The sequence below is a fragment of the Elaeis guineensis genome, chromosome 5 (assembly GCF_000442705.2).
Source record: "Elaeis guineensis isolate ETL-2024a chromosome 5, EG11, whole genome shotgun sequence".
Classification (NCBI taxonomy): domain Eukaryota; kingdom Viridiplantae; phylum Streptophyta; class Magnoliopsida; order Arecales; family Arecaceae; genus Elaeis; species Elaeis guineensis.
In genome coordinates this window covers 120,901,199-120,973,287 of record NC_025997.2, presented here as the reverse complement: position 1 = coordinate 120,973,287, position 72,089 = coordinate 120,901,199, and the positions used below count along the sequence as shown (strand labels likewise).

The following is a 72,089-nucleotide window of genomic DNA, read 5'->3' as shown; positions in this document are numbered from 1 at the left end:
TATGACTCTGCTTACCATACAACTCTTGTAGATGAGTAGTCATAGCTCTGATAGTAGACATATGCTCATACTGACTTTGCAACTTATTTCACATGGAAGCTAGCACATAGCACTTAACTGGATGTCTTCATCCATCTATTTATCAAATGCTATTCTCTGCTCAGCGCTAAGACAGTTTGGTAACACTGGAGGATCTTGATCAAGTACATATCCTAATTTTTTAAAAATCAAGACAATCTTGAGATTTCTTAGGCAGTCTTTAAAGTTGGTTCTGATCAAATGATTGGATTCAAGGATGCAGGCTAGAGGATTTGAAACTGATATGGTTTAACTGCGAGAGTAGAGATTCAAGTTAAACTTTTGTACTTTAAATTTTATATTTGCTATAGAGACTTTAAGAAGCAAATAAAATTCTTACTATTTTTTTGGATCCCTACACTCCCTGAGTGGAGAAGTGAAAATCCTAACACGACAACTGAATTTCTAATGGATATTGCGGTCCCACCAATACCATATACCTCACCTAACAGATATTGGTAATACGTATACCGATGCATGGACAACTCTTTGTCTAGATACTTCTCTAAGCATGTTGTAGAGACTTAGTCTCTAAGTTATATGGGCTCACCTGATAGATATTGACCACACTCTTTAGTTAAGCCTGACCCAACATGTACAAGCAAATACAAAACCGTCATTAGATCCCTTACCTGATAGATATTGGGCCTAACCCCATCCTTATCTTAGAGCAACTGTTTGCTAATAGAGTGGTTGCATATTTGTAGTGCAACTGAATCACTGTAACTAGCCACGACTAATCAACACAATAGTATACCTGCATATCTATAACGACAAAAGACCTCTAGACTTAATATTTATGGAAAGATTTAAGTTTATGTCTCATCTAATCAGTCATCATATGACTGATCTAATTGGCATGGATAAAACCAAACTGTCAAGCAATCATATTCAAGACTCAATTTTTCAAATTGATCAGGTAAGTAGAGATCAGTGGAGGTCCTCCGTTGCTTTCCTTAGACACTAATAAATTGATCAGATCAGTGAATGGAACTAATTAAATAATCATCTTTCAATTATTTATCTTAGACACCAATTGATCATTTGGTCCAAATAGGTTAGCTCAGGCGAATTAGGCTCAAACCATCGAGTCGAATTAGGTCTTTAGGTTAATCGATTCTTTATATGAGATTTAATCGATTCGATCAATAATGATTGTATGATCTAAAACTTAATTAGCCTAATCCTAATCAATATTTGACTCGATTTGATCAATTGCTAAATCGATTTAGGCCCATTATGATCAAATCAAAATCCTAGAAGTAAACCAATCACATGATCTAATTTGATCTATCCATGATTTATCTCTCGTGCATAAACACAAATTTCAGATCTTAAAACTAAAATTTATATCTAAATTCTTTATATAAAAATTAAATTTTTGATCTCAAAACTAATTTTAGATCTCAACATACAATCATATATTACATATATATGAATTAAAATTCTAATTTTGGTCTAAATTTCATATTTTGATATACCATCATACATCTCATACATGAATTAAATTCAGATCTAACTAAACTTCAGATCTTGATACGCCATCATATATCTCATATATGAATTAAAATTCAGATTTAATAAATTTCAGATTTATGCATGCCTTCATGTATCTCATACATAAGTTCAAGTTCATATGAAAACCAAATTTCAGCCCCAAGCATGCCATCATATATCACATATACTATTTATAAATCAGATCTAAATCAAATTTTAGATCTTAATCAAGCATCCATACATCTCATGTATCCATAGAAATCAGATTTTAAATTTTTTTTTTCAAAAATTATATGTTCTTTTCATATATATGAATATGTGGCTCTGATACTACTGTTGGAATTCGGTATGGTATTGATGTATGCAGATTTCAAAATTCTTTTGAAGTAAGAACACAGCGAAATAATAGATTAAAACTTTTTTAATCTAAACATACATACATGTGATCTAAGCACCTAAAGATCTAGTACATGTGCTGAAAATAAACATACAAATTTTAATCTGAAAATAAAATAATGTGATTGGATTACATATCTATTTTGTTTTTTTTTCAATCTTAGATCTAGAAGAAAAATAGGTTCAACTTTAGCTATGCAAGCATCCGGCCTCTATGGATATCTATATGAGAACAAAATAGATTGATCCTTTTGATTTCTTTACATACAATTGATCAATTCTTGATCAGTCTTTAGTCTTCTAGATCAACTTCTTTATCAGCCTTCTTTCATTTTTTGGATCTTTCTGGATGTAGATCAGCCACCAACTAAAGAGAAGGAGGAAAAGGGGATGCTCAACCTAATTTTGGGCATGGAGAGGTGGACGTCCAACCCTTTGGGCATTGGAGAAAGAGAGGGGAGGCATGGAGAGGAGGTTGTGGGTTGATTGCTTGAGGCTTGATTACTCCTGAAGGTCAAGGGGTGACCCCTTTATATAGGCTTTTGATTTAAGTCCTAGCTAAACTTCCACATCTTTATTTAAAGAGAATTCCTAATCTCATTAGGACTCCTTTTAATGCCTTAAGATCTATTAATTAATCTTTATTTCATAAGAAAAAGAGAGGAATGCCAACTATTGGGGCCCACATCATGTCCTCACGCCACAAGGAGATGATATTGTGCCCCATCCATGCTATCCCATAGCCCCAAGTCCCAATCAGATCTAAGGGGGCATGGTCTCTCTAATTACATCCTATATAATGCACTCAATTTGATCAAATCAAATGGCATAATAAAGGCTTGATCCAAAGTACGTTGGCACGCAATAATTGAGCTCCATAAACCCAATTCCAAATTCAATTTGAATTAAATTTAATGCATGTAATTTAACTTGATTTAATCCTTATCAAATAAGAAATCCAAGTTTAAAAAAGAATTGGACTTAACCATGTGCTAGCAAGACTTTCTTAAATCTAATAAGATTTCTTTAAATTCTAATCTAATAAGGATCTCTTAAGTCTAATTGGTCAATCCAAATTAGTTTTCTTATTTGTGTGATCCCATAGGTTCAATTCTGTCCAGTAGTGAGATATACCATAATCTTTATCATGATATCATTGAAATTCTTTTCAATAGATCGGAATGATTTCACTCTAACTCAATAAGGATCGTCGATCCAGAATAATCTTAGTAAGCTCTCACAATCCATCAATGATATTTTACAGTATGTAATAGTAACATAGTAGAACTAAATAAAAAATCTTAAGGTGTGATTTTCGGATGATTTAGTCCCTCTATCGTGAGTCCCAACTAGATGATAGATTATGGATAAATTATTAAATCTCATCATTAGTCATATGATAGATTCGATTAGTTCAAATCCAATTATGATTCTCATGAAAATTCTTTTTCATCAATCATACTACCGTAGCCACAAACTTATGGATTTAGCCTCTCAAATTTTATAGAATTACTCTTTTCTATCAAGATTGATAGATTCTATTTAGATGTGCATCCTACTCCTATAGTGGATCAACTATCGTCAACATCCATTATAAGGACTCAAAAAGTCCATGTTTATGTATCAGTCAAACTCTAGCAACCTCACTGTGAGCAACCGTGCTATTGTATATCCAAGGATCATTCATACAACTATAGCATCGAGATGATCATTGACGATCTAGTAGAAATCCATGTGATCTCTCGTATGATCATGTTCGGTATTGGTTGTTCTCTAACAATTATCTGTACTTATTGCTCAGTATCTTTACACTGTAGAACAAAGACTCATCTATCCTAAATGAAGTGATCTGTGCATCGATCTATTTGGATCGAACACTATCTTCATAATGATACTATGATCGGGAGTAATTTAAAAATTAATTATATATGCCTCTAAGTCTCAACACCTTGAGAATATGTATCATAAGTATTAATTTCATAGACGATTGAAAGACACATCAGACTTAAATGAAAATAAAACTTGCTTTTTATTGATCAAATTAATATTTTAAGTATAAAATGATATCCTAAAATTATTACAATATGTCAGTAATATTGACTTTTAGAACATACATCTAATAGCTCCAATGCGAGTTCAAAGCTCTCGTAAGAGCTTAACAGCCAGACACCCCAATTGCATTCAAACCCAAAAAGAAAGATGCCTAGCATCCCAACCCAAAAAAAAAATCTCTATTTTCTGTTTCTCATGAAGCCCAGTGACAAAACACAAGAAAAAAAATGATTCTAATTGTGGAACCTCACATGGTGTTTCATGATCACATACAAACATCTAAAATCTATTTTGAAGATTCAATTCAAACCAAAATGAATCAAAATAAAAAAAAAGGGCAACACTGTTCTATTTTTCATGCAGTGAAGAGGAAGAAAAAAATAATAATCAAAACTTAAAATCGGGCCACCATTGGAGAGCATAAAACTTCTCTGCAACACTGGGTTAGATAAAGAATGTATCTATGCTGATCTAACTACAAAATAGTAAGTAGATCAACCAAAAAAAAGGATTAAAAAATAGACAGTGTTGCTCTATATTTTTTTTTGTACAGTGAAAGATTTCATTCATGGCATCTTATTTTTGGTCCAACCTACTCTAATACCATTGCTGGGAATCAAGATTTCCAATCTACAATGATCAAATATGTAGTGGAAAACATGCAGGATTGAATCATTAAAACAAAATAACCAAAACAAAGATGAAATCATGTATTAAAAAAAAATACTATATCTTGTGCAGGAGCTTTGAGTCGGATTTTAAGTATTTTCTTAATTTGTTGCCTGAAGATTTGGTTCAACAATCCAATTTTGAGAAGTTTTCTTCAATTAAGATCTTGTGATTAGCATCCACAAATTTTTTTTTACTTTTTTCTCTCTAATATTCTCTTTTATTCCTCTTCCTCTTCCCTTTGCACAGCTGTGTGGGTAGCCTTGCTTGCATGCATGCATTCCACTTCTTTTTTTTTTCCCTCTATTATATATAAGAGAGAACCCTAGCCTTGTATTTATATTAGGATTTAAAAAGAAATAATAATTTATGTAAGGCACAAGCCTTTTAATGCATAAGTTTTGTACCACCATCTAAGCTCAAAATACAAATGGATATTTTCAAAAAAAAAAATCAAAAGGATAGGTACTTAGTACCAGCTGGTCTGAGACTAGAAGAGGGATCGAGGACATGTCAACCTTAGCTCCAAAATGGCTATAATGCTCTTGCCATCTCATGACTATCCCTTTGACTATTTTAATTTTGGCTAATTCCACTATATAGCAAAACTGCACTCTAGGACTAACACTAAGTATAATAAAATTATGTCATGTAATATACGACCTTGTCCTTGACTTGCCTGTGAAAAGGCAAAAAAGATCTCTTTACGAAATACCCATAATCAGGATTAGATCTTTATCTTATACTATCTATCCTCCTAATTATATTTTCTTCTTGGACTTCTTATCCTTTTAACTAATCATCCATGGTGATATACTTATATCTTTTTGGATCTATAAGTATCCATCACCTGACATGGCCCATAGCCATATCACTGAACTCAGATTCTGATGATTAAGCTGGATGATCCAAAGGGGTGATTACTCCATTTTCTATAGAATGGCATAAACTCTATATCACATATGCATGTTCTGACTAAGTCTCAATGCCCAAAACGTAAAGTTGTTGATCTGCTCATGAGATCTCACCCATAGTGAATTAAAGCAAAAAAAATCAGCTTCACTAATCCATCCACATATGCTTAAGATTAAGAATACTTGTCCACTAGGCAGCTATAAAGATTCTGATTCTATTTAGATGATAGTACTATTATAGAAATCCTCTTTATGTTGGCCTCGTTCAATGCATGCCAGATGCGCTAGCAATATGAGTCCAGAATCTCATTCCAATGATCTAGATAGGCCATCCTAATCCCTAGGAGACTCTCATGCTATAACCTTTTGCATAATGAAGTGTCCAGCTTCATTAATCGGTTATGAATATTTACTTTTAAATCAAGTATCCATGAGTCAGACCTATCATATGCAACCACTCCGTATCTGAGCCATTTACTTGATCCAATGGATCTTATACATGCAATGATATTATTTAAAAAAATACTCACACAAAAATAAATGTATATCCATTAAACTAAGATGTTTAAGTACATATAGTTTTTAAGACATACAGAATTCTAACACCAGCTCAGCTCATATTAGACCTGTAGGATGGCTGATTTTTCATCAATGCTTGGCTGCTCTAAATACTTGATGAAGACCCCTTTGTTGAGGTCGGCATATCTCGAGGTGGTGAGATGAGATAGAGCATTGGGTCTGAAATTTTCTAATCTCGATGTTTATTGTACCTCCAAATTCTTGAAAGTTGATAAGAGATTCTTTAGTTTCCATAGATATCAGGTTATTCTCGGATCTCGAATCTCATATTCACCTCAAATCTAGCTGATAACAAGCTAGGAGTTGGTGAAGATTTTGAGTTCTTCTATCCCAAGCTCCTTAGTAATACTGATGCTAGCTATTAATACTTCATACTCAACTTTATTATTAGAGGCTTCAAAATTGAATCGAAGAGTATACTCTATCACGACTCCTCCTGAGCTCATAAGAACAAGTCGGACTCCACATCCATGTGAGTTTGAGACTCTATACACATGGCAGGACCCACTGAGAAAACTCTTCCTCCTTCTTGGGTTGTGTCGAAGTCGATTGTTGGTTGGGAATGGTGCACTCAATGAGGAAGTTGGTCAGTATCTAGGCTTTCACTGTCGGTCAGGTCGATAATTGATATTGATTTCTTCGAGTTCGATCATCTACTTTGCCATACATCCTGAGGTGTCTAATCTTTGCAGGATAGATTTCAGAGGCTAATTGATCAGGACAAATATCAAGTAGGCTTGAAAGTATGGTCAGAGTTGTCATGCGAGGGTGACAAGTATCCATACCATCTTCTTAGCTCTTAAGTACCTTATCTCCACATCCCAGAAGAACTTACTTGCATAGTAGATTGGCTTTTGAATTTCTGCATCTTCTTGAACAAGGACCGAATTGACTGTTATGGGTGAGACTGACAAGTATATATATAATTCCTCACCTATCATTTGTGTGGAAAGCAAAGGGGATGTTCCAAGGTACTTCTCGATATATTCAAATACAACTCGACATTCCTTTAACCAATCAAAATTTTTCATCTGCCTCAAGACTTTGAAAAATAGGAGGCACTTCTTAGCCGATCTTGAGATAAATCGATTAAGAATTGCTATCCGACCCATGAGACGTTGCACATCTTCTTTGGTGCTTAGGTGCTTCATCTTCAACAGTGATCGAATCTTCTCCATATTCACCTCAATCTTATGCTAAGTCATCATGAATCGCAAATATTTTTCTGAGATTATGCCAAAGGTACACTTTTTGAGATTGAGCTTCATTTTATGCTGCCTCAGATCATCGAATTCTTCCTTGAGGTGGACTATATTTTGATCTACCTCAATGCTCTTGACCAACATATCATTGACATAGATCTCTATTATATCTAATCTGGTATTTGAATATCTTATTGATGAAGTGCTAATAGGTAGCTCTACATTTTTCAACCCAAAAGGTATCATTTAGTAATAATATAGATTTTTATTGATGATGAATGCAGTCTTCTCCTCATCTGTAGGCATCATCCAGATCAGATCACATTCTAAAAATACAATCATGAAGCTCAACAGCTCATGATCCGAGGTAGCATCTACGAGCCGATCAATTCTTGAGAGTGAAAAGCTATCATTTGGGTATATCTTTATTCAAATTGATGTAGTCGGTATAGATCCTTCACTTATCATTGACCTTTTTTACCACATCAATATTAACCGATCACTCTGGATAGTGAACTTCTCGGATGAATCCCCTTCTTAGGAGTTTATCCACTTCCTCCTCAATTTTTTGCTGTTGCTTTAGGGTGAAGCTCATCATCTTTTGTTGAACTGGATGGTACTTCAGATCTATATTTAACCTATGAATAATGACAACATATGATATACCTAGCATGTTGGATACCGACTAGGTGAAGACATCCTTGATGGCTCATCGAAAGATCGGGAGTTAGCTGTGCCTCGATCTGTATGGTCCTACCCAGATCATCTCCAAATGAAACCGACACTAATTGCTCAATCGATTCTCCTCAGACCTCTGTCGACTCTTTTCTATGGTTTAGTCCTTCGATTGGCAGTGTTCTATTGATTTCTTCCCTCTTATTATTGTCAAGATGCATTATCGAACGAGCATTTGATCTCCTTAGACTTCTCCGACCACATTTCGAGTCAAAAATCTCACTAATAGATGATTCATAGAGATGATCGCTTGGAATGCATTCAATCTAGATTATCTAAAGATTGCATTATAGGTGTAGGGCATCCAAACTATAAGACTTGCTTGCTGAAGTTTTCATCCAATGGTTACTACCAAGGTGATCTCTCCTTCGACTACCATGGAGTCTCTGAAAAATTCGACCCGAGGTGTGCTGACTTTTTTTAAATGATCGATGGACAATCTCATTCTTCGAAAGGAATTGTAAAATAAAAATTTTGTCATGCTTTCATTATCAATCAAAATTTTTTATACATCATAATTTACTATCGTTATTGATATAATGACAACATCATCATGAAGAGCTTGAACTTCTCGAAGATCATCATCAAAAAGAAAAACAATGTCCTCGATATACTGCTTATTTAAATCTTCAACTTGGTCTTCTACCCCCTGCTACCGACGAACCCCAAAATCATGCTTATGACATCAATCATTGGTCAGTTGCCATTGTTCTCCTCATCGAACTGATACCAAGGTGGCTCTTTGGTCATCCAATTCTTCCGCTCTCAGACATATTTGCTAAGATAACTCTTCTGAATTAGAACTTTGATCTTGTCTTTTAGTTAGAGGTAATCCTCATTGTCATAGCCGTGGTCACGATGGAAGTGATAGTATATCTTCTTGCTCCTCTACATCGATGGGGCCTTCATTTGTTGAGGGCAGCACAGATATTTTTGGCCCTTAATTTTCATCAAGATTTGAGCCTGAGGAGTGGATAGGAGGGTATAGTTACTAACTCACCCAGGTGGACTCCTCGACCTAAAATTCTTTGATAGTCAGGAGGACTCACCTTCATTCTGAAATGCACAGGGATCCTGATGAGCTTATTTTTTGTTGGGGGCCCTTCCTCAGCTTGCCGACATGTGGCCCGAGCCTCTTCCACCTATGCATACTTTTGAGTTCGCATGAGGTGGTCAACATAGTTTTTGAAAAAAAATTATCAAGAGAGAAGATGAGACACTTGTTCTGAAGTCCCCACTTAAGAGCCGACATGGCAATCGACTCATCAAAGTTGCGCACTTCGAGTGTAGCCGCATTAAAATATATCATGTAGTTGCACTACAACTCTCCCTCTCCCTACTAAATTGAGAAGAGGCTGTTGGAGTTCTTCAGCTATGCTCGGTTGTTATTAAAATATACGGCAAATTACTTCCAAAGGTGCTCGAATGAGTAGATAGACTTTGATTGAAGACTGGAGTATCGTACCTGAGCTAATTTAAGCATGGCTGAAAATACAAGGCAAAGGAGGTCGTCTGAAGTATTCTAGAGTATCATGAGAACTTTGTAACTTTTCAAATAGTCAAATGGATCTAAAGAGCCATCGTATGACTCTACTTAGGGCATCTTGAAATAACTCGAGATCACCTTTTTCAGTATCTTTCAGGAGGAAGGGAGACATGAATTGAAATTGAGCTTGTTGTCTTGAGTTTGACTCTAGCTCTAAACTTCTCTAGGCTCTACTTTATCTCCTAAATTTTCTATTTGAGATTGTCTTCTCAATGAGACCTCCCAAGACATGATGAGTAGCTCGATGTTGAGTCTTTGTCGAAAGATGCTGAGATATACCAAAGTCAATCATCTCCTCTAGGGCTTTGATGTTGGCAGGGAGATCACTGGGTGATAGGAGTAGAGTGGTGTGTGCACCAAGGGGTCAGCTCTAGGCTTTTGAGCCAAGATCGGTGGCTATGCTAGAAGGAGCTGCTTGATGCATGGGCTCTTGTTCTTATTGCTACTCCATTGCCTATTAAAGTTGTTGTACGGTGATGGTCAATGCCTGAACTTGCTGGATCATAACATTGAATTGTAGTGGATTTGCCATCATGGTATTGCTGTAGATTGACGAGCATCTCTCTAGCTTCATCAGGATGATTGGTGGCTTGAAGTGGTAGAGTTATTCTATACTCTTATTGTCATTATTTTCTCTCTCCTCTTAAAATAAAGTAAAAGTCCTCATTCTAGTGCCAATCTATTGCTGCAAGACTCTAAGCTGAGGTGGACGAGATCAGTCTCTTATCGACATGAAGTTTGACGATTATCCAAGGATGGGCTCTCTTTGAAAATTTTGAAAAGAAAGCCCACCTCACTGGAGATTCTCTATTAGAGGATCCTCCGATACTTAAGTCAGTAAAAACTTGAGAACACTAGATAAAAGAGAATGAGAGAGAGAGAGTCCTTATTCTTTTGGAGAAGAACTTACCTAAGAGTCTCCTATATCCCTCTTTATATATGGGAAAGTAGTCATATGTTACCTCCAAATTCGACAACGGAAGTAGAGAATCAATACCTACAATATCAATGATCATGAATTATAGGTTACGAGTATTAACAACGTAATTTTAGCTTACGTGCCCATGATTAAAAAAAAACTATATGAGATTTTGAAAGATTTATTCGGATCAATGTTTCCTTCTTAAACAATCTGATGGCTCAGGATTCCTCTCATATCATCGGTATATGTCCGAAGTCGGGATCGAATTATAGAGAATCATTTTGACGGGATAATTTGGTTATCCAATCTTCCTTTTTCGATGTCTAAAGAGGTCCTCTAGCATTGATGTGGTCTTCCTTCAAGTCGTCAATATTGGATTCGAGTGTTAAATATATGCCCTATAAGCCAATCGGACAGACACATTTATTCTTTTCAAGACAATTTTATATTTGATCTTATTAGTTATTAATAAAATTGCATAATTTATTATCATTCATATTATGTATGTATCCATAAATCATTTATATTCTCAAAAATTAAGAATTTGAGGTATATGTTACTAGTGATTAATTCTTAAATTACTTCTAATCGATGGATCGTCATTAGGATAGTGATTAATTTGGTAAGATTAGTACATGGATTATTTTTTTTTGGATGGACAAGTCTCAAGTCTATAGTATGGAGATATTGGAGCAAAAATATAGATGGTTGTTAGAGAACAAAGATACCGAACATGACCAACATGAGAAGTCACTTGAATGTCTACTCGCTTATCAGTAATTTTTTCAATACTATAGTGGTATGACTGATTCTTTAACCTGCGATACCTCAGCTATTCACAATCGAGTTGCTGCAGTTTGACTGTACATATACTTGATTTCTAGCCATTCAGATCTTTGCGGTGTAAATTAATTACAGTAGGTTCATTATAGGAGTAGGATGTCTATCTAGATGGGATCTATCAACTTAGTAGATAAGTAGTCCTATGTGATTTATAAGACTGAGCTCTGAAGACTATAGTTATAGCACTCTGAATAATGAAAAAAGATTTTCATGAGATTTCACATAATGAACTCAAGTTGACTATGATAGATGATGGATTTTGATAAATTTTTCATAACCTCTATTTTATCGAAACTCGTGATAGAAGAACTGTATCACATGATAACTACAATTAAAAATTATATTTCTTTCATTCTATTGAGTCGTCATTATATGCTGTTAGACATAATTGATGGATTGTGAGATCAACGAAAATTATTTTGATAGTCAATAATTCTTATTTGATGAGTTAAAATTATTTTAATCTATTGAAAAGAATTTTAATGATATTTATGATGAAAATTATAATATATCTTACTATCAGATAGAATAGAACCTATAGAATTGTACACATAAGAGGTTCTGACTAATTAGATAGTTGAAATATGATTTCGAATCATAGTAGAATTTGATTATCAATATGATTGATAATTAGACTGATTGGTAAAAATTACAAGAGAGGATGTATCAATGGCCAGTAAGTTAAAAGATGACTTATTTGTAATTATTACTATATTATTTGATTTGATCAAATGATTGGGGTTGAGTCCTAGTCAAATTAAATTCAAATTTAATTTGATTGGATATGATTTGAGTTTGACTCAGATTAGATTTCATAGGTTCAAAAGGATTTGGACTTAATAAGTACTTGACTTATTCTGAAACTCAATTTAATTAGAGTCCAAATTACTTGAGACTCTATCTATGAAAAGATGATTGAGGAGTAGGAGTCTCTTCTTTAGATGGCGCCCCAAGAAGGATTACTGATTCTTTTTCTTTTTGGCATGGAGATGGGGAGCGCAAGAAAGAAAAGGGGTGGAATTCTATCTAAAAGAGTCCGAGCACCCCAAGCCTCTTTCCTAACTAATCCTAGGGCATTGGGACTAAAGTAGCGTGCCTCTTCTTGGTTAGAAATTAGTGCCTCTTCTTATAAGATAAGCAGAGAGAATGTGTGAAAGGATGTAGGCGTGTGTGAGAAATAAAAGGTGAGAAGGGCATGCTTCATTTGAGGGTTTTATCTCTCTCTCTCTCTCTCTTTCTTGGAACGTCCAAGGGATCTTACGCCCCTCTATTCTTTCTTCCACATTATGTCTAAATATTGGACGTCCCAAAAGCATCCACGCCTCTTTCCTCTCCCACCATTTCTCGTCCTCTTGATTTCTGATGTTCTCTTGAGAAGAGGAAAGAATCAGAAAAATTCAGCAATCCAAAGAGCGATCTCTATAAGAAAGCTAGCACCGTAATGAGATCGAGATCTCCCGATCAAATCAATCTTGTATGGATATCTGTAGAGATCGAACATGTGTGCAGCTTCAGAGAAATTTTGAAGATATTCATGGATCATCGAATTGCGGTAAAGATCTATCCGCATAAGATGAAGATCATCCACACAAGGTAAAGTTCAGATCTTCTTATTTATTTTATTTTTATCTTAATCTTAAATCTATGAGGAATCTTGATATTTTTGAGATACGATCTCATGTATGCATGCATGTTCTATTAAAATAGTTTTAATTTCTTTTGTTTCGATCGTGTTTAAAATTTTAATGTTACATGCTACCAGATTTTCTAACATCGAGGTCAGTACTCGGTCATAATTCGAGATGAAGTCGAGGTTGGAGGTTAATTTCCTCCATAATGGATACTACTATATATGCAAGTGAGATGCAAAAAATTTATATCCATATTTATTTATTTTAAATAAATAGAATGTGATTTGCATATTTAATATACAAATATAATTAAATATGGATATAAATTGGATAAGGCAATGATGATAAATTTTGTGGGGCCATGAGATATGCTTTGTCTACCTCAATAAGCATCGATGAATGGAAGCACACTTATATTTTTTTACACTTATGTGAAATGTAGGGATGCAGTATGCAAAGTCATCATTGATGGAGGGAGTTGCATGAATATAGTTTCAAAGTTAGCTTTTGAAAAGCTAAAGTTGTAGTCTGAGCCACACCCCTAGCCATTCAGAGTGGCATGAGTTGATAAGACTTTCTTGTCAGCTACCGAGAAATGTTTAGTTTCTTTATAGATTAGTGATTACTCAAATAAAATCTGATGGAACGTTCTTCTTATGGATGTATCTTATGTCCTGTTAAGTTGATCTTAGTTATATGATCTAAATATTACTTATTATGGGCTAGGCAATACTTATGTATTGAGGTTTAAAAGAAAAACCATATGGCTTTAGTCCACCAAATCCTCTGAATTGGATAAGAAGATGGCATGTAGGACTCTGATACTAGGGGTGGCAAATGGGTTGGGTTATAAATGGGTCGGGTCAGAAAATGATCAACCCAAACCCGACCTGTTTATTAAATGGGTCAAAAATTCAAATCTGAATCCGACCTATTTATTAAACAGATAATTCGATCCGATCCGTTTAACCCATTTATTAAACAGGTCAAATTAGGTTAAACAGATTAAACAGGTTAAATAGGTTAAATGGGTCAAGTTAAATGGGTCAGAAATAGGTGAAACAGATTTTAAACAGGTTAAATAGATCTTAAATAGGTTAAACGGATTAAATAGATCGATTAAATGGGTTAGAAATAAGTTAAACAGGTTAAATGAATTATCTAACTCAACCCAACCTAAATATTAAACGGGTTAAACGGGTCAGATATCTAAAATCCATATCCGACCCACTTATTAAATGGGTTAAACGGGTCGACCTGTTTATGGTCCGAACCCATTCAGCCTAAATCTAAACTTGTTTATGGTAGATCGAATACGAATCAGGTTGGCGGATCGGATCATATTTTGCCAGTCCTATCTGATACCCAATAGCTCTTTGCATGCTTTAAGATCTTCTTCTAATGCATATGCTTCGAGTTCTTCTCCTTTTCAGTGAGTTGGGAAAAAAATACCTCTATCTTCTAACTCGTAGAAAATTTGAAAAAGAAGGCAAAAAGTTATGCATTGTTTTAGTTTGGGTAGCCATGTTAGAGGATCGATTTTATTAGCCCTTTTTAAAGAAAGATGTTGCTTGGATTGTGTCCCAATGTCGCACTTGTCAATTAGATAGTTGTTGTGGATAAATTTTCTAAGATGGCCTATTTCATATCTTGTGCGAAGGCAATTGACACTTCACATGTAGCCAAGCTATTCTTCTGCAAGGTTATTCGATTGCATGGCTTATCTTCTTCCATAGTATTTGATAGGATGTCAAGTTTGTAAGCTATTTTTGGAAGATACTTTGGAAGTTATTTGGAGCAACTTTAAAATGTTCATTTACTTTCCATCTCCAGACTGATGGATAAACCGAGGTTGTTAATCATAGTCAAGGAGATTTGCTTAGATGCCTTGTGGAAGAAAAATTAGAAAATTAGGATTTGTTGTTACCTACTAATGAGTTTGCCTATAACAACTTTGTTAATAGGACCACTGGTAAGTTTTCTTTTCAGATTATCCATGATTTAGTCTCTCGCCAGTTCATTGACCTTGTGCCCTTACCCCATGATTTTCATCCTTCTGAATTTGTAGAATCCTTTGCTTACTATATTCGAGATCTTCATGCTGAAATCGGACATAAGATTGTGATGAGTAAATAAGACTTATAAATTTGTTGTTGATGTTCACCGCAGAAATCAGGATTTTAATGAGCATGATTCTAAATATTTTTTCAAAAAATTTCATGCTAGAACTCCTGGACCTTTTCATATTATTCATAAATTGTGACTTAATACTTATTTGCTTGATGTACCTTCTGATATGACTATTGGTCTTATTTTTAATGTGGAAAATTTATCTCCTTACCAAGGTACTTTCAAGCCTCCCAAAGTGTCTGTAGATATTCCTATAGGTGGAGGTCAGATTTCTTTCTGTGACTATCACTAAGCTTCTGCCCGTTTATCAATTAGTTCGAGAGCAGATTGAGAGTGTCATTAAGGATGAGATTATGGGTTCAATATATGGTAGATTCCAGTGCAACTTGGTGCACTAGAAGGGACGTTCTATCTCTAATACTACTTAGATTACTGAATAGAAGTTTCGTTGTCATGATTCTGATCTTTTAGAATCATATTAGTATCATAATTCGTCAGAATTGAGTTCTCTTCAGTCAGAGAGAGATGATGGAAATCCTAAGCCACCCTTACATATTTACACTGGACATGGGCGTAAATTCAAATTTGATTAGGATTTTCTTAAATTTATGACTTGATTTAAAATCCTGATTTAGTTAGGATTTTCTCAAATTACTGCTTTGATTTGAAATCTTGATTTGATTAGATTTTTTTCAAAGATTTGATTTGAAATCTTGATTTGATTGAGATTTCCTTAGATTGCTGATTTGATTTGCTTTAATTTTTTTTATTTCTTTTATCTTGGTTCTGTATCATAGAGTCTGTTCTTTTATGAGTAAATATCATGAAAAAATTGATCAACTATTCTATTGACCAACTTATCCATATTCTCATATTTTTTAAAATAGATAAGTTACTTTATTATGTGTAGTATTTACCCATGAAATAAAAAAAAATTTTATCCATCTACGGGTGGCTAAATCATTTTTCCATTAATCTAAAAAATAATATTTTTAATTTATTCTTTATATACTCTTAACCTTATAATAACAATAATATAATATAATATAATATATCATAATAATAATATAACATAACATAATATAATATAATTATAATAATATTTATATAATATATTATTATAATATAATATACTATATTATATTTTAATATAGCATATTATAATGTGATATAGAATATTTTAGTATAATATTATAATAAATTATTATAACATAATATAATACACTATATTATTATAATACAATACTATAATAATAATACAATGATATAATATATTATTATATATAATAATATGTATTATATTACATTAATATATGATATTAATCTAATATAATATAATAACATAATAATATAATATAATATAATAATAATATATTGCATTATGTAATATTATTATATATGATAATATTTATATAATACTATAACAGTAATATAATATATTATATATATAGTAATATGTATTAATATAATATAATATATTATACTATATTATTATATATCATAATATTATATAATATATATCATATCATATTATATATAATAATATCTATATAATACTATAATAAAATAATAAAAATAATATGTTATATATATAATTCAATATAATAATATAATAATATAATATAATATATTATTATATATTATATTATAATATATTATAATAATATAATATAATATGATATAAAATATCATATTATATTATTATATAATAATATTTATATAACAAAGGATATTATGAAGAATATGGATAGATATTAATAACTTATCCAAAAAATTAGTAATGCAAAAGAATTTGGATAATAAATTCTAAAATTATTTTTCATTACATACAAGAATATAGATAAATTATTTTTCTATCTAAGTATTATCTAAAAAATATTTATCTAAATAAATATAAATTTTTGGATAAATCTTTGACCCCAAAAGAATGGGGCCTCGAGGCACTTCAATTATCACGTGGAAGCGGATGAATATCTAGCTTTAGGGCCTATTTGATCAAGCTATAAAAATTAGTTTATTTTGAAATGACTTCTTTTCAAATAGAGTTTTAGAAGAAGCACAGTGAGAGAGAAGTAGTTTGTGTTTGGTAAAATTATTTGATAAGCGCTTTTATAGTATTTGAGAAAGAGTTTGTGTTTGGCAAATCTTTCAAAAAAAAATACTTTTGATTGTCAAATTACAAAAAAGGACATGTATAGATTTATTTTATAATTAATATTATTTAAATAAATAAATAATTTTAAATATTTATTATGATTAATTTTAATTAAAATTTTTATTTTTATTTAATTAAAATATAAAAATAAAATAATCAAAAATATATTAAAAATTTTAATCAATATAAGAAAGGATGATGAAATAGTGAGGTAGCGAGACAACCTGAGAATATGGGAGGGTTTCATAATAATAAATAGGGATAATTATCATAAATAATAATTTTAAATAAAAATATTTTTATCTTGAAAAAATTAATTTTTTATTTTTATTTTAATTTCAAGAAGAAGTTTCAATTTTTTGCTTCCTCCCCGTAGTAAAAAAAAAAATTTCTACTACCACTCAAAAATAAATTATTTTTTAAAATAAATTTAATTAAATATTTTATTTTTTTAAAATAAATATTAAAAAAAAAAAAAAGCAGCCTCCTTCTCCCCCGAAAGCTCAGCCTTAGTTGTTTCTCAGCCCAAAAATTTCCTTTCTCATGGAATTACAGCCCACACGTGCGCGTCCCACGCGGGCAAACAAAAGCAATCCGAGAACTTGGCGCGCCCCGATAAACCCTAGGGTCTGGGGCGGGGGCCCTTTCGGTATTTTACTCTCTAATTTGTTCTTTTTATTGTTTTTAGGACAGAGTTCCGAGAAAATAAATCCACGGCAACACCGCTCGCTGCCTGCTTTCCTTCCAATCTTTCCCTCTCTTTTCCAATAAGCCTCTCCAAACCCTCTCCAATGGCGGACGGCTTCTGAGAAGAAGAAGGAAAAACTAGGGTTTCTGTCCACCCGAGAATGGCCCTCTCCACGGTGCTCCGCCTCACCTCCTCTTCTCTAGTGCGCTACCGCCCGCCCTTTCCCTCTCTCTCCGCCTCTATCTCCTTCTCCCGTCGCGGCTTCTCTGAGCTCCGGTTCCTCTCCACGGCCCCTGGGCGCTCCGTCCGGGTCGTGAAATCGAAGCGGAGGGATGGAGGCGACAAGGTTGGGAGGGCGAAGGAGGAGAAGCGGGAGGAAGGGAGCAATGGGGGCTTGATGGTGAAGGAGAAGATCAGCGCACGAGATGGGAGGATCGTCCCCGCCGAGCTCCACAAGGAAGCGACTGAGGCCTACATGGCCTATGCTATGTCAGTTTTGCTCGGCCGCGCCTTGCCGGATGTTAGGGATGGGTTGAAGCCCGTGCACCGAAGGATACTGTAAGTGTAGCTATTGGGTTTTATTGTTGGTTTTCTAGTTTCTTAGCTATTATCTTTTGTAAAGCTTATTTTTTTTTTTTCTGCTGGTTTAATTTGATTCACTTCTTTGGCCATTCAAGAAAACTTTCAAAAAGACTACTTTTGATTTGCGATAATATAATGGAGTTAGAGGGATGAGATTTATATTGTTTGATGGTTCGTCTCAAATACAGGAGATGATGCAAATATTTTACGCCAAGAATTTCAATAGTTACAATTTATTCTGCAATAGAATAAAGTAAAAATAATTTAGAATTGTTCACAAAATGTAATATAGATGGAATAAAACACAGCTTGATGTGCAGTATATGAAAAATATACTTTAATTATTCTGTTACCTTGTACCTGTTATGAGATGCTGCGGCTGTATATAGCTGTTTACAGTTAAGTATCACATATAATATAATGTCATCGGGCATGTCTTTGCTCAAGTTATAGACTAAGCATCTTTTAACACATGTTCAGAATATCATAAACATTGGAGGGTTGTTTTCATTTCTACTTGCACTAATTCATGTAGTAGCAAATGCAATGCTGGTATTAATCGGCAAGCAAACTATGCTATGTCCTACCTTGCTTAATTTTGATAAATTTTCACATATAATTTCAGTTGTTCTTTTACTTGAGTTTTTGTTTCCTTGACTTTCATGAAGCAATGTTTACAAATGATCTTCATATCTCTTAGATAGGATTGATATAAGTGCATGTGATTATAACCTTAAATTCAAACAGGTTTGCAATGCATGAGCTGGGCCTTTCTTCTCGTAAGCCTTTTAAGAAATGTGCAAGGGTTGTTGGTGAGGTAAGATCCATAGCTTCATACTTTCCCAGACTTTGTAGAACTTGCAATCCTTTTTATTATTTTAGTTGTCCATGATTTTCCTTTATACTGTGTAATGGTTTTCATTGCGCTTGCTTTTTGTTTATGCTTAAGTAATTACTATTTGGAAATTTGTGTCCCCTGCAGGTCTTAGGTAAGTATCACCCCCATGGAGATACTGCTGTTTATGAATCTTTAGTGCGAATGGCGCAGGTAATAATATTTTCTCAACCTATTTCTTTTATTCTTAGCAATGTTTTGTATGCTTGTGCTTGGTGTCATATAGGAAAATGTTTAAAACAAACCCTCAGTGAATAGGTAGAGTGCTTTCATGCAGTCATATATATGTGTAAAGAACATATCTTATATGCTTTACTATAACAAGTTAGCCATACTTAATTTGGTCAAATAAATTGCTGTAATCCTTAACAGAAAGTTTGCCCTGAGATGCAAGCAGATCTACAAGAGTTGCACTTATTTAACATTAGTTATCAATTTTAAACAGACAAAGGATTTCAATCTTCTTCAGACCTTTTTCCTTGCAGTATTTGAACAACCAAGGTATTTATCAAGGTAGGCCCAATTCTACAACAACGGAATGATGTGCCTTTTGTGGTCCTACAAGTTTTAGTGGATTTTTTTTCTTCTTTTCTTCCAATTCTTAGGGACAACCTTGTTCAAAATGATCCTTTTTTTTTTTTTTTGACATTATACATAGTTGTGAATATGCAAATAGCCTGTGTTACCTGGATACTTGCATTTGGCTCCAAAAATCCATGTTGGATACCTAGTTGAGTCGGATATATTAGATATGTGGATATTTATGAAGTTCTATGGCTGCCACTATTAGAGATTTGTGGAGAGTCGAACTCTTTCAACAATGAGTTTGACTCTTTTCATGTTAGAAGTATTTATTCTTTTTAGTGAGTGGCCAAGAATATAGATATTGAAATAACTTTGGAAAATATTATTTTTCTTATATCCTTAAGTTTGAATAAGAAACATGTATTTTAAAAGATCTTGACAAACAATACCTTTTTAATGTTTATTTGTAATGTTTAAACAAACAATATCTAAAGATATAAATAGATAATCTAGTTAAAATTGTAACTTGTCTCAAGTATCCCGTATCTCCTTTTCCCCTTTCTGACTGAGATGCTTGGATATGCATTTCAATCTGATTCTCATATCCATTTCCATGCGGCACAACAGATAACGTGCCTTATGTTATTGAAGTTTTTTAAATCACATTACTCATGCCTTTATATAGGGAAAGAGATCGGAGAAAGTAAATCTGAATGATTTTTTCATGGTAATATTTAACTGTCATCTGTATATCGTATACTTTTCTTTATTTGCTCCGTCAAATGTTGATGAAGGGTGTGCTCTTCATGATCTCTGAAGAGTCCTATAGATGGTACGGCATTGTTCACCAATTTTGACCCATGTTTAATTATAACATTACTTTTTTCGCTACTCAGTGGATCCAATCTTCCCTGGCCACTACAATGGGCTGGAGGTAAAGTTGGATGGTTATTTCCTGCAAATGATTGTATTCTTGTATCAAATTCCTAAAAGCTTCTTCATGGGGAAGGGATCATATATGTCCTACAAGAGCTTCCTTCAAAAGCTTCACAGGCATAAATTGATTTGGAACAACAATTGCTTGTCAGCATGCTTGACTTGCCAAGTTGCAATCGTGTTCCATGGTCCTTTGCTTGACTTGTCATATGTAACTAATCTAAGTTTGTTTAATTCCTTCACACAAAAAAGTGTGTTGCTTTTTTTTTTCTTTTTTTTTTTTTTATGATGAAAGTGGCTCATTGTGTTCGATGAAATCTTATGCTGCTACTTTACGCACATTGAATAACTTTTATAAGCTCCTTGTGTAATTGTTGTTATTGTTCATTTTTTCCCCAAGAGAATGCTGTCTAGAACAGGGTAGCTTGTCACTTGTCTATTCTTAAATAAAATCTTTTGCTGTGTTATATTGCATTCCCCCTATTTATTGCTTCTGAATTGTTGCAGGACTTTTCCATGCGATGTCCTCTTATTCGAGGACATGGAAACTTTGGATCAATTGATGCTGATCCTCCTGCCGCTATGCGGTACACTGAGTGCAGATTGGAAGTATGTTTGAAAGATTAATTATCATATTTACATCTGATTGGTTGGTTTCAGCTGCTAGAAAAAAAATATGATCTCTTCTTTGTATTTTCATTGTGGCTCCAGTGATTCCTTTTTCTTCTTCTTTTTTTTCCTAATGAACTTCTGTATAAGCACAAGTGCATTGGTCTTTTAATTTATTTTTTAACTCTAATTTGTCCTGTATGCTTATGAAGGCTTTAGCTATCCCTTGTATATGTTATACACCATTCAAGTTGAATGTTTTGGTTGCCTTTTTCATGCCTACTGACATGATATTCTTGGAATTTATTTTGGGAATTATTCTAGTGTTTTTATTAATTTCTTTTGCTGTTTCAATACCAACATACTTTTTAAATTTTGGTGACTTTTAAGAAGTCATGATTTTTGTCAATATTTCTTCAAGTTCAAATAGCAAAATTCCTGATTTTTGTTGACTTCTGATGTTCCGGATATTCTTTAATTGTTTAATTTTATATTCCTATGGTATTCTCCTGAAGGTTCGCTGAATTATAAACTTTTGCCCTCAACTAGTTATATCCAGGCATATTGTCATCATGCTTTTGTGGCTACATTAACCTGGTCAGCTATCACTGGTCTAAAATTCCTAGCTGCAGCTGCATGATGCATTTAGGATTAACTATTGTATAGTGGCAATTTTATAAACTTAAATCATATATATATATATATATATATATATATATATATATATATATATATATATATATATATATATATATCTGGGGATTTTAATGAAGCTGGCTCCTGATGAAAATAGAGTGCAACCCTATAGGATTTCTGTCAAGGAAATGCAAAATCCTTTTTTTCTGGGCGTACATTTATATGTAGAGAGTGTATTTCTTGTTTTATTCTTATATAATCCTCAATATCATTGAGGAGTTTGTATTTTTTATTTTGCCATTTTGCAGGCACTTACTGAAGCCATGCTCTTAACTGATTTAGAACTGAATACGGTAGGTGTTACAGTTTTTTACATTTCTCTGCATTTCATAACAACACTTACATGCATTTTTCTTTCTTATCTTTTGATTTTATATTTGGCTAATTTAATGACAGGTCGACCTTGTTCCGAATTTTGACAATTCACAAAAAGAACCATCTCTTTTGCCAGCTCGTATCCCAACATTATTGTTGAATGGTTCTTCTGGAATTGCGGTATGACCCATTTAAAAATAAATATTACAATTATAAGCATTAATGACTATTTTCTTAATAGTAAAGAACTTTCATGTGGTTAACAAAAACAATTGTGCGGTACAAAGTCGATGTGATACGTGCAACTCTTGTACAATCAGGTTGGAATGGCAACAAATATTCCTCCTCACAATCTTGGGGAGCTTGTCGATGCACTTTCTGCTTTGATCCATAACCCTGAGGCCACAGTATGTATGCTAATCTCTTTCTTTCCTGAATCTGTATAGGAGCATAGGTGTTGAATCATTTTTTCCTCCCTTAACGAATGTCAAGCTTTAGATGCTTAATTTGGATTAGGTTTTGGGCTATCCATGATACCATGATTATTACTTGCTTGAAAATATTCAACCTGGCCACATTTAAGCCTTGCAGAATTAGGTTTTATGGTGTCCAGAATGTCTTTTCAGAAAAATTATTGATTATTTTTAAATAATAAATGTGTTGCCAAATGAGTTGTTTATTGATGTGTAGAAGGAAACCTATGAAAATTTCTTGTGATGCTCTTTCCTCCTACCAAGGTTACAAATGAAATATTTTGCTGGTATTTATCATTTTCAAAACTATCATGTGCCTGTATTTTGCCTTTTGCTGCTGAATAATACAGTGTCTCATGCTTCATAGTTTTCCTCAAACATCAAGAATTTATTGAATACTGTAGATGAGTCATGGTGGACTCAAGCAATGCTGGTTGCTCTATGTTGGGGCTGGGAACCCCAAGGACTGCTCCCTCCTCTTTCACATTGTTCAACACATCTTATTCGATCCAAGAGTTTGCTGCTTGTCGTGCATTGATATATTCCCTTAGTCTTAACTCCTATTCTTGCAAGAGGTTTGCTGGATCATTGACACCAGATGGCACAAAGAGCACTGAAAATGCCTGCTAAGTCCTTGAAGTGATGACTTACGTGTATGAATGTGTGCTTGTTGTATTGTATTGTCTTAAAGATCTACAAAATATTTTGTTGATGATTGGGAAAATAATGTTATATGAGATAAAAATAATTTTCAAGAGGAGCAATATCCCTGACTTTTGAATATCTTAGATGATTAGGTGCTAATGATACAATACAGAAAGTTGATTTTCAAGAGGAAAAATGCATTTATAGATTTTAATAATTTTGAGGTAATAATACTAAAATTAAACAATGTCTTCTTCATTAGGGTAACTGCTCGGTATTGAGCTATGTAGTCATACCTTATTGGCATGGTATGGTAAGGTATGGGACAATACTGGAATCAGCAGAACACTTGTTCCTTCTTTTGGTACAGTACGTACTGAGACCCTGTGCAATCCTGCAATTTTGCTAGATCATGATGGTTGCTACTTAGAACCTATTAACATCCACCTATGGTTACTCAAACAATTTATGACAGGTCAGGCATATCTAGACGAGGTAAAGATTTTGACTTTTTAAAGTGAACCACATGTGAAAAAACTAAATCAAATATCTAATTTTTTAAAAATAATTGACAATAGCTTATAAATTTGATAATACGCAGTCATAAGTCATAGCATAATATTTTTGTATGATTCGATCATATAACTTGATGTATATGTTCATAATATTTATAGATTCATGATGGTTGGGCCAAGTTTTTTTCAAGTTTTTTTTTTCTTTAATATGAAATTTGTAGGGAGGGGCAGGAATGCAAAGGCAGAGTTCTTTGACTTTTGAAAATTATTATGAATAAGTTTCTATTGTTTGTTTATACTTTATTTATTTTTGAAATGTGTTTTCCTTCATCATAGTCGATAAATCTTAGCACATGATGCTATCTGCTGTGACATATCTATGTTGTAGCATGTCACACCTAAAGACACTCGAGGGGTTCGACCGTGCACACAAGCATGGAATTTCATACTGGCTTGAACCGGTCGGTACATCTCATACCGAGCCGGACCGGCAGGGAATTGAGATGGTTCGGTCGAGAAAACGGTACATCAGAGGAGAGTGAGGGAAAGAGAGGAAGAGAGAGTGGAGGGGAGGGAGGCACGACACGATGTTGCTGGAGGTCGGTGGTGGCTCACTGAGGCCGGCAGGCTGCCAGAGGGTTGGAGAGGCCTCCGTGGCTCGGCGTCGTCGATAGGGCACTTAATCGAATGAGAAAGAGAGAGAAGGGAAGTGACGTATCGGAGGGAGGCGTAACCCATGGAGGGGTTGTCGGAGTTTGTCAGGTGGCTATCGTGGCCATCAAATGGCGGAAATTGCGCGGGTGGAGCCGAGGAACAGGAGCGACCGTCCCTGTTTATGCATGGGCCTTTTTTTTAAAAAATGAAGATGAACAGTGAAGCTGGCGATATGTTTGTCGGCTTCACTTAAAAACCCATCGCTGACTTCACTGTAATCGATTTTTTTTTAAAAAAAAAATTCTTTGAAACAGGGGCGATCACCCCTGTTTCATGCTTGTGGCGTTGGAGGCTGTGATTGTGCCATCTGCGGCCACGGCGGCCAGTTGGAGGCTCTTCGGCAACCTCTCTGGTGGCTTCCCCTCTCTCTTTTTCTTTCCCTCCCCCCTCTTTCTCTCTCTCTGTGCCAAGTGGCGGATGAAGCGGAGGCCTTCACGGCCCTCCTAGTGCACTGGCGGCCCGCCTGTGGCCACCTCCGACGTCTCCTCTAGCCAAGACCTGCCCTTCCCTCCCCCTCCCCAGTTTCTCTCTTTTTCTCCTTCCGATTCGCCTCTTCTCCTCTGTGTCGGTTCGTGCCGGTCCGGTTCAGTATGGATCCGTACCGATCGGTACCGCCAGCTGGCTGGCACGGGTCCATGAACCTTACATATTACATTCAATCTTTAAAAGATCCTTGGGCTTTGCACCTACCTTAGCAAAATCTTCTCTCTTAAACAATATTATAACTATATTGCCTTTTTGATTTGAAGATGAATGTCAATCGAAGACACACTTTTGCTTTTGTTTGGAATACTTCTAGAGGTTAATGGTGTGGCAGGCCTTCTAGCACAAACAAATATTTACCCATGTACATCTTAAACATTGCCCTCTTTTAGTCCCCTAAGGGATCAGATATCTGCCTTTCTGGGCTGGGAAAGTAATCCCTGAAGGTGGATGAGAGATTCCTAATTATTTTATTTAAAGCATCAATCTTGTTAAGCTTGTTCTGCAAGAAAGGGCTTTTTGTTATGTAAGTTCATGATTCAGCAAATTAAAGAACCTGCTGTTAATCGGCCCTATGATTGAGAAATGTTCGGTTAAGAGACTTTATTCAAGTGCCAAAAAGTGGGAAACTCTGTTCATTAGTTCTAACGTGTTCTCTACTTGGTTTGAATAGGGGAAGATCGCTAATGTACATTACTTTTGGCAACGAGGAAACTTGGATACATGCGGATGAAAGTAGGGTGATGAGATTCTGTTTGGAGGAGAGGTCCCCTTTAAGTTGATCCTCAGGGAGCCAAGAGCTTTAGGAATTGGATGTCCATGTCGAGTCTGTTTTGCAATTTATTTATTTATTTCTTTTTATGTAATTAACCAGCTTAGGGACTTTGAGGCCTCTTTAAATCCGATTTGTTTATTTTCAATGTCCAATTTGTTTTAATTCGTTCAGGGGCTTGTAGTTCCAGTTGACTTTAGGAGCTACTATGGGTTTGATTTGGTTGGTTTTATAGGGCATTTTCGATTTAGTTATGTTCAAGGACCAAGACGAACTTGTTCTCATAACCAATTTCATGAATTGACCCTCTCCCTCTATGTTTTCTGTGCTGCTTGCTTGACTTCATGACCCTTTTAGCCCTTACCTAATTTGAGCTAGGCTAGGCTTGGCCCGATCTTGGCCCATTAGCAGCCTTACCTATTGGGAGCTTCGAGAGCTCTAACTTTACTATGGAGCGGCACAGAGTCAGGTAGAAGCTTAAGGTTCCATATAAATCCTATATTCTGATGAAAGAGCACCAAAAGCTCTGTACTGACTTGAAGTGGCCCATATCATGAGCAAGAAAAGTGGGTGGGACCTTTATGAAGGAAAAGCTTTGAACGCTTTGTATGAAAAGCCTTAGGTCTCTTTAAAAGAGCTTTAGATCTGTGAGAAGAGCCCCGAGGCTTTGTAATGAAGAGGAGGAAGGGGTGGGGAGAAGTACCATTTTCTCTTTATTAAGCATGAACAACATGTCTTCTCTGCTTGAGTACTAAGGGGCTTAAAATCAATTAGTTCATTGGCCAAAGCCTCTTCTGTTGTATCTTGATGAGGTTGCTTTGAAGGATTTTATTTGCATCCCTAGAGCACAAATAATTTGTTCATGTGTTGTCAAAGATAAATTAATCACCTGATGTTGATGTTTGTCAAAATGAAAATGTGTTTTTTCATGCTCCTGGCATTTGTCTTCTTTAATTCACCGTTTCTATAAGGCCTTGATTTTTTTTTTTCAAATGTGCACAAGCTCCAAGAACTGCTGGAATACATGCCCGGACCTGATTTCCCAACTGGAGGATTGATCATGGGGAATGCTGGGTATGAAAAATTTCTTTATTTTCTTCTTGTATGTATTACCAGTTATGTGAGACTTGGTTATGGCATATTATCTTTCTTTTCTTCTTTCAAAGAATCTTGGAGGCATATAGAACTGGAAGAGGACGCATCGTAGTTAGAGGAAAGACCGATGTGGAAGTGCTTGATGAAAAGACCAAACACACTGCCATAATAATTAAAGAGGTTCTATCTTCTTCTTTTATCATTTTTTTTTTACATGTCTGTGCGATGCTAATTTTTCTCTGATTATTTGGTCTAACAAACTCAAAATTCATCAATTTTTTTTTCACTATATTGCAGATCCCTTACCAAACAAACAAATCTGCTCTGGTGGAGAAAATTGCTGAACTTGTGGAAGACAAGGTATTTTGATTTGGGTACAGATGACAGGGGCTTCCATTCACCCTGTGTATCCATGCTTTTTTCATAACTGCTTATTTGGTCCAACAATTACCTCCTGAATTACATTGGCAAAGGCTGGTGCATACAGTATGATGGCTGAGGCACCGAATTTGAGGTTGTTGCCCATCCTTCTAGCACCAAAATTTTGGAGCTTACAAGCTTACAGAATTGCATTCTTAGAAGTAGAGCTTTGGTTATTGTGATTTTTTAGGGATTTACTTGTCTTCATTATTGCTGGAATCTACAAAGGTCAACTGGATGGTGCGGCAAACTGTGGTCAACTCACATCTAAGGGCATCTAACTGTTTCTTTTTATATCATGATAGCTAATTTGGCTTTTTATTGACATTGAAGATCACTTGAAGAGCTTTTCAGCAACCATTCTTTCCATTTTTTAAGGAAGATTTTATGTTCTATACTCACGAACATATTTTGATTTGACCTAAATGATAAATAATAAATGCATCCAAAAACAAACAAATGGACTTTTAAATTCACAAACATTAAGCTTTGGATCAAAAAAATAATAGATGATAACATCAAGCTCGAAGAACTTATTATTGGTGGACTTTAATGTGACATCTGTTCATTGTGAATTTTGCTGAATCCATTGCGATGACAACTCTAGATAAGAGGAGGTCCTAAACTGAATGCTGAAAGACTAACTGGCAGAAAGATATCTTTTTCTTGTGATGCAGTTTTTAAGCTTATGGTACTTTGGAGCAACCCTCTTAGGTTTCCCTGGATTTCAAATGGCCTTGGTAGTCGGTAACAGGGTAGATAGTTTGATATCAGACATGATACTTTGAGCTACATGTTAAGCAAAAAAGCCTAAATGGTAAATCTAGGCAAAAGTACTTTTACAATGCATTGATGATAATTCACAATCTAGAATAATTAAAAGATTAACATAGACTTAAATTATTAGAAAAAAAAGGACAGATGCTAAATTATAAATTCAATACAAACTTTACCAAAACAACTGTTTAATATGCTTTTTGGATGTGAATAGTTTCATATTGGTCTTGCCTTTAAAATATTTACATCTTTGTAAGGGACAAAAATGCTTTTGATTTTCTCATGTTTGTTTATGTGGGTGGGTCTGCATGTGTGCATCCATGCAATCATAAATTGATGGTGTGTATGAATGTGGAATGCTTTGTAAAGTTCAAAAGATAGAATATATAAGCTGATGCATATATCTGAGAAAGACTAGATGTATAATATAAATAGCAGAAGATTGCAAATAAATTACCAATGAAAACCCAACTAAAAGAAATTAATTAGAATTTTTTTACATGCATGGATACATATACAAAGAAGTGTTCCAACACGTGTGAACATGCAATAATTCAAGTAAATTGCAGGAATGCATAATAACTGGAAAAATAGATATCTGAATATCGAGTAACTCCTTCATGGTACTTGTAAAATCATTGTGCAATCACATGTGTGTTCATGTGCACACACAGACTCTCCTCCATGCACATAATTATGCACCCAAACAGGGCAGATGTGGAGACACATGCATTCTCCACAATGCACCTACATATTGACATGATTATTCTGTATCTCAAGGTTCTTGGATTTTGCTGTTCTTGTAATTTTTTTTTTTCAATGTGCAACTCGTAAATGGTGGCCATGCCATCAACAAATTGGTATTTAATGTCATGTGCTTTTTTGGAAAAAAGTTGTATTTCTTGATTTTGCTTATTGGATAATTACTCAAGGTCTTGTGATCACTATGCATGCCATTGTAGTGGTTTGGTTCTGTTTTGTTTTGTTTTGGTCTTAGTCTGAATATGCTTTCCTTAAAGGTTTTTAGATTTACAGCTTCTTATAGCTACTATGGCTTTGTTGAGTGTCAGCTTTTATAGACCTACATGGTAGTTGCACTACTATAGCTTAACAACTGTAGTACTGCTTTTATTCTATCTTGTTTTCTTATTCATGAAGCTCGTAGCTGTTCTAGTTGTCTATTTTTTGTTGTAGGCCACTCAAGACCCATATATCAACCACACACTTTCTTATAAGCAAGAACAAGATCTTCAGTCACCTGTCTCTTTTATCATGAAAGTTATGGTTGTTTGACCATAAGAAATGTATTCTAAGCTTTTTATTTTTATAATAATCTTGGTTCAGATTTTAGAAGGCATTAGTGATATTCGTGATGAAAGTGACCGATCTGGGATGCGTATAGTAATAGAGGTTTGTTTGTGCTATTCTAATTGTAACATCAGGATTGGGACTATACGGTATTCTAATTATGCTCACTTTATTCTTCCTATCAGTTGAAAAGGGTGTCAGATCCAGCCATAGTTCTCAACAACCTTTTCCGTCTTACTGCTCTTCAGTCTAGCTTCAGCTGCAATATGGTGGGGTGAGTATCTTCCAACCTATATCTATGTAAGTTCGTAATATCAATAAATAGTAGAGCAAGATGTTATATGAATCTTCATTAATCATTATCGAATTAGCTGAATAGTGAATCTTCTCTTTCCTATTAATGACTCTTGATCTTAGAGAAAACTTACCATTCTTGTTTCTGATATGCTTCTTTTATTTATCATGTCTTCCTCTGTCTTCTACTAATATATCTGTAATTGCACTATATTTTGTTGGACAAAATTTCATTTGGTACTTTGTTTCTGGCTTGCTGCTCAGAAGCAGGGATTAGTTACTAAGATTATGATGCTAAACTAATTACTCCATCGAGCTCCTGTTTGTGCTTTTGTTGCCCCTGTTGCTGTTGTTTCTGAATTGCTTTGAAGTTCATCATTGTTTTTCTTCATTCTGAGTCATCTACTGACATGAACTGATGTTGTTGCAGTTGCTGGCATATTCATGTAAATTACAGGCTTTACAAACCACCAATATAAAACAAAGATGCACATGCATCTGACAGCTTGGCTTGGTATCATCAGATCTACTGACCAATGTCTCAAATTAAGACTTCGAACTGATTTTATGACATTAGCTGATGTCACACTGATGCGGGGTGATCAGAGACCAGTATGGCCTGTGTCTAATATAAGATGCAGTTCTTCCCAGCACTTGAACTGGTTTCAGTGCTGTCTCAGGCTGTGCCATTCCTGAAGCTCATCTGCTTGTGCTGATTAAAGCTGCAGTATATGGCAGTGTTTAAGCATGATTATAAAATGACCTCAAGCCTGGTGTTGTTTTATTTAACTCTGGTGTTTAGTTTAGCTGCTATGGGTTGTTAGGCATCTTACGAGCATTTGATTCGATTTCTATGTCTTTGAATTGCTTTTTAAGTTTGTAGATAAGATAGGTTGTTTTCCTCTTTTTTATGATGTTACTGTTGTTTTCTTATGATGACATATTTGCATACAAAGTTTCTGACTTGATTCTCTTTGCATTTTTTTTGTCAGTATTCTTGATGGGCAGCCAAAGCTAATGGGATTGAAAGAATTGCTTCAGGTATCCAAGATCTCATTCATGTTCAGTCATTTTTGAGTAACACTTGAACTTTTGAATTCAAGCATCGAACTTTGTTCTTGCCAGCATTTTCAAGAACTAGTAATTACATGAAATAAGATGTTAAGGCATGGCTTTTAGACCTTAAATATAATATATGCCATGTTTGGAAGATATATTATTAAATGTAAACATGATTGACACTAATCAAATTCTTATTTTGTAAACTATAGAGGTAAGAAATAAATTGAGAAAAGTCAATTGAATTAGTTGTGCTATATCATATTTCTATCATTTTCTGTGCTGAGAAATGAACTTTGGACACAGATACCTGGATTTGTTGGGTGATGTAGATTACTCTTCTATGGGAATGGCCTCCTTACTTCATGCTTATTTATTTTGTTCCGTTAAATAAGAATCATGGATGACAAGCTTTTGAGGAATGGTGCTCATATGCTAATATGCTGAGTGGAGATTATGCCGTTGGTATATTAGGTCAGCTGGTATCCTTAGGGAAGCCAGTAATGTACGGCTGGTGACTTGTGGTGGAGACATTTGGTAGGTGTTGGACAGGTACAGTGCTACCATTTAGGGTAGAATACTGTTGTTTTAGCTATGTTGTGCAGACTTAAGCTTTGTTATTTGCCTGTTCCTAGTATACATGCTGTCGTGGTTGCTAAGGTTAATAGAGTTACAGTTACTTTTTGTTGACTGAAGGCTGAGGAATTTGTGTGATTCCTTGAGAAGTAGAAGCATCGGTTTAGTAGGCCAAGTTTCTATATGCCAACCTGAGGCATTCATTTTGCGGACATGGTTCTGACTTTTATTTGTTCCATATATGTATATATGTATATGTATATGTATTATTCTTGTCTTAAGGTTGTGATAGGTGGTGTTTCCTGGTCTAGATCAAGAAGGATCATGAAATGCATAAGTGTGGATTGTGTATTTGAGTAGGAACTATAATTAGTACTACTAATTCTTCGTACCATATGTGAGTGTCTGTGCGGTGGGTGGGTATGCGTGTGCATGTGAGCTTGCGGTACTGTGCTGCTCATGTGTCTGTATAAACTCTAAAATCACATGAGATTGCTTTTTTCTTTCTCATCCTGTATTGTGCTGCCGTATGAAACTTAAATCCTTGATCTAAGTATAGTTGCAATTTAGCTGATTATCGGTTGTAGGGGCCAGGGGGTACTGTTTTTCTTAGAGGTCTGTTTCTGTTATGTTTTTTCCCTGTTGGTCATGCTTGAAAGTTGAAATTGCAAACACGACGAGGGATGGAGAACTTTTATACTGCTGCATGCATGACTTGTTTCTTTGATGATATATAAATTATATTTTGCCTTTTATCTACACAGAACTATTAGGTGTTCATATCAGCCTCATAAACATCAAGACTACGAATATAATGCTTTTTATATTGATCTGCTGGCATTATAGCAACATATTATATGACAACAATGTTTCTTTCTGTGTGTGGGTGCGTGCACGGGTGTGATGTTCTAGGCATTCCTTAACTTCAGATGTTCCGTTATTGAAAGACGTGCAAGATTTAAGCTTTCTCAAGTGCAAGAGAGGAAGCATATTGTAGAGGTATGTTGGCAATTTGTGGAAATTAAGGTGCTTAAAATGTTGATAATTTATGTTTTCCCTTTTTTTTCAGGGCATCATTGTGGGACTTGACAATTTGGATGCTGTAATTAATATGATTAAGGAAACCTCAAGTAATGCAATGGCTACAGCTGCTTTAGTCAAGGGTAGGAATCTGCATCCTTCAATTGATATTCAATAAACCCATATTGGCATGTCTATCACCAGGGGTTTTCTATATTTGTTGTTGGCATCCATGTTACTGTTATTTTTTTTTCTTTTGTCAATTACTTTTAAAAAAGAAGAAAAAATGTCTACCACGTTGACAACTAAGTAAATAAACCCATCAATTAATTTGACTTAGATGTCCTTCTTTTGTTATTTGATCCTATTGAAGCCTTAATTTCTAGAAGCTTTTTTGAAGCCTTTCCTTTCAACATCCAAGATTTCTGACTTCTCTTTTGCAAATTGCATGTAGAATCCAAGCTGCCTCCTTCATTGCCAGTGTCTGTACTGAATGTGACTTCTGTCAGTTGGACTTAGATAGGAGCACTGGGTTTTGATACATGGACTCGTAATTGTGTCATTCCTATACCCATGACATGTGATGCAAAGTCATATGGACCCAGTACCTATCTATTAGTTCAAATCTGTTCCACCTACAATTTTCCTGGCACATGAAATCAGTTAAGAGAATTCCTTTTTGGCTAACAGTCCTACAGTTTAAGTTATGTATCAAGGTTTTGTTAATGTTCGTCACCTCTCCCCCCCACAAGAGAAAATCTTAACCTCCTTTTTTTGTGCTTTATGCTAGTTTATAGTAACAATACCGCCTGTTCCATCTTCCTCTTTCTCATGCGGTGGTCTCTTTTTTTGTGTACCCCCACTCCCATGCTGGATTTTGTAATAACAACCTTTTCGGAGGAAAGAATTGGTTACTTCATTTTCCTTAGGGCTTCTTTGAGTGCATATGCTAGAATTACTAGAGTATTTAAAAGAATATAGGAATAGAATGATGCTACAAGAGGATTCCATTAAAAAACTTATCATGATTTTCTTATTTATTTGCTGTTTGGTTGATTGTCAAAATAGGCAGGAAAAATGTTCTACAGCCACAAATAGATAAAAGCTACATCATATAATTTTTTTATCACTATATTGTAAAAACTATCTTGCTTTTCATCTCCTAAAATATTTTCTTTTGAGAGTGACTTATCCTAAAACATTATGGAGCATTGTACAACAGAAAGAGTTAAAAGATACAGTATGTTGATATAAATTGTGATTTTCTAGATGCTTTATGCAAGTTCATGAAAAGATACTAAAAAGTTGGTGCCTCCCTATGATGAAATTCTCATAGATTGTTTTTGACCATTGTAATAAAAATTACAGCTATTTATTTACTCAATCAAACCTTTTGTTCAATTTTTTGGTTATAATAAAGTAACAGCTATAATGATTATTATAAGTTGTTCTAGTGAAATAGGATGATCAAACAACAGACTATTTTGGTAATGGTTTATTAGGGAAGAAGGAGGTGTTGTAGGTGAGGCTTTACAATGTAGTCCTTGAAGCACAGTTCTCAAACCAATTGCGGTTTCTAAGCATGGTATGATATAGGTAAGCTTATAAACAATAAAGGAAGAGTACTGAATGGAGGCAAGCAATCTATTCTTGAATTATATTGACATCAAAATGCAAATAATTACTTTCTTCTCAAATAGTGAGGGAAGAGCGAGAGATGAGTTCATCTGTTTTTGTGCCTTGAGACATCACTGACAGCAACCACTTCTCCCACACCCTTTGCCATTATCTGGGCGATGGGCAGTCTTGACAAGTGGTTTGAGTCCACCCTTGGCTGTTCATCACCCTCTCCTTCCCCCATGATGTCAGTCCCTCCTTCCATGCTCTCTTCGATCACTATCATTGCCCATTGTCTTTGATGCCCTTGACACCTTTCATCTCTCATTAACTTCCACAACCCATAATTGTCTGTCTTATGGATGCCTTCTGCAACCAAAGCTACAGGTTTTCTGAGTAAAGGAGGGGTGGGTCAGAGAGGCATGGGAATGATGAAGGGATGGGTGAGCAGGTGTTTAGAGAGACATTGTGAAGAGCTGAGGCGGAGCTTCACGTGCCTGACAGGAAGTCAGGAAGGCACATAATTGGAAAACGAAGAAATGGAATGGGTGAGTTGTTCTGTGAAAGAGGGGGAGGGGAGGGCGCATCTCTCATGCACAACATGGTAACAAAAAGCACAAGCATTAGTAGATCTTGTTACCCCAGGGAATCCTCCAATTTCCAATGTATTTTGAAACCTTAAATTCCATCCAAAGAACTTTTAACGAACATATCCTATTATGCTTTTAGATTTCCATGGATTGTCTAATTCCCATGGAATGCAAAGAGAATTGAGTGTATCCAGACAGGTCCTTAGTATCTCCCCCCTGTTTGGCCTTTTCTCATATTGGTTCCAGTGCACCTAATGTTTGTTATATTCTTCATTGTAGAATTTGGTTTATCTGAGAAGCAAGCTGAAGCTTTATTGGACATACCCTTGAGAAAACTCACTTTTCTTGAGGTATAATTTGTATCTCTTGGATCCCATATTTTAAGTTACACATAAGAAATTTTCCTTTTGCCTCGGGTTTATTTCCCTGATCATGCTAAGGTGCTTTTCCCTGTTTTTGTAGAGAAAGAAGTTTGTAGATGAAGCTGAATCTTTATCAGAACAGATTTCTAAGCTGAATGAGCTCTTGTCAAGTAAGAAGCTCATGTTTCAGGTAGTCTCTTATTTTTAAATTGTAAGAAAATACAAATGACATGCTTTTGTGTGTACGGGGATTCTTTTGTTGATGTAATAATATTTTCTGTACCTCTTCTTTTGAATTATTTTACTTATTAACATTTTTTGACTTCTTTGTGGAAAATTTTTCCACCGAAGATCCCTTTTATAAGGCAAGTTTTTTCTTCTCTGGTTATATGTGGCATAGGTTTATTTTTTAAAAAAGAGGAGCATGGCCCTTGGTGTAGACGAATATGAATTCTGAAGTGGAAACGTTAAGAAACAGTATGATGTGATTAACTAAAGTGGGAAAATCTTAGCCAACAGTAAACCAAACAGCATAAAGATAAACATTATAAAATTTTGAATCAGATTTAATCTGCTAAGTTCTTTCATTCGAGATACTGAAACAAGTGAAATAGAAACTTCACAAGAAAAAAACAATTTGATTGGAGGCATCGACAGTGTAGAAGAAAAAACTATATAATGGAAACAAAGCAGAAAACTAATGCAAGGTTCTTGATTTGAGTATCAAGAGTGCTTATTTATTCTCATTGAAGCGAAGACCTGCTATATGGTTTCATTAGTTGTGCTGACAACTCACCTGATCAAGTACAAGATTATGAACATTTGTGGGAAGAGTAAGTATTTTCTGGTGACACAAATTGAGACCTTTTGCATACAATTTAGGTGAATGATTTGTTGATGTCCAGGTGGGGGTGGCCCTTAGTGCTGTAGATGTTGTGGGAGGATGACGTCAACTTGACAGTTTGGAAGTGCCAGAAATAAGGTCTTATTATTAAAAAAAAAAACTTACGAGAAAGAAAAAGCATGTTTTTTTTGGCAATTCTAGTCAAGGTACAGGTACAGGCTCAGGAATGTAAACCAGAAACTGTGGGTGAAGAGATTTGCAACTCTGGTGGGATTATGCTTGGAGTCATGTACACACGCACCTCACTAGAAATTGAGGAACAAGATATAACGGAAAAACATTCTTCTACTACATTGGCTCTACTGCACAAAAGGAGCAGCCGATGAGGGCATTGCCTTAGAGTAAGGTGGATGACGTGGATGCCATGGTCAAGTATAATTGAAATAAAATGATTATATGACTTGCTTAATTGTATGACCCACTGTTGGGGAGCAAGGTGGATCCATCAGCATAAGTGGAGCTTAAAATTGAGGAGGATACTAAGGTGGATTGATGATGAAACGAGAGGGATATGGTAAGCATAAATACATCAAAGAAGTTGAGTAGCAGCAGTGACAGCAGACAGAGTCAGGTCAAACTATTATGATGGTTTTGACTTGTTTAATGCTTGCTGTAAATACTGTGATTAAGAGGGGATCTTGAATACAGGTTGGAGGTTCTGAAGGGAAGGGAGATGAAATAATACTTAATAAAGGTAGTGTGAACTCTGGAACTTAAATTTCAATTGATGAGGCATCTTTCCTAAAGTTAAATCAAAATGTTGAAAACTAGACTTGTTACTGTGTTCATGCTTCAATTTAAGCCTGCCATACCTTGCAAACTGTGAATATTAATTGAAGAATTATAATTGTGAATGTAGTTTTTACTAGTGCCATTCTAGGTTTGAAATGCCATGGTATGTGGCATGTCAATCATGTATTGATATAGTATGTCCCATGGTATGCCATCATTTCTACTCATGATTTGCTAATGCAGGCGACTCATCATGTTATGGTTGGCCTTCCAAGCCCGAGTATGGTGCAATTTCTCAATATGTTTTGCACATTGGTCTGGCAAATATGTCTGGTTTTACAGCTTGTAGCTAATGTAAAATATATTTTGCTACATAACCACTTGACCCTTTTTGCATCCAAGGGGATAAATAAGCTGAGACATGAGATGAATCGACTGGGAGGGTTTTAAAAACCAATAACATCCAGCTACCCTAGCTTTTGATACCATTATTAAAATTCACTTAAAAAATTGAAGCTGTTAGGAAATGGGTCAATAATGTATATCAGGCTTAACATGTTTGCCTTTTCGATTTGGTACATGTACTAGCTGCATTTTCTTCCTTGATCTTGCATTGTTTTGTCTTATTTTATTTTTCAAATGTACTTTTTTTAGTTTTTAATTCTGCATTACTTATATGGTGATGGCATGAATTTTTATTCCTTGATCTTTGGATTGTTTTTCTCATTTTATTTGTTATCTTATTTTTTTACATGTACACTTCTTTCTTTTAATTTTTTAATTTCTGCATGATTTATTCAGTGATTGTATGACTATTGATGTACCTTTGGTGCTACAGGATTTTAAAAAAAATTATACTGCCATTGTAACAGGTTATTTTTATGTAGTTTCATAGCATGAAAGTGTTGTCCATTCTTCAGCCCCCTATTTCCATCATTGTTTTTGCTTTAGATCTTGGAATTATTTGGATAAGTTAATAATCTGTCTAAACATTCTTATTCCTTTAGGTATATACTACTATTGCTGTCTCCCTGTCTTATATACTATCTATAATATATCGGTTTTCTATTTCAGCTTATTGAACAAGAAGCAGTTGAGCTAAGGAATAAATTTGGAACTCCAAGGCGTTCTTCATTGGAAGATGCAGGAAGTAGTCAACTTGAAGAAATAGATGTGATTCCTAATGAAGAAATGCTTTTGGTATGAAAAAATAGATCCATTCTTTATGCATATGATTCTCTTTGCATTATTTTCTCATACTGGTGTTTGTTTAGCCTGTCCAAACTAGATTCCTCTTGTTTATCTCTGCTTGTTACATCATACATTAACAAAATTGGTTCCTTTTGGCAGACACTCAGTGAGAAAGGTTATGTTAAGCGGATGAAATCTAACACCTTTAATCTACAACATCGGGGTACTATCGGAAAATCTGTTGGAAAGATGAGATTGAACGATACAATGTCTGACTTCATTGTCTGTCATACACATGATCACATCCTTTATTTCAGGTATTACCAATGACCACAATACAGATGTCATTTTATCTTTTACTTTGTCTCAGTGCAACACTATCACTCAAGATTCGCTGTGCCGGTACTGGGGCCCGGACCGGTTGGCCGGTGGCATGGTTCCAGTCAGCAGGAAACCCTGTTTTGATTGGGAGGAGGGCACGGTTCGACTGTTAGCCTCGGTCCTGATTTCCAGTAAAATTTACAGATGTTCATATTATGAAGTAGTCAACTCAATTTTATCATGATGTTATGTATGCATTTGCACGTTTTGAGTTGACTTGGAGATGTGAGACCTGTTTTTTGAGTTGTCCACTGTGCGGCTTATACATACGTTTGTTTAAAAGTGTTATAGATTGCAATTAATATTTAGTTTTTGAACTAGTCCTCACCAAGACATCAATAACTACATTGGAATTCTAAATTCATTACAAATTTTAAATGTACAAGTAACTTAACTCCTTTTCTGCCAGTTTATGGGAGATTGAGATATCTGTGTGATAACATCTTAGCCTTTTCTGTTGGCATGAATTTATGCAGCTCGTGCGGCTCAAATGAAATTATGCTTTTAATTTTGTGGAAAAATTCTCTCTTATTTATTTAATTTATATATGCCATTTGTTTATTGCATCTGTCCTATGCCAATGGATTTGACATTTGGATACTTTCATTGCAGAACTGAGAAGAATTTGTAAATCGTCATTCCTTCTCCTTCCTTTCCTGCCTCTTTTAACTTCTTTTGTTGTCTATATGTGTGCAAATACTCAAAGATGCTATAATTTTTTAATGGACAATGTTTGCCACTTGCTGCAGTTTCTATCTCTTGTCACTGTAGATCTCCAAAATGCTGTTGAAAACTTCCAATTTTTGGAATTCAAGTGGCTGCTCAATTAGCATAATAGGAGATGCACTCAAAATCATTGTTGGAAAGTTTTGTGCTTGTTCTGTCATCTAACATTTTTTATCAACGTATATAGGAGTTCAATGGCTAGCATGTATTGGACTATTATTTACGCATCATCAATATTTTTTATGGCATGTTAAAAACCCTTTATGGTTGTCAATGATACAAATAAATGGAACTCACTCTTTTTCTTGTGGTGCATATCTTAAAAGTTAACTGCTAGGAACTTTGCATTTTAATATCACTCTCCACTAATGATTAGGATGTATCTTAGGCAAGTATGTAACTGATGTAATGCATACTGCAGTGATCAGGGAATAGTTTACTCAGCTCGTGCTTACAGGATACCAGAGTGCACTAGGAGTGCTGCTGGCACTCCATTGGTCCAGGTATCCATAGCTTGTTCTTTTTTTTTTCCCCCTATATATATATATATATATTTTAATTCTCTGAATTGCATGCCGTTTCTATAAAGTTAAATCTATAATTGCAGTTATTCATTTTTGTCTCTCACTGTCTCTGTGTGTGTGTCTCTGTGGTGCTAGCTGCTATCATTATCCGAGGGAGAGAGAATAACCTCCATCATTCCTGTCAGCGAATTTGCTGAAGATCAGTACCTAATAATGCTTACTGTGAATGGGTATATTAAGAAAGTTCCTTTAAATGCTTTCTCAGCTATCAGAGCAACAGGAATTATTGCAATACAGCTGGTATAACTTGTTACGGATGCACATGCCATTTATTTATCATTTCCCTTGAATTAATATTTCATATTTTTCTCAATTTACTCTTTTTTAATTTTGCAGATCCCTGGTGATGAGCTAAAATGGGTTCGTCGCTGTGCAGATGATGACCTTGTTGCAATAGCTTCCCAGAATGCAATGGTTATTGTAAATTCCTGTAACAAGGTTAGATACCTAATATTTTACTTAAAATGGTGGCATGTTGTCCCTTAAAACTTCTTAATCTATGGATAGGGAGAAAGTAATAGTCTGGATTCCATGTATCAACTGAGAATGCCAGGAATTCATGTATAGCTAGAGAATTAGAACAAGCAAATTGCAAAAGTTTAAAACTTGGAATAAGAAGGAAAATTAGAGCAACATGATATCATGGCCAAATTTCATTATCATCTTTTAATAATTGATTTATTATTTAGCCACAACTTTCAAGGAGATTAGACAAAGCATAATCCTGCAATGGCTTATGATAATCAATAAAAAAATGTATGTGTAATCTGAGAACCTTGAATAGAAAACACAAGAAGATGGATGAAATGAAAATTTGAAGGTTTGAGTTCCTAATGTTAATGACTATGGACTATCGCTATTAAAGCTAACATGGATTAAGGGCTATACATATAATGACAAGCCTTAACTAGTATATTTGAGATCTGCAAGTGACCTACTCTCTGGTGATAAGCCTTATTGCATCAAGACTTTGCATCTCTCTCTCTCTCTCTCTCTCTCGCATTGATGCTGCCACTAACATTAGAAGACAAAGCAAAGGAATGGAGGCTAATTATTGAAGAGTTCGGCAAGAAATTGTCTTTCCAAGAGGAAGCTTCTCTCAGTTAAAATAGCTTTTGGTTTTTTGGATATTCTGAGAGTGATATGCTTTTTCCTGCTCCTATTGTGCCATGACAATTAATTGTTATCTTGGAGAAGAATTGGGGAAAAATGAAATGACTTTCTTTAGAGTAGTTACAAATTTGTTGCAAAGGCGTGGCATCTGGTTGATTGGTGAGCCTGCCAACTAATGGAGGTTGGAGATTGTGCTCAATTGTTTGATAGGTTCTCTCAATTGTAATTTTCAAAGTGAGGTTTTGCATTCAAAATTATAGGTAAATGGTTCTGCTCACAGACATTAGCCTTTGACAGTTTGATGTTATGATCAGGGTTTAGGAGTTGGGATGCATTACAAGTATAATTGTTTTTTCAACTGAAAAACATACATCTATTTGTGGTCTCCCAGAAGTCAAAATGTGGAACAGTCTCTTGAACCCAGGCTTCTTTAATGTGAACTGAGTATGAGCCTTTGGGTTTGCTAATCCACAGATACAGTGAAGCTGTATTGATTTATGCAATGGTGAATTAATTGCACCCACAGCATTTAGTCCCTGTGGGAGGTATGGCATGCTTCATTTGATGTTAGACAATTGAGCACAAGATATTGTGCACCTTTGATTTAACAGTTAAGATTTGTTATAGTGCATTAGGTTGCAACACATTATTAAAGTGGATCATGTGAAAAATCTCCCATGGTGATGAAGATGCAGTTTTGTCTGCATTACTTTTTTTTTTTTATTTTTTTATTTTGGGTATGTATACATATTTGTGGTACCATACACAAAAAAAGAAAGAATAAAGAAATCAAAACCTGACTGTTTATTGCATGGAATGTCGAACTGCTCGGGACTGGGTGATTCTGGTGTGCCGAATTGTACCGGTATGGGCATTCGATTTGAAACATCGGTGAAAATGGAGTGAGGAAGAAGGAAAGAAAGGAAGGGAGAGAGGGGGGGAGGGAAGGAGAGGGAAAGGCCAACAGTGGCCTACCGAGGCCATTGGAGGGCTGCTAAGGCCTCCGGGGCTCGGCCCTTCTTCACGGGAGAAGAATAGAGAGAGATAGAGAGAGAGGGGGGAGGGAGAGGAATGGACGGAGGAGAAGATGGTGGGGAGGCCGCCCTCTGAGGCCTCTGGATGGCGGAAATCAACCCCACGATGTCCACATGGGGTCGAAACAGGGGTGACTTGCCCTTGTTTCACATTTTTTTTAAAAATTTTTGCGACACCATGGGGTCAATTTTCGCAATCCGAGGGCCTTGGAGGCCTCGGCCTTCTGTTGGCCTCCCTGCTGCCTTTTCCTCATTCCGTTCCTCTCTCTCTCTCTCTCTCTCTCTCTCTCTCTTTCTACTCTTCTCTTGTGGAGGGTGGAGCCTCAAAGGCCTCGGTGGCCCTTCGAGGGCCTTCATGGCTCTTTGGTTGACATCGCCGGCATCTTCATCGGCCTCCATTTCCTCTCCCTCACCCCCTCTCTCTTCCTCTTTAGTTCTCCCTCTTCCTCGCTTTCGTTTCCATGTTGTTCGGCCCTGATACGGGGGTGTACCGAATCGTATCGCTAATTGACCGGCATAGAATCCGATTCTGAGTTGACAAACCTTGGTATGTTGTTTTTAATATTTGAAATCTAGGACTTGGTATGAAGTAGTTGTTTGAGTTTTAAGGATGTAGGTGGTTGCTTGGTTATGCAAGAAGTCGTTTGGGAGCAACGATTTAAGTAATGGTGCATACCAGCTATGCTATACCATACTGGTAAGATACCAGTATTGGTATGCCTCTTGGTAAAGTATGGTAATGATATATGTGATGCACCTCACTTTTGCTATGTTGGCACCAGCAGGCAGACTGTGATAGTACCATACTGTACTATAGATAAGGTATCAGTGTGGATCATGGTGCTAGTATTGCAACCCTTATTTGGGAGTAATCCAGCTTAATCCAGTTTAGAGTTAGTTTTTTAAAAATAAAACCATTTTCTGTTGGCTATCTGATTACATTGTGGAAACTAAGTATTTGTGACTTGGTGAAGGTCCTATCAGGGTATGCCATTGCATGCAGGCTTAGATGCCAAAACTAGGAATTGGATGATATGTCATAATGCAATTCTTTTAATTATCTCAAAGCTAGTTGGTACATAGTTGGACCAAATCGGCATCCAAACCAGCCTTCAGATATATCTGAAATAGGTGGCAATATATCCTTGATTGCGACATTTTAGCTGCAGGGTCTGCAAACATTAACTGTCTTTAATGTATCTGCAATCTGATCATGTTAGAAGATCCTTTTTGAATGCACTCAGCAGTCATTTTAAACTCAGTTTGGTTGCCTGGTTTCCTTGTTTATGTTGGAAAATTAGGCCAGAAGTTCACTTGACTATTCTGTTTCTAGCTCTTACATTTCTTTGCATGTTGCCAAAATTTGGAGGACTGTTGAGTGTCCGTTCATTAATTATATTCTCTGTTTATGCATGTTTGCCCATCATTGATCCAGCTTCGCGCGCTAGGAAGAAAAACAAGGGGTGTGACATCGATGAAACTTAAAGAAGGAGACAAAATTGCATCCATGGACACAATACCTGCTGATTGGCAGAGAGACTTGCAAAAAATGCCAGATAGTTCTGGCAGCAGGTAACTTTTATATTTGACTGGATTTCCTCTGTTAGTGATTTCATGATTATATACATGCAAACATTTTTCTCTGCACAAATAGCAAGACTATATGAAAACTATCATTTCTTTTTTAAAAAGTAAGTTAGACTACCATTCATTTGCTTAAGCTTGTAAGAATAATTATAACATATCAATGTATTTGTAATATGCTTTCCTAACATCTACTCTCATGTCATTATCTATTTTGGCATGCTGACAGTGTTTATTTATTGATGTGCTTATATATATATATATCATTGGCAGGGGTAGAGATGTGGGACCCCCGTGGCTGCTTTTTGTGTCTGAAAATGGTCTTGGTAAGCGTGTGCCTATTAGCGCATTTCGACTGTCAAATTTTAATAGAGTGGGCCTGATCGGTTACAAGGTATATCCTAGTTTTATTTTCTCTTTTTTAATGGATGAGTATCTAGAAAATTATGAGATAAACCATTCTTTACCCGATATGCATGGATCTGCCTGGATTCAACTTGGTCCATGTTAAAGTTTGCCATCTCAGTATGCCCGGTATGGGGCCCGGTTTGGTATATTGAGTGTCGGGTATGCCCCTCCTATCACGTATCGGTACGGTATGGAGGGGTAGGTATGCAATGGTGCTGACTGGTATGGCAAACGTCGGTTCCTAGATTTTAACTTAATTTTAACTGTCGAATTGAAGTTTGTCAACTCTATCTCCATCTAAGTTTTCCTTATTTCCTGACTTTTTTTTTCCAATCCGCCAATCTCAACCTGGGACCCCTCATAAATAGAGCTATCTCTGCATTGCACATTGTCAACCGTGTGATGTCTCTCTTCACTAGCATTACTCCTAAGCATTCTGTCCATGTATCTGAAACCATAGTGCACATTCATTGCCATGCATCCATGGTGACATCATCTTTCCTAAACTTTATTTTTGTGCTCCTGTTTAATCCTCATCATTTATGCTCTGAAAACTTTGACAGCTCAAGAATTTTCCTTTATGTTTCTTAAGAGAAACATATAGATCTGGCTAAGTAGCATGAGAGCTTGCTATTTGTGGTTTATTCAATGTAATAATAATCACACAAAATTCTGAGGTGTATTCTTTGTGGTGTATGTCAAAATCAAAGCAGTGAGGAAATCTGTTCTTTAATCGTAGGTGCCTTATTGAGTCTCAACTCAACAGAGTCTCACTACTGGTGCATTCTATAACTTGTCCAACTAATAACTTTTAGCATTCAGCCTTCCTCAATTTTCACTAATACTTCCTCATCTCAAACTTCTCTAAGTGCTAGATTCTAAACCTGAAACCCAAAAAATAGGCCTTGCCTAATCAAAAACAATCATCCATCTCTACAAGTTACAAGCAACAATGGGAGCTTTATGCATCTCTTCCATTGATAATGTTAAAAGCCATCATGTGAATTTAAGTTGCATCTATTGCAACTGACTGCCTTGTCTAGGGAAAAAGTTGGAATGAGTTGAATGCACTCCGTGTTTAGTTATATGCACCCTCTTCTCTCTTTTTTATGAGGTGAAAACAAGAATGTTAATCAACAACGAATGGGTGTATGTATAAAAAGTCTCGACTTTTTACTAATGCATTTAAAGCCATCCATAAAATATTCCTTCCCCTTCTTCAGCCCTATGGATCTCTTACATTATGATAAATGCAAGTGCTGCAGTTGCAGGGACAGCATGCACAGGAAAATTGGCATGGTCTTGCTTATCTTTTATTATTTGATTGCAGCTTCCACCAGGTCATTGTCTTGCTGCAGTATTTGTAGTTGGGTTTTCTTTGGCAGGTATTTTCTTTTGCTTTGATCTGTTTATGATGATCAGTTATGTAGATACTTATTTTACAAATGCAAGTTTGTTTACTAGAAAAAAATGTTTGATTATACAGAAGATGGGGAAAGTGATGAACAAGTAGTTCTAGTTAGTCAAAGTGGGACTGTAAACAGAATCAAGGTTCGGGATATATCTGTCCAGTCACGCTATGCAAGGTACTTGTTATACATTGTGTTTTCTTTTTGTTTTTTGTCCTCCCATTAACTGATTAATAATTGCTGGATTTTAAATATGATGTCATTATCTGCAGCAATACACAATCACATTGTGGGTTTTATGATTTTTTTTATTTGTAGGAGATTGAGTGTTGATTGATGAGATAAAGAACAAAAATAAATGCTTACCTTAGCATATAAATGTGATTTTAGTGAAAATAGAAACAGAGATGAGAACTTATTCAAGGTTGATGGAGAAGAGTATATGGTAATTGCATTTGTGATTTGGAATATATCATATAGAACAATGGGGAGATAGATCAAGGCATATGTAAGAGAAATAGATCACAATGGCTGAAGTACAGGTGCCACAGTGGTGTTATCTGACCAACGCTTGGCAAGAAAGCATGATCAATAGAACTACAATAAAGCATTTGGTGTTGTATGACTCACTAACACAGAGGGTTCAAGAGTACAAGTTGAATATAATGAAAATGATAATGTTGGGATGGATATGTAGTAAAACTAGAAATATTAAGAGTGGAATTCAGCATACAAAAAGAGACATGAGTTGCAAAGGAGAAAGTGATGGAGAACCAAGAGATAGTATGGGCGGTAGGAACAGGAAGGGTGATATCTAAAATAACATGGACAGAAGTTGCAGGAAAGGAGACAGAAAAAGTTTTTAAGTTAATACCAGAACACCTCTATAGGAAGGCTTCTTGAATGAGGGTTCATGAAGATGATGTCAAAAAGTTGAAACAAGCTTTGATGGTCATACTTATGGTAAGAGTCCACTTCTTTGTGGAATGAAATAATGAAAGTGATGATGGATAGGAAGCCTACAGAATTTCATTTATGTAGATTTTAATGATTTCTTTTTTAAAAAAAATGTAGAAATTTGCACAGTTAAGACTGTAATTAGTGTCTGTTTGCTAATCCAAATACAATAGACGAACTATGAATGCTGTTAGACCTTGTTTTGATGAAAATCCATTATGTAGGGGAGTTAAAAATGTACAAATATGGTGCTCCTGGTTACATGTAACGCCCCCCTCTTCTGGTACCCTTATGGTCTAAGGTAGCAGTGCCAATAGGTTGGGTTGGATTTGGTGAGGTTTTCTGTGTGTCATATTTCTCAGCTTGTCTGATTTGCATGCCATGAGCACTAGAACCCAACAAGACAAGTAACTTACCTTCAGTTCAGCGGATAAGGTTTCTGGGTAAATCAAAAAATGCCACTCAAATAGAAGCAGTTTATGTACCTTTTACATTGCATCAATATCATAGTATTTTTAAATCGATATCCTATTTGAGTCTTTGAATTTGTTAGAAAATTTCATGGACTAAATTTGACAAGTGGCATGGTACCATTGACATGCTAAGGCTCATTTGAAGAAAATAGAGGTCCGTGCCAATTTGTATTCGTCTGTTTTAGCCCACGCCTCACAGCAGGGACCACCAAGACAGTACCTCTGCACACACTCCTTATATCACATTCATATTTTCTAGAATTGGTACTTACCACACAATATGGACCAGCATGCATTCACACTTAGCTCGGGAATTTTAACAGAATGCCTTGGATGAGGTTTCAGATGTTCAGAAGTACATGGACTGGTTAATGTTTGGTCCAAAGCATGGATTTAAGTGCCAATCAACACGACATGGCATGCACAATATGTACCATGCCAGTGCCTTGCATGCAGCAGTAGTGTGATGCCTGTTCTGTGCCAGCACTTGGCATGCTATTGTTCCAGCACGTGCAAAGTGGTAGCATCACTCAGCACGGCGTGGCATGTACCATGCTAGCGCCAACCCAGCTTGACATCAGCATACAATACTTAAATTAAAGCTTAAAACTTAAGTCAAATTTGATTTTCTACAAAATTCATATGTTTAATACTCTGTCTGAAAAAAAAAAACGTTGCAAACACCATCAATATTCCAGTGTTAATGGTGTCCTCATCATGCTTGTTTTGGTATTTACACCAAAAGTTTTGCTACAAGTAAGACTCATTTTGCCATGGACAGATGCTTAAAAGATAAAGCAATGCCAGTCTGTATGAGTTAGTGTACTTGTGTTAATAACCAAAGATGACACTTATCAAAATTAATTAACAAGAGTAAGTAAGATATCAAAACTTGATTCCAGTCTCAACAAAAGAAAATTGAACAAGCCTAAAAAAGGAAAAACAATTCCAGAGAAAGGTACAAGAAAATATATAAGTAGTTCTAAAATCATGAAGTTCACTGATATTTCAACTGATGTGGTAATTTGTCACATTCAAATGTGAAATATTAGCTTTTCTTTTCAGTTATTTACTAAATCCTCCATATTGGTGAACAACTTGGGAAAATGGCTGAAATGCTGGAGACTTAAATTAAAAGGGATGACATGCAAGTCAAAGGGACAATAAACAGAACCTTGTAATGGATCACAAACAACTCATAAAAAATGTGAAGCTGTCATATATCACAAATGATTCACAAAAGATTACTGTTGACCACTAATGCAGGATGAATTTGGAAGAGATTCTAAAAGGTTCATGTATTCCGTTGATTTTTTCATTAAATAAGAGACATGACCAAATAATTACTGAATATGAAGACTCCAAAGAATTTCCCATTTTCTTGCCTTACAAATATTGGATTTTCTGATCATTGAAAATTAAACTAAACATTATTTCTTCGTAGCATGTAAAACAATGAATGCAAAATGAATTATTGAAGTTTGAGGTTAATGACTGATTGCACTGCATACTCAATGAGATATTAATTGCTGATCATGCCAAGAATGAGAAAGCAACAATTAGATGAGCATGGAAATCTAGCCATCCAAAACCTTTGGAAAATGTTAAAGATATAGGAATCTTTTCTTTTACGGTGACAGTGGGGCTTGGCTTTGTGCGATTCATGATTGGCCTTCCATCATGATGTGATTATATGATTAGCCATGCCAGCTTCTCAAGTGCATTATAAGATCTCTTGAAAATATTGAAGTAATCAGTGTCTGATTTGTTCTTCACCTTCCTTTATATCTAGCTGCGGCCCTATTGGGGCCTAATGCCTGATGACATTACAACCACCACTTCATCCCCACCTGCACAGAACTAAATGAATGGCGTTCTAAATTTGACAGGAAGTGTGTCCCTGCAAGGGTGCATCAGGTGTAGCATTCAAACTATCCTCCCACTTCCCAATTGGGTTATGAAATTATTGTTTAATTTCCTTGTTTAACTTTTGGACCCTAGTTTAGTTGCATCAGATATATTATATTTTTTTTCCTTGGTCTTTTGTTTGTGATGACGCCCCTTATGAATGTCATAGGGGAGTTATTCTTATGAGACTGGAGCATGCGGGAAAGATCCAGTCGGCTTCATTAATTTCTGCAGCAGCTGATGAAATCGGGACTGATTATTGACTGCAGTTTATAAGGGAAAAAAATGGGTTCATCATACAGCTTAGAAACAGGAAATGAGTTTGGTGTCTACAGTACCAGGCAACAAGAGTTTTGGATGATGCAGAGTTGTGCATTTGGAGCCAACCCTGACATACGCCAGCGAAGACTTGGCTCTGGCAGGAATCATTTTTCCATTCTGATACTCTGCAAGAGGTAGAGAACGTAGGCTCGCATCTAACATGCAGGTTCTCTCAGAAGTGTTGGATGCATTGTCACCACATGGAAATTATCATCAATTGTTTGTATGCTGTTTCAATTATGATACAAATATCGCCCATCGTGTGACATATATATTTTATTGGGGACTTTCTACCACTATAACAAACGACTCCATATATTTAATGCTCTCTTTTATGTACCCTACCATATATTATGCTAACAACATATAATTGGTCCACTCATTGATTTATGATAATTGTGACGGTAGCAGAGTTTGTAAAAATTGTCAAAAAGCAAGTGGACAGTTGGACAGCCAACATCAATTAAACTGTCGTTGCTCATCTGCTTACGCTGCATGCGGTCACCATCTTGCTTTTTATGGGAGAATCACTGAGTTATACTCCAACGAAGCATGTTGTTGAGATCCGGCATGGCTGATCTTTTTCAAGATAAAAGTCTGATAAATCGCCTGTAAGAATTCTAGCTCGAGTTGCTTTTTCCAACCTGATGCCCATTGTAAACGAGTCAACAAAACTGTATCCAGAATGTTGCTTTAGTTATATACACAGCTTCCTCTACAGCTTTTTGGGTTATGATAAGGAGGTTTAAAGATAGGGTTTTCTGTATCAGCTCTGAAATGGTCGCGTATCTCATAGAGCCTGGCTTTAATTGCATCATCGATCTAAACACCCAATAACAACTGCAACAACCGAGGGTTGCGGGCGAGGACAAACATGAGATCTTGACATCCAGCTGGAGCATTAAATCCCTCATATTTAGGATGATAAATTTCAATGAAGAGGTGAAAACCCTAGACGCATTCTGAAGTGGAAATATCTTTTTACGCAATACTGTAGAAGCAGCAATATCAATATCATCTCCGCTTACATACGATGATAAGGCAATTAACAGCAGGGCTAACATCTGCAGCTATTAGCTACACAGCTTCTCATCAACCCAAAGCAGAACACAACCCTGTACAATAACCACTGAAATGTAAATAGATCACATAACACTACCCTGTAGACTGCATTAAGTCAAATACACCAAAGCCCACTCGGTGACAGGTTCTGAACGCTACAACATGAGTGAAAGAAAATTTGGAAAAAGATGGTAATTTATCCACGACCAACAAACTGATGGCCACAAAGTGTTCCCACAGCAAGCCACCCACCACAACTGCAAAAGGTATATGTAATCCAGAAACATATTGAAACGCTTTACCCAGCATGCTGAAAATTTTAGGCCTGGAAAAGAAACCAAAATATCCAGTCAGAAAGTGCCAGAGCTTAGAACATTCGAAATCGGAATCTCCACAACTCCAATCTTTCCAGGGGAACCCAGATATCAATCCTGAACACGTCATGAGTTTTGCCACACTCATTTATGCATTCCAATGCGTGCCACATACATGAGTGGATGGTTAAAAAAAGACAATGCCAATATGCCAGATCAGGGCCCCAAAAATCTCATTTTATGCAAACATTTGAATTATAGAATTGTGCTAATAAAAGAACAAAGGTATAAAGGCTGAATGCACTCTATATATATATATATATATATATATATATATATGTATATGGCTATATCAGCAAGCTATTATTTAAGTTAAAGAGCTAAATAATACAATTCTAATAAACATATGGCTAAATAAACAAAAAAAAAAAAAAAGGGAATGGATGTGCACCTTGTTGGCGATGTTGTTCGAGAGCCAATCAAGCCCCTCATACAACCCCTCACCCGAGGTAGCACAAGTGCTCTGTATGTACCTGCAACCAAATAATACATCACCTGGATAAGTGGCTGATTGCTTCCTTTATGAAGAAGGTAGAAGAGCAACATCAAAATATACAAGCAAGGCTCAGGTAATAAAGTAATAAACAGGAGATGTCACAAGCTCAAACTTGTCAGCATTAACTACACATGCTCCAAAGTATGTCAAAATGTACAGTCCCCTACTCTGAGAGCCAACTTGCACTGGGCATGTGCAATCCCCTCGTATAAATTTCAGTACATTCTAATCTTAGGGTGCCCTACAATATTTCGATGAAGTTACAAAGTCCAGAACGCTGCCTCCATCTGTGATCAAAGAATCATTCACTATGAAGTCCCCTTGGTCAAACTGTTGGCACTATAATGCTGGCAAGTATCGGACTCTGCATTTTAGCATACCAAGCAACACAGTACAACACACAAAATCCATTTCCAGATGATCAATATAAAGCAGAAAGAAACAAAACTGCAAAACAGAAAATCCCCCACAAATCCATTCTAGTCGTAAAAAGAAAAAAAGATCTAAACTCAGAGAAAACAATGCAATACTATCAATCAATCATTTAAAATGATAAGAAACGATTCAGCTTATTGTATTTTCACTTTATGAACAAGGCTTCTTTTATACTGATATCTACCTTATGAGCGAAAAAAAAGAATAGCTGAGAAATATTAAATGTGTGGATACATGATTGTTTCCAAAAATCCCATTCTGAATGTACAATACCTCTACAACACGTTGCCGACTCCAAGACTCTCGAGTGATTCAATCTTCCTCAAACCAAAGAACCCAGGCATGCAAGCAAGCATCTAAGAGTTTAAACATTATTGAGAACGCATATTGAACTACATCTAATAAAGATCACAATAGAAACCCAATAAAAAGAGAACCCATTTGCAATAAATCAATGTAAATGAGGCATAAAACAGAATATTTTTAACCACTTAAAATGTCTTTTTCCCAAAATTTGAGTTCTAACATCACATACTTAACAGAAAATACAAAAAACCAGTAAACAATTTTTTGAGACAGAACACAATAGAAAAAGGGGGAAAATCATCTTCCAAAAAAAAAATTGATGCCAAATTAAAAACGACTGGGCCCGGCTCCTCAACAACCTGCTCTCCTCAATTGATATCTGCAACGAGAGAGAGGACAAGAAGGCTGGCACTCCTCAAACGGTGCTAGAAGGGGATGAGAAAGGGTCCTGAACTCCTGTTCATTAAATAAGTAGTCCTGGTTCTGAACCAGCCAGTTTGGGTTCATATTGACAACAACTTAGACGTGGTTCGCCTCTAACTTACACAGTTCTGCTTCCAGGCAAACCAAGACTACCTCGGTTCAGCCTGAACCATGGTCGGGGTGGTTTTCCAAACCTTGAGCTGAGGTATATGTTATATTTGCTACTGAACTCATGAATGCTTTGTTTAATTCACCGATATTTTGTAATCAAAGTGGTATGTGGAATACGAGATGACAAGTTAGGGTTATTGAACTATTACAGATCCTTCTTCTAAAGCTTACTATCAAATCAACCATAGAAATCCACTGGTGATCATCACAAAGTATGCTTATCACCCATGTCTCTGGAATTTGGAGAAAGCAAAATGACCAAATACAAGCAGAAACTGATTTCTATATTAGACGGAGAAAAGTAAGATACACCAAGGTCAAAGTAAGAAATCAGAAGGATCATTCTTGTAGGATCTATTGGGAATTCAATGCCTAGAATGAAATCAGATTCATATGATTGACATCGACAACCTGGGATTTTGATTTACTTATGAGACAAAAAACATATATGACATCCATGAGAAAGCAAGAATTAGAAAAAAAATTAAATCCACAATAAAACCATATGGAAATACCAACATTGTTGGGGATATGGATAAAAATAAGGAAAACAAGAGCATGTATCTAAGTTCTTCCCCTGTTTGGAACCTTGCAAAGCAAATATCAACTTATCATATGGAACACCTTAATCAGTTCAAACAAGGCATATTTTCTACCAAACCAGAGCCACAATCATAGGTGCATATCTTCTAATTAAAAAGCTAATTTAAAAGTTTAGCATCCATATTCTATTATTCTTAAATCTGATGAATTTGTCTTTGAAATTATGAACACACCTATTTCCATCAATTGACAAAAACAGCTAATTAAACAAATTAGTTACAACAAAGCATCATCATATACAGAACTAAAGCTTCTGTCCCCAAAAAAAAACATCTGAGATTAACAATATATATAGAATCATATTGTTTCTTATGTAACTTCAGATGCTAACTCATGGTTATGCTCATCAAGAATCAAAAGCAAATTCTTTAACCAAGAAAACCAACGCAGGCACTTATTTCTTTTTAAATGCAACAGATACGTCAAGTTCCTGTAGTATAAGAATATACACGATCTTTTATATCTTAGCTGTCTACAATTTAACAGAGCTTCCCAAACAAGCTCATGCCCATATAATCAATTTTCCTATATATCAAAGTCATCATAATGCCTTGTCATCTAAGACTACATACGATCCTCCTAACAGGAACTTTATAAACACAAACAAAACCAATTTAATTTGCATAATAAGAAAAAGAAATTGACATCCACAGAACATTATGATAAATAGTGCTGTACCAGTGTCGTTGACGCAGAGAATGAAGGCCAAGCTTATCAGTAATCTCAGCAGCATTCATTGCATTAGGAAGGTCTTGTTTGTTTGCAAACACCAGCAACACAGCATCACGTAACTCATCCTGCAATCATCCCAACAAAAAAAAAAAAAAAACCATCAGTCACCATTTACCCTATTTCACGTCGAACGAAAATATTAAGTAAATGAGACAATAGTCTCAAAGAAACTTAACATGATCATAGTATCACAAAGTATGGACAAAGAAACAAATAATCAAAAAAGAGGCCATTTTTTTTTTAGAAAAGATAAATAAAAAAGAGGCTACAGTAAAATAAGAATTAAATGCTCCTACAACAGGCTCAGAAAAAGACATCCACTTGAGCTGTTGCAGTCAGCAACAACCTCCCTCTGGTACACCAAGTTGAGCTAATAAAAGTCATCCTTGTATGATCAGACTATGAATCTATGGAGTCTTACCTGAACAATTTGGTCTGTCTTGAAAAGGTCCTGTCACTTCTAAATCCTAGGTTATTTGCTTCATGAAACCTATCACAAACCAAACATTTATTGGAACCTCTCATATATTTTAGCTGTGTACATAGAGACAAAATGACAGCCACACTCCATCATTTGTCACATTAAAATGAGGTTTTTAAAGAGGTTTACCTAATTCACTGGGTTACTATGCAATTCAGTGAACTGGTAAGTTTGAAACCAATTTATCTATGGTAAAAACAACAATTCTAAATTTCAAGGTTTTGAGAAATCAAATGATCTAGTGCGAAAAGGATGTTAAGGCCAAGAATCCAATTCAACAGGAGAAGCGCATACATCAAATCATCGTACACAATCCCACAAAACACTAGAGCTTAGTAGAAGGATTAGATTTCTTGGTGCAATAGTCAGATAGCAAAATGACAACCAAGAAAGGTAGCTAAGAGGAATAGTATAATGATCATCCCAAAATAAAATACGGATGATAGCTGTCACTTATCTAAGGAGCTCTATGCAAGTCACATAACATCGAGTCATGTATAACCTGAAAATTCAGAACATATAATTCATTTTCTAATCCAACTCCTAATTAAAGCCTAACATCCATTGACAGGGAAGAAATTTCAAACTAAGAATCCAAAGCCAAAGCAGCAAATTCAGTAACATCTTTTAATATTCATTTTATGGTGTTAACATGAAAATATCAACACAACTATTTTTCAAGACACATAACAAAGAAAATAATATTTATTTGAAACTACATTTTCCAATGAATTAAGATAACAACTATTTGTTAGATATTTTCTTGTTAACAATCACTCTAAGACCTAGTTACTTGGTGCCTAATATTTAGGAATCAATAAATCAGAAACTGTTAATTCATGATATTAGCACTTAAAATTAGAAACAATCACCTGATCAGAACTTAGTTAAGAAACAATGACATTTCCATATGTTTGTATATTATTGATAATTAGATTAGATTTTTTACAACCAATTATGCTTCTAGAACAACTAATCATTTATTGTTGAATTTAAATAATGCCATAGATCATTGCTTTCTGGGTATCCAATTCAGTAACAGGTTGGTGCACAGTTTTAAGATTGGGCTCAAGAAAATACCAAGACTAGCAAATAGACAAATTCTTAACATTGTCGCCTGCATGACAATGCCAATTAATTACATGAAGGTGTAATTTTCAAATATATAGAAAATGATATATAAAAGATTCAAACTAGCTGCTCTTATTACCTGGACAATTGTGTTCTTGTGCTTGAAGAATTGTAAGTTTGTGCACTAGGTACACTGAATTTAAATACTATTGCACATCAATCCATATGAATTCATGTATATGAATGCATAAATGCATGTCCAAAGTCAAGTCCCAGGAGACAGATAAAGAGGGCCCTTAGCCATGTAATAATGACACCATCTTAATGGGTTGTCAATAAAGAATCTAAGCATACCTCATTTAGCATCCGATGGAGCTCATCCCTTGCCTCAACAATACGATCTCTGTCATTGCTATCAACAACAAAGATAAGCCCCTGAGTGTTCTGGAAGTAGTGCCTCCATAAAGGCCTGATCTGTTTGTTGTTACGCATCCAGATTACCAAAACATTAGTCAATTATTATGAAAATAACTAAGTAGGTGAGCAACAATAATCAGCTCTTCAATATAGAATCATGTTTATAGTAGTTTGACTAGATCTAATTAGGTATGTACTAGAAGCATGCATTACCAATCAAAAAATGCATTCATTATGTACATTACCTTATCCTGACCACCAACATCCCAAACAGTGAAGCTAATGTTCTTGTACTCCACAGTCTCCACATTGAATCCTGCATAAATTCAGATATCAATATATGAATATTAATGCATTTGTGAACACAGCTAGCTCAGCCATGACATTTTTTTCCTGAAATATAGGATATATGATTTTATGAACATTTAATCCAATATATTAGCAAAGCTTGCAGACTAAAAGGTCTGAGAAGGCAGACAGATAATGGAAGTGCATAATACGGAAGAAGGGAGAGCTGGAGAGAGACAAAATAAGGGAAAAGGGAGATAAAACTTTTACCACTACTTTTTAAATCCCTACACAAGCTTAGTTTGAACCACTATATATGTCTATCTAAAGACCTCAGCCACAAAAGTATTGGTCATTTCTCTGAACCTCACTTTCTTTTTCACATTAAGTGCTTGAGATAGAAAAAATCTAACTTGCATAAGCATCAGCCTGTGTTACCTAATGTTGTCACACAGGAAGCTGGAAAATGAATGTGAATGTGATTGCACAAAAGAAAATATTATAGTATGCAAAACTCTAAACCAATTGATAATACGAAATAATAGCAATGAGAAGTGCACAGTAGTAAGTCATTAGTGACAAGGATAGAATGGAATATCATTTTCACACCAATCATCAGGGGCACAAAAGAGCCAAGCCGAGAGGAGTGGTGTATCAGGGAGCTTCTCAAGGTCGGCTCTAAATGAATCTAACCTTGACGTGTCCTGTTCAAGCTTGTGGCTTATATAAACTCCAAGCAGCAAATTTTACGAGCCAAGCCAAACATCCCTTTACTTCTCTAAACTCTGTTCAGGCTCGGCTCTTTTATGAGGTGAGCTCCAAAAACTGTTTGAGCTTGGCAATTGACCCCAGCATAAAACAAGTCCCAGTCAAGATGATCCCAAGAAGCTCAGATTGTTTGCAGCCCTACCGATCATAGAGGAGCAGCTCTAGCCAAAATGTGCAATTTGTTGGTGTCAAATCTAGACCCCTCCCTCCTTGCACGAGGCTTTAAACAGGTAATGACAACTAATTTATGTATCAAGAACTAATATGCATTCCACAGTGTAATTTCCCGTCCTTATGCCCTCAAACAATTCCTTCCTAACATCTATGTGTCTTATTTTTGGGATAAACCAGCCTTGCTAGATGATATCAAGAGGCTGTACCTCCTAGTTTCCAACACCATGCCTTGACTAAATGACATTGATCTACATAACATATACATACAAATCTGCCGCCCATCTAGGCACGTATGTACAACAGCAATCAGGTAATCATACATGGAAAAAATGCATAAATTAAATTTATCGGATCCTGGAAATTTCTAAAAAGCCTCCAAATAGTAAAAACTGCAGGTCAGATCGAACATGAACGGGACCCAATATAATATATCATCATCAGAACATCACAATTCAGCGAGCGAAAGTTTGAGGAACAAGAAAGAGGAGGGTCGGGGGTTGGGCGGAGGAGTTTTTGACCGACAATAATAAAATCACCAACCAAAGAAAGATCTATCATCTTCCTTTCCATCTACACGAAGCTATAAAACAGAACGGCAACGGACAAACTGAGGCAAAAAGAAAAAGAAGCAGCGACAAAGAATTAAGCGCTCACCGATTGTGGGGATGGTGGTGACGATCTCTCCTAGCTTGAGCTTGTAGAGGATGGTCGTTTTACCAGCTGCATCAAGCCCAACCATCAAGATCCTCATCTCCCTTTTCGCAAATAGACGACTGAATAGCTTCGTGAAGGTCAGCCCCATTTTTCTCCCTGCTGAAACGCAAAAAACCACGCATCTCAAATCTAAAACACAAAAAAAAAAAAAAAAAAGCACAACGAAATAGATCGCCAAAGATCTTAACTCCGCCATGACAAACAACGGATCTGTAACAAAGATCGTGAGATATGATAATGATCCGCGAATCTGAGAGCAAGAATCGATGAGATCAAGATCAAAACCTAACGAAACGGAACAATCTAGGGATTAATCTGTCGAAACATAGAGACGGTTCCACGATCTTCAGACATACACGGAGAAAAAAAAAACAAGATCTACAAGATAAAAGAAACCAATCCAAAATCTACAAGATCGGAAAAAAAAAAAAACACTTCAAGATCTACAAAATGGTAACAAAAGGATAAAAATCGATTAATATGAACAGAGACGACTCGAGAAACACCGATCTATTACATGCAACAACGAAAAGGAATCGAAGATAAGTAGAAAGCGAAGAACAAGAAATCGATTCCGGATCAGTGCGTGAAAACGGAGATCGAGATGTTACCAGAGAATCCTCTTCGAAGAAGCTGAGAGAGAGAGCGATAGATGGAATTTTTTCTTCGTCTGTTCTCTTGCTTTCCTCTTCCCCTCGGATAAAAAACAAGACGGAAGAGACAACTACCGGTGGCTGCAGTGCTCCGCCTGCTCCTTTTATAGGTCTGAGAGGCGAAGAATGGGATCCGGCGTCAAACTTACGCAAACGTTGGGCTGGAAGCGGGCCGGCCCAACCCATGCCCGACCCGGACCGAAACACTTTTTAGCGCTTCGAGCCCGGCTTGACATGCGACCGACCGCCGTACCTGATCACCGGGCTCACGCTGGTACCGATTAGAACCGTCGAAATGGATCTTGACCCACGGATCGACCTGTTTAAGCTCTTAAAATAGTAAGACTGTATCAATATTTTAGCAGTCCGTTTAACAAAAAAAACTTTTTAGTCCGATCCATTTATAGTCCGATCCGTGAAGGACTGATCCGTCTAGTCCACAGATCAATCCATTTTAAAAAAAAAAAATTATTTTAAAATAACTTAACCACTTAAAATAATCAGTAAATAACCAATTATTTCTAAAATATTTTTTTTCTCATTTCTATGCCTCATTAGTCATTACTTCTATCGTTAATGTCTAATAACTCAAATCACTTTTTCCAAGCCTTAGTCCTTGTTTATCTTCCTACTATCCATCTGATCATTATTACTCTCTCTTTTCTTCAAATGTCCGTGGTGGTTCTGTATTTCTGTTTCTTTAAGCTCTCAAAGGTATGTCTTATTATCTTGTCAATCTTTTTTTTTTAATTTATTGATGTTTATAATGATTTCATGAAATGAAGTCATGCGAAGGATGTGATTTTTTTTCGGTTTTCATGTTTTTTCTAGACCACCATAGATGCACACATAAATCACAGGAAGGATGTAATTTTTTTTCTGTCTTTATATTTTTTCTGGATTTACTATGGATATACATACGAATCACAGGAAGGATACGGTATTTTTTTTTTCTATCTTCATGTTTTTTTCGGATTTACCGTGGATGCACACACGAATGCAGACACCGGAGGAAAGGGAGGATGCGGATGCAAAAAAAAAAAAAAATAGCAAGGGAGAGAGAGGAGGATGCGGATGCTAGGGGAGAGGGAGGACAAGACACGGGGGAGAGATTATTTTATTGCCAGAACTTTTTGCTTCCCATCTGTCTCTTTTTTTAGTTCCATTACTAAACAAACAAATAGATATAGCATCAAATCTAATGGAATGACCCACCGTTGCCTCTCACCCACAGTGCCACCCACCCATTGCTGTCAAAGTTTAAATTTTATTGCTAGCTCTTTCTGATTTCCGGAGAGAGGAGCATACGGATGCATCGTGGTTGGCTCCTAAGGACACATCTGGACATGAAATATAGTGGGAAGCAAAAAGAAATTGATGGATTATGTTCTTTTTATTTTTTATTTCATGATTGATAAGAATCTGACAGAAGAAATTATAAAACTAGATGTCGGATTTCACTTTTTATTCTTGTCATGGAGCTTATTATCTTAATGTTTCTTCACGACTACTTCATACCTTTTCTACCGACTCAGAGAGGAAGTCAATACTTGTTTTACAAATTATAATATTCCTATGCTGATGATGCTATCTTATTTCAAGTTGCTCCTATATACATTCACTATCTACTATTTTACCATGCTCAGTACTATCTCCAAGCTACATGTTTTTATTTTTTCTTGGTTTATTCAAAAATAAACATGCTAAAATATTGATGGGTTAATCATTGGATGATTGATTATATGATACTTTAATTTGATTTTGCAGTATGGATTCTGGAAATATTGATCATAGCAAAAATATTGATGATGATGAATTAAAAATGTTGGATGCATCTAAAATTCCTCCTAGTCAATAAGAAAGCACAAATAATAATTTTGAGAAGAAATCAAGTAAAAGAGCTAAATCTACCAGCTCACAGGTATGGAATTGTTTCATTAAAATAGGTGTGAAAAATGGTAAAGAAAAGGCAACATGTAATGGGTGTGGAAAAGAGTTTGTTGCAGGTGGTGCTAATGGGACTTCTCATCTATCTCGTCACATATCGAGTTGTAAGCTTCTACCTAAATTTTTTGATGTGGGTGAGATGATATTAGATCATACTGAAAAGTTAAAATCTAGAAAACTTGATCATAAGCGTATACGTAAAGTCATATCTATGGCTATCATTGAGAATAATCTTCTATTTTCATTTGTTGAATATAAACGGATTAGAGAACTTCACTCTTTACTTAATCCAGATGCAAAACATTATAGTAGAAATACTGCTGTGTCTGATGTGAAGAAATTTTATATGGCTCAGAAGGAGAAATTGAAACAAGTTATGCATAAGAGTCCTAGTAGAATATGTTTGACCTTTGATTGTTGGACTGCTTATACTAGTGAGGGGTATATTTGTTTGACTGCATATTTTGTTGATGAAAGTTGAAAGCTAAATAGTAAAATTTTATCTTTTTGTAAAATGGAGCCTCCGCACTTTAGGGTTGAATTGGCAAGAAAGGTATTTGATTGTTTGAAAGATTGGAAAATAGATAGAAATGTATTCTCTCTTACTTTGGACAATGCCTCTGCTAATGATAATATGCAAGATATTTTGAAGGAACAACTTGTTTTGCAAAATAGCTTGCTATGTGATGGTCAATTCTTTCATGTGAGATATTGTGCACATATCTTGAATCTTATAGTTCAAGAGGGTTTGAAAGTGACTAGTGTGGCTTTGCACAAAATTAGAGAGAGCATCAAATATGTAAAGGCATCGGAGGCAAGGAAAATATATTTTCAAGAATGTGTTCAACAAGTTGGTGGTATTGATACTTCAGTTGGTTTGTGTCTGGATGTGTCTACTAAATGGAATTCTACTTATACTATACTTGAAAGTGCAATTAAGTATCGATGTGTTTTTGCTAGTCTTCAATTGAATGATAAAAATTTTAAGTTTTATCCATCAAATGAAGAGTGGAGAAGAGGAGAAAAAATGTTTCAGTTCTTGCGCCCATTCTATGTGATGACCAACTTGGTTTCCGGCTCATCTTACCCAACCTCAAATTTGTATTTTATGAAAGTTTGAAAAATTGAGTGTTTATTGAAAGATAATGTGAACAGTGAAGATCCAATTATTAAAGACATGGCTATTAAGATGAAAGAAAAGTTTGATAAGTATTGAAGTGATTATAGTATTGTTTTTGCACTTGGGGCTATTTTTGATCCACGCATGAAGTTTGATTTGCTAAATTTTTGTTACTCACAACTTGAGCCCACTACTTGCCAAGAGAAGTTGCAAACCATCAAATGTAAGTTGTATATGCTTTTTGAGGAATATAAAAAAGACAAATCCTCTAGTGATCCAAGTGCATCAAGTGATTCCCATATTCATTCTTCTAGTCTACAATCTACATATGTGCTCGTTGGAGGAGGACAAGATGAGAAAATACAATTAGAAGGCTTGGATGCATTTGATGTAAGTTGAATGTATTTGATATTCTTTTTAAAAAATTCAATTGCATGATAATTTTTCTTAATTGTTCCTTTGATTAATAATTCTTTGTTGCCAATATGTTTGAAATGATGAAGGAGCATGTAACATATGTGAGCCAAAACAATTCTACAATTGAAAAGTCACAATTGGATCTACACTTGGAGGAGCCAAAACTTGAACTTAAATATTTTTTAAAATTGAATGTGCTACAATATTGGAAAGATAATAAACATTGATTTCCTAATCTATCAAGAATAGCCTGTGATATACTAAGCATACCAATCACTACAGTGGCTAACGAATCAGCTTTTAGCATTGGTGTTCGTATTTTAAATAAATATAGATGCTGCCTCCTTGATGATCATGTGCAAGCTCTCATTTGCACCCGCAATTGGTTATATGGCTTTATTCATGATGGTAATATCTTTTTTTATAATTTAAGATAAGAATTTGAATTTAGTTGGATGCAAAATAGATTTTTTCTAACTATTTATTGATCTTTGTTATTTGTTACTTGTGGATTGCATATGAAGATGATGATTCAACTACAAAAGTTGATGCAAATTTGCCAAAACAAGATTGTCAAGTTTCTAATATTATAATTGACGAAGATGAGGATGATTATTGATTAATGAAATGTTGATAAAAATCTTAAAAACAGGAACTGAATTTCAATAGTTGGACTCAATGTTATTTGAACAATATTTATTACTTCTTGGTTTGTTTGATTTTGTGGAGTTTAATTAGTCGGTGGTATTTTTTCTTATGGAGAATGGAGATTATGATATTATTACAAAAATTTTAGAGTTTTTTCATGTTTATTTTTGGTGTTTTAAAATTTGATGTAGAGATTGATTTTATTTATTTATTTGATGAAGTATTATGTTTGAGAATTTTTTAATTTATTATAATTTTTTTATTTTTTTAATTTTTATAATTATTTTAATTTTTTTGATGAGCTATAAAGATTGATCCATTTAAGTAGGGCTAGGACTGGACCGTCTATTTGATAGTCCGTCTATCAGAAAGATTTTTTTGATCCAATCCTAATGGGCTCGATTTGTGAAGGATCGGCCTTCACGGGTCGAGTTGATCGTTTTGACGGCTCTGGTACCGATACATAAACATAGTAGTTTCGCTAATCTTGGAGGACCAACTGACCGTCGGACCGATAGACTTTCGGGATAATTATATGGACGGCCATGAATTGAAAAGGCATTTAAATGGCATTGTCCGGTTCGATCGAGTTGGCTTCTAGCGGATAACGGATGAAGATTCCAGGCTCGGTTTTCCACGCGACAAAGCGCCTTTAATACGTTTGACTTGCTTTTTGAGTAGCCAGAGGGATGACTCGGTTCGGTTCGTTGGATGGCCTGGTTCGGTTCGTTGCCTGGGTTCAATGGTTGAGCCGGAGCGACAATAGGAATTGAATTTTGAAGAATCAAATCCATTTCTCTTCGGATCGGAACCGAAACAGAACTTTCTCCCTTAGAAGCCATTTACTTTCATTTCTAGAATTCAACTCCTAATTAAGCATGCTTTTAATTTTTAGAAATATAGTAGTTTGTTTGGTTAGCTCTTGTTGCACCAAAAATATCAACCAAAAATACATAGACACGCAAAAAAAAAAAAAAAAAAAAAAAATTAACTGACAAATGGACTTCAAATTATATCTTTATGTCTCACATACTTCCAATGCATCTTATTACAGTCACATATGCATAATAAAAAGCACTGCAACATAAAGATAAATTCTTTGTACACTGCAGGCGGTGTAGAAAATCTGACGTAGAGTGCACCATCTTGATCGATTGTTTCATTTAGCCATCGCTTTCCAACACACATTTAATATCTGCTGTTGGGGCAATTCAGCTGACTCCTTCGATTCCGACATTCAGTTGGCTTGATAAGCATGAACCGCCAACTTTCAATCAGTTGACCGACCAACAGTCGGTTATTCTCAACCTTTCTGACAAACTCCGACTATAACGACTCTACTAGTTTTAAATCGATGACCATCAGCATATTAGAGTTGTCGACCGATGGTTATTTGGATTTCTACAATTACCGACATATAGTCGACATACAGACTACCGACATAGAGTGGGCACACCAGAAATCGCCAGCGTAAAAAGTGCATAATGATCAGAATATGATCAGTGGTGGGTATAACCGCCCATTCTACGATCACATAGTGTCAGAATAAGCGAGACCCACGTCTCTAACCGTTACAAATGGTTTACCAACAATCCGTCTATAAAAAGAGGTAAATGAACAGTATTTGGGTAAGACACTCTTTGAAGCTGATACTCTGTCTCTCTAAACATTCACCTACTGTTCATCAATCCCCACTGACTTAAGAATCAAAGGATCCCCGTCAGACACAATTCTGATCAGTGTGAATTTTTTTTGTAGGTGCTCTTCTCCGATGATGGATGCAACAGGGGATTGACCGCAACAGATTGGCGTGTCAGGTAGAGAAAAAAAATAAAAAATTATGATAAAAATCAGAGCTCAAAATAACTTTACAGGATCTATCAGGCAATCTTTCTATCAAGAAGATCTTCCTCCCCCACCTCCAATGGCAGAGCCCAGCTCTTCACATCCTGTAGTCACTACGGACGCATAAATTATTACTTTAATACAGTAAATGAAGGTGTTAATGGAGGTGGTCTGTTAATACAGCCTCCAATAACAACAGACACAGCAATAGTAGCAGCTGCTGGTGGAGGAGCCGATGGCGCATTCGGTGCCATCCAGGCACAGCCATCGTTCTCCACAGTATTTACCTTCTTCATCTTCAGAATGACGATCGTCTCGATGTTCTCATCAAGTCCAGCACTGTTTTCTCGGCATTCTTATCATGCCGCTCATCATTCACGATGATCTCCTTTCCCTTCTCGTGTACATAGCATCAAGAAGGAAAAGAAGCCGTATGTACCTTCTCTTTTTCCATCCTCAAGTTCTTCAAGAGGCTCTACCCTCAGATTTTTTCTGCAACGGCGGCTCGATGACTATGAGCGTAAATTCAAGAAGATTGACCACTAACTTACCCGACTCCAAGTGGAAGGTCGGAAGTCTTCCAATGACCTTGACTTCTACATTGCCCAATCTTTCTCTCAGCGTATCTTGGACGAGCCGATCCCATCTTGGTTCAAGATGCTGTAGATGGAGCCATATGATGGCTCCACTGATCTGATTGATCATTTAGAGAGTTATAAGGCTCTCATGATTATCCAAGGGATGACTGATGCCCTCCTATGCATTGGCTTCCCGACAACCATTCAGAAAGCTGCTCAAACCTGATATTTTGAGCTTCAGTCAGAGAGCATAACTTCTTTCGAGCAGCTCGAACATTCATTTGTGGCCCATTTTAGCACTAGCTAAAAGGTGCTGCAGACATCAGATAGTCTCTTCTCCATCAAGTAAGGTGAGATAGAAATATTGAGAGACTTCATGGCTCGCTTTAACACGATCACGTTTGAGGTCAGGGATCTCAATGAAGATATGGTCATCTCAGCCATGAATCTGAGAGGATTCAGATTTATTTATTCTTTGGATAAAACTTTCTTTCGAACCTATGCTGAACTTTTGGAGTGCACATATAAGTATGTTCGCACGGTGAAGATGCTTCTGACCGGCGTCAAACAGAAAGAAAAGGTTAGAAAAAGAAATAAAAAAAAAATTAAAGCTCCGACTCAATCAAATCAGTGAACAATCAATAAAGGAGCTTCACCCCATCGATGGAGTCTGAGGCCAAATAATTATGACAGCAGATATGACTCCTATACTCCTCTTTCTGCTCTCCGTGCGTAGATCTTAATGGAGATCGAAGGAGAGAAGTATCTTCGACATCTCCCATCGATGAAAGCACCACCAAGGAGTCGTGATAGAAAAAAATATTATCGATTTTATCATGATCATAGTCACGATATCGAACAATATATTCAGCTCAGAAATAAAATAGAGACCATAATTTGATATGGCTACCTCAGAAGATTTCGACGAGATCGTCCGACTCAACCTCCCACTGACCAACAGCCTCAGCCATAAGCTGAGGAGATGATCAACAATCGACCAATAGTGGGAGTGATCAACATGATTTCTGGATGACCGAAAGATTGAAGGGCAACTTCTGAAGAAGAGTCGGCTAAGAAACAACGACATGACAATATAATATCTTTTTCAAAAGATGATGTTTGGAGAATACAGACTCTCCATGATGATGCTGTTGTCGTTCGACGATGATAGCAAATTATAATGTAAAAAAAATTCTAGTCGACAATGAAAGTTCTATTGATGTTCTGTTTTACTCGACTTTCTCTCGAATATGACTACCGACTGACCGACTCAGAAGAGTCTCAACACCATTAGTCAATTTTACTAGAGATATAGTTATCGTGGAAAGAAAAATTACTCTTCCACTAATCGCAGGAATAGATCTACAATAAAGTATCATTCTCTTAGCATTCACGATCATCCGAGTTCTTTCGGCTTACAATGTCATATTTGAACGATCAGGACATAATGCCTTGAGAGCGGTAGTATCAACATATCATTTATTGGTCTGATTTCTAACAATAAATAGAGTCAGAGAAATGCATAGAGATCAACAACTTGCTTGACGTTGCTTCATGGTCTCTACAAAAAATAATCAATCGAAAGATTTTGGGTCCGTTGATAAATTGGACTAAAGAGAAAATGAAGAAGGATGAATCAGCTAAGCAACTAGTTTTAATCCAATTGAGAGAATATAATCTTGAAAAGATGGTCTAAATTGGATTGTAATTATTTGATCTAGAGCGACAACAACTGGTGAATCTGCTAAAAGCAAATACCGATATTTTTGCTTGGTCGACGATTGATATATCAAAAATTTTTTTGGAAGTAATAACTCACTGACTGAATATTGATCCTACAGTTAGACCGGTGAGGCAGAAGAAAAAGCCTTTTGCTTCTGAAAGGCAGAAAATCATCGATGAAGAAGTTAACAAGCTCCTCACGATTGGCTTCATCAGAGAAGCTAATTATTTCGATTGGCTCGCCAATATAGTGATGGTGAGAAAAATCAATGAAAAATGAAGAATTTGTATCGACTACATAAATTTAAATGAAGCTTGTCCGAAGAATTTTTTTTTATCAAAGATCGACTAATTAGCTGATGCAACTTTGAGACACCGATTTTTGAGCTTTATGAATGCCTTCGCGGGCTACAATCAAATTCAGATGGTATTCGAAGATGAGGAGCACACTGCTTTCATAACCGACAAAGGTATCTTCTGTTACAAAGTAATGCCATTCGGTTTAAAGAATGTCAGAGCTACTTATCAACGGTTAGTCAACAGACTATTCAAGATACAAATTAGATGCAACATGAAAGTCTATGTTGATGATATGTTGGTGAAAAATTTCAAAACTTCTGATCATGTTTGAGACTTGAAAGAAGCCTTCGATACACTTCGATAGCATCAGATGAAACTGAATCCGACTAAGTGTGCATTCAGGGTAACTACAGAAAAGTTTCTTAGATTTCTTGTGTCGCAATGAAGAATTGAAGCTAATCTCGAGATAATAAAAGCTATCATTAATATGAAATATTCAGACTCCAAGAAAGAGATACAATAACTCAATGGAAGGATCGTTGCATTCAGCCGATTCATCTTAAAGTCGACAGAAAGATGTCTGTCCTTCTTCAAGACTTTGCGACAGACCAAAGACATTTCATGGTTAGATGAGTGCCGATAATCTTTCAAAGATCTGAAAAAATATTTAATATCTTCACCATTACTCACAAAATCAAAGGTGGGAGGAACATTATATCTTTATTTGGCGACTTTGACAGAGACAGTTCGGTACTTGTCCAGTAGGATGAAAATCGAATTCAACGATCAATTTATTACACCAGCAAGGTACTTCACAATGCTGAAATATGATATCCAAGAGCAGAAAAGATGATCTACGCTCTGATCATATCATCGTAATGACTTCGATCGTATTTTGAGGCACATCTAATAGTTGTCTTGACGGATCAGCCGTTGAAGGCAATTTTATACTGATCCAACACTTCATATCGAATGACGAAGTGGGTAATAAAACTCAGTGAGTTTGATATTCAATATCATCCACGACCATCAATGAAGATGTAAGTTTTGGCCGACTTCATCCTCGAGTACACCGTATCCGATGATAATCCCAAAGATGAACTCGACAGTAAATTGAAGCAAATTGAAACTTCTGAAGCTGACTTAGCATCGATGTGGGTGCTATATGTTGATGGAGCATCCAATGCATAATGCAGCGGAGCTAATTTCATCCTCACTAATTTTGAAAAGATCGTAACTGAATATGTCCTTCGGTTTAATTTTAAAACCTCAAATAACTAAGCCAAGTATGAAGCTCTTTTAGCTGGCTTGAAGATTACCAAAGAACTTTATATTAACAACTTAAAGGTCATCACCGACTCACAACTGATCACCGGATAAGTTAAGGAAGAGTTGAAGTTCGAGATTCCGTTATGATGAAGTACCTTCAAAAAGTGAAAGATCTTATATTAACCTTAAAATATTTTGAAATCTCTCATATTCTAAGAGCAGAGAATGCTCGAGCTGATACACTTTCTCAACTCGCAACTACTTTATTCAGCTTGCTCGATTGGACGTTCATCGAATATCTTGAACAATCGAGTATTGATAAAGTCAAAGAAGTACTGTAAATCAATAACAAGCCAAGTTGGATGGACTCGATCATCTAATATCTGACTGATGAAACTCTACCTGTAAATCCTTCAGAAACCAAACGACTAAGATGGATGGCCTCACAATATATTTTGATGAATGGACAACTCTATAAAAAGTCATTCTCTCTTCCCTTACTGAAGTGCTTGAGACCAACGGATGCCGACTATGTGCTCCGAGAGGTTCATGAAGAAATTTATAAAAATTACTTGGAGGATAAATTATTGGCTTATAAAGTCTTGCGACAAAGATATTATTGGCCCATCATGAAGAAAGATATCGCGAACTTATCCGAAGATGTGAACTATGTCAGAAGTATGCTAATATACAACATCAATCGGCCAACCAGCTGACATCAATTATTATACCATGGCCCTTCCTGCAGTAGGAAATCGACATACTTGATCTTTTTTCTTTGGTATCTGGTCAAAAAATATTTATAGTAGTTGCCATTGATTACTTCATCAAATGGATGAAAGCTGAACTTTTGGTACAAATCACTGCAAATAAGATAGAGGACTTCATTTAGAACTCAGTCATATACAGATTCGATCTACCATACACTATCATCACCGACAACGATCGATAATTTGATAATCAAAATTTTAAAGAGTTTTGTGTGAACTTTCATATTACGCACAAGCTCACCTCAGTCGGCCATCCATAATCCAACGATGAAGTGGAGGTGACAAATTAAATAATTCTACATAGTCTCAAAACTAGATTGAATGAAGCTAAAGACCTCTGGATGAAAGAATTATATCTGATCTTGTGGACATATCGAATAACTTCTCGTATACCGACAGGAGAATCACCATTCAACTTAGCCTATGAAATAGAAGTGATAATTTCACTTGAGATCGGATTGCCATTAGTGAGACTCGAACAATATAATGAGCCAACTAATTTTGAATATCGAAGAGCTGACCTAGACTTACTCTCAAAAGTCCGACAACAAGCTCAAGTTCGGATGGCAGCATATCGGCAGAGGGTAGCTCGGTATTACAATGTAAAAGTCAAACCGAAAGTCTTTCGTCCAAGAGATCTGGTCCTAAGAAAGATAGAAGTTTCAAAGCTTCTGGATCAAGAAAAATTATCTACAAACTGAAAAGGACCTTACAAGGTGATCGAGACACTTCGTCCGGATGCATATCGACTAGAAACTCTCGATGGAATGACTATTCCTCAGATTTGAAATATCGATAATTTAAAAATATACTATCAATAAAATTGTTCATATGTACGACATATTCGAAAAAATTTTTTTAGATTCTGAATCTTAAAATTTTTAGTCATCTACAAGTTATCTACAGAAGTGGTATCAGATCAATAAATAATCGATCAGTTCACACCGACTATATCTCAATTTTTTACTGTAAAAATTAATTTAAGTCGAATAATGATGTCAAATTGATAAATAATCGATCAGCTTGTACCGACTATATCTCAATTTTTTACTGTAAAAACTGACTTAAGTCGAATGACTACTCATATCGACTTAGCTTTAGCTAAGTAGAATATTATGCCGACTCGACTCCGATCGAGTAGAAAATATACCGACTTGATTATGGTCAGTCGAAGGATATTCGATTTATCACCATCTATCAAATACCTAAAAAGTTTAAAATCTAAGTCGACTGATACCCGACTAGCAGATGAATTCTAATAAGAGTATTAGTCGACATTCAACTCACCGATGAATAATCGATAATCCAACTGTTATTCAATGACATTGACAACACCAAGATTGAAAAAAAAATTCATACTTGAAAATTTTATTTTCATTCATTAGAAGGAAGATTATAAAATTAGACCCAAGATTTGATTACAAAATTAGACTATTATACGATTATAATATATATATATATATATTACATCGATCACTAGTCGGCTTCTTCTTCAGCTTGCTCCGGTACAGCTTCGATGACTGAAATAGATTTTGGTGCAATCGGAGCATCTCCTTCATTCAGTGCAGTGGCCTCCTCGGTAGCCTCTTCCTCCAAACTAGGGGGCGATGCCGCTTAGATCCAAGTTTGGATACAACTTTCTGACTGCATCCCTTCTGTCCTCGCATCCAATGCAGTAGGAGGTGAATTGGCCTTCGAGAATTTCATCTTTGTACTTCTGTGATTCTCTAAAATTCTTGATGGCCAGATTCAAAGCATTTTTTGTCGACTCTAATTCATCTCTGGCAGAAGCCGACTCTACATCGATCAGTGCCAACTTCTCTTTAGTGGTCCGATGCCTTCCATGCTCCGTCTCAAGTTCTTCAATATATCTGTCCCTTTCTCTTCGAAGCTGATTGATTGAATACTTTTTGCTCTTAATTCGGGACTCTAGGGATGCGATGTTTTATCGAGTCGATCCTAATTCGGCTCTGGTGGACTCTAGTTCGACTGTCGCATGGGAGATCTCCTCCTGCTCCGTCGCTGCCTTCTCCCGCTCCGCCGCTGCCTTCTCGCGTTCAGTCGCTGCTTGAAGCTGTTTGACGGCAGTAGCTTTCTCGACATTTGCAGTTGCAACTTTGTCCATCCAAGCCCGACGAAGCTCGTCAATTTTTCGATACCCACTCTCTAGAGCATGCATGTCATGTGCCAACTGAAAAGAAAAGAACAAGTTAGATAAAATAAAAGAGAGAGAAGTATCATCAACTTACTTTGAGGATTGTCGGATAAAAAGAGGAAATCATCTCAGACATAGTTTGATCTTTTCTATTCTTCCTGTCAGTCGAAAGAAGAGCAGCCTCGATGAGTCACTTGACCAACATCGGAGTGGCCAAAACCAACTCATCGATTGAAATTCAGATGTCGAAGAGTGTGGGGAGACCCACCAACGATCCATTGTCTGCAGAGGTAGCCGGTGCCTTTCTTCGCTCTCCAGTCAGCAGTTGTTCGCTCGAAACCACCATAAAGTCAGAGTTTGACTATGCCCGAGACTGCGTCGGCCCAGCAAGAGGCACTTGAGGAAGGGTCTGTGTGGCAGCAGTCAATTCTGGTTCAGCCGCGACTGCAGATTCGGCCTATACCCCCATTGATGGAGTCGGAATCGATGTTGTCTCGACTGCTACTGATGTCGTCTCGATCACTACAACTGGCATGATTGCCCACGACATCCTCATCTCTCATTGTCTCTACTCTAACCGACGGTACTTTGATAGGAGGAAGCATTGTCGGAGCCGAAACGCTATAACCGGCTTAGCACCAAGAGTTGCCATCGACAGAATGTCAGGCTCCCTCGTCAGTACCGACGTCGAATCAATTCGACTCTTTTTTGCCATTTGGGATGATCTGGCACCAGTTGCTGCTCTCTTCTTAGCAGCATATTGACGAATGTTGGCAGCTGAGACTCGTGCTGTCAAATGCATAGCTGCAATCAGAAGGCAAAAGTTCAGTTACAAAGTTCGAAAGTAAATGAAAAATAAAACGATCGACTATGCTATATCTAAAAAAGTCATTGAACTAAGTCTGACATCATAAAGAGCTTGCTCCGTCATTAGCTCTCGCTGCACTGGAACTTTCATATCCTTGAGTCAGAGAAAATCTTTTCGATCAATAATATTGATCCGACTATGTTCATTTGGGCCGATTTTTGGTTCGCTTCAGAATGAAGGAAAACCCCAAGAAGATGAAGAAGAGATAAAAAAATTAGTTCTTCCATCTATGAATGGACAAT

General features: G+C 35.9%; 2 protein-coding genes across 6 annotated transcripts; one reads left to right on the top strand and one right to left on the bottom strand.

Annotated features, from left to right (window-relative positions):
- Positions 1–18,057: 18,057 nt before the first annotated feature.
- On the top strand, positions 18,058–49,379 carry LOC105046114 (probable DNA gyrase subunit A, chloroplastic/mitochondrial). 3 transcript variants are annotated; one of them, XM_010924619.4, is made up of 28 exons: positions 18,058–18,595; positions 19,367–19,436; positions 19,602–19,667; positions 21,483–21,584; positions 22,529–22,573; positions 22,677–22,775; positions 22,916–23,002; positions 27,201–27,271; positions 27,364–27,472; positions 27,590–27,652; positions 29,834–29,899; positions 29,983–30,071; positions 31,084–31,132; positions 32,639–32,725; positions 32,796–32,889; positions 35,233–35,303; positions 35,416–35,505; positions 38,026–38,151; positions 38,302–38,459; positions 39,671–39,752; positions 39,909–40,073; positions 40,170–40,271; positions 43,416–43,552; positions 43,838–43,958; positions 45,303–45,357; positions 45,459–45,558; positions 48,701–48,728; positions 48,889–49,188. In XM_010924619.4, exons 1-28 carry the CDS (start codon positions 18,198–18,200, stop codon positions 48,958–48,960), a joined length of 2,802 nt encoding a protein of 933 aa, XP_010922921.1. In that variant the 5' UTR covers positions 18,058–18,197; the 3' UTR covers positions 48,961–49,188. The 3 variants fall into 3 exon arrangements, with proteins under 3 accessions (XP_010922921.1, XP_010922922.1, XP_073114439.1); XM_010924620.4 differs by lacking the exon at positions 48,701–48,728 and having other exon boundaries at positions 48,889–49,379; XM_073258338.1 differs by lacking the exon at positions 48,889–49,188 and having other exon boundaries at positions 48,604–48,728.
- A 621-nt stretch (positions 49,380–50,000) lies between these two features.
- LOC105046115 (ADP-ribosylation factor 2) lies at positions 50,001–58,299 on the bottom strand. 3 transcript variants are annotated; one of them, XM_010924621.4, is made up of 7 exons: positions 58,167–58,299; positions 57,496–57,654; positions 55,857–55,927; positions 55,549–55,668; positions 53,589–53,707; positions 50,868–50,949; positions 50,001–50,427 (listed from the first exon to the last, which is right to left on the bottom strand). In XM_010924621.4, exons 2-7 carry the CDS (start codon positions 57,641–57,643, stop codon positions 50,422–50,424), a joined length of 546 nt encoding a protein of 181 aa, XP_010922923.1. In that variant the 5' UTR covers positions 57,644–57,654; positions 58,167–58,299; the 3' UTR covers positions 50,001–50,421. The 3 variants fall into 3 exon arrangements, with proteins under 3 accessions (XP_010922923.1, XP_010922924.1, XP_029120545.1); XM_010924622.4 differs by having other exon boundaries at positions 50,159–50,427; positions 57,496–57,651; positions 58,167–58,297; XM_029264712.2 differs by lacking the exons at positions 50,001–50,427; positions 50,868–50,949 and adding an exon at positions 51,208–51,336.
- Positions 58,300–72,089: the final 13,790 nt, after the last annotated feature.

Excerpts from the sequence above, each read along its gene's own strand:
- LOC105046114 (XM_010924619.4), top strand. The coding sequence starts at position 18,198 with ATGGCCCTCTCCACGGTGCTCCGCCTCACCTCCTCTTCTCTAGTGCGC. Across the intron at positions 43,959-45,302 it reads TGGGCCTGATCGGTTACAAG|CTTCCACCAGGTCATTGTCT; the intron begins GTATATCCTAGT and ends ATTTGATTGCAG. Across the intron at positions 45,358-45,458 it reads AGTTGGGTTTTCTTTGGCAG|AAGATGGGGAAAGTGATGAA; the intron begins GTATTTTCTTTT and ends TTGATTATACAG.
- LOC105046115 (XM_010924621.4), bottom strand. The coding sequence starts at position 57,643 with ATGGGGCTGACCTTCACGAAGCTATTCAGTCGTCTATTTGCGAAAAGG. Across the intron at positions 53,708-55,548 it reads TCCATCGGATGCTAAATGAG|GATGAGTTACGTGATGCTGT; the intron begins GTATGCTTAGAT and ends GGATGATTGCAG. Across the intron at positions 50,950-53,588 it reads TCTCTGCGTCAACGACACTG|GTACATACAGAGCACTTGTG; the intron begins GTACAGCACTAT and ends ATTTGGTTGCAG.